General features: G+C 42.7%; 2 protein-coding genes across 2 annotated transcripts in view; both read left to right on the top strand.

Annotated features, from left to right (window-relative positions):
* LOC311225907 (fatty-acid amide hydrolase 1-like) overlaps positions 1–8,386 on the top strand; it is a gene marked incomplete at its 3' end in the record, with an annotated part of 28,274 nt that extends 19,888 nt beyond the window's left edge. Inside the window, exons 2-4 of the mRNA XM_084311298.1 lie at positions 7,158–7,293; positions 7,972–8,120; positions 8,264–8,386. Coding sequence (XP_084167424.1) covers positions 7,287–7,293; positions 7,972–8,120; positions 8,264–8,386 — 279 coding nt within the window. The 5' untranslated portion in view covers positions 7,158–7,286. The remainder of the gene's footprint in view (positions 1–7,157; positions 7,294–7,971; positions 8,121–8,263) is intronic.
* A 16,171-nt stretch (positions 8,387–24,557) lies between these two features.
* Positions 24,558–59,241, top strand: LOC311225003 (uncharacterized protein). The gene is made up of 2 exons (XM_084310192.1): positions 24,558–24,619; positions 57,129–59,241. Exons 1-2 carry the CDS (start codon positions 24,614–24,616, stop codon positions 58,110–58,112), a joined length of 990 nt encoding a protein of 329 aa, XP_084166318.1. The 5' UTR covers positions 24,558–24,613; the 3' UTR covers positions 58,113–59,241.
* Positions 59,242–72,089: the final 12,848 nt, after the last annotated feature.

Raw genomic sequence — 72,089 nt, 5'->3', positions numbered from 1 at the left:
GCCGAAGTGCGCGCATCCTATTATTATGCAAAGTCTAGGTGATAAAATGACTCGTCGCGCCACTTATCACCTAGACTTTGCATAATAATAGGATACCGACAACCAAATACAAGCCCTGTAGGCAGGGGCGTAGCTGGGGGGGGGTAGCTTAGGATGATTCCAAGGGCCCAGCACTGGGGGGGGGGGGGGGCCAAAAAAAAGTTTTTTTTACTAGACATCACTCAGGTGTATTATTGATGCTCTTATTGATCATCACTATGTTTGTTTCTGAAGTGTGTGTGTGTGTGTGTGTGTGTGTGTGTGAGATATATAGAGAGAGAGGGGGGGCTTTGGTAGACTATTGCATTGGTCCATTCATTGAAGATGAACGCAATGCGACATCCTTTACTAGGCTCACCCACCAACAGTGCAGGTGCTGAACTGCTGATCCGAATGTATAGGTAAAAACCATATTATGCGTTTTCATCAATAAGAAAATGGCCAAAAACATTCTTTCATGGGGCCCAGAATCTGGAGCTACACCCCTGCCTGTAGGTGTGGTGGGGGGTTGCTTGATCTCCCGACTTCACTGGAAGAATGAGACAAGGTGTATCATCTGTTTTGTGCGCAACAGAGGGAACATGTATGCGGGCGTTTGGCCTTCGCCCATATTACGACTGCACCCCTGTCTGGAGGGTAGTGTGACCTTCCACACGCTACACTCTCCCAGTGAGAGTCCGCGCTGCCAGGTGAAAAGAAGTGGTGGGCTGGGTACACATGTGTCGGAGGAAGCATGTGATGGTCTCCGCCCTCCCAGACCGACGGACTGGGGTCAAGCCAGCCTTCAATTCGGATATCACAGTCAAGTGGTCCACCCGTTTATTTTCGTTTGCGCATAAACTTGCCTTATTACGGTAAAAGGGGTTTTAGTTCATGCTAACGTTACCGTTTCCTTAATGCCTTCCTGTGTACAGACAGTTGCCATCCTGTTTCCCCTTCACCCCTTAATATTTCATATCGTATACACAACGAGTGTGACATGAAGCGCTACATTCAGAAAGGGAAAAAAAGCCCTCGGAAACGTTCAGTATTCTGATGTGGCATTTCAAAATAAAAGCCCTCGAAAATGTTATATACATTTACCTCAACTTTCAGATTATAATTTAAAGGAAAGCACCCATAGTTCAAGGCCAACACCTCAGAGTGTCACCCAGAAACGTTCAGTACATTCTGATGTGGCATTTCAAAATAAAAGCCCTCGAAAATGTTATATAAATTTACCTCAACTTTCAGATTATAATTTAAAGGAAAGCACCCAAAGTTCAAGGCCAATTCCACTTCAGAGTTGTAAGGGAACACCTCAGAGTGTCACCCAGAAACGTTCAGTACATTCTGATGTGGCATTTCAAAATAAAAGCCCTCGAAAATGTTATATAAATTTACCTCAACTTTCAGATTATAATTTAAAGGAAAGCACCCAAAGTTCAAGGCCAATTCCACTTCAGAGTTGTAAGGGAACACCTCAGAGTGTCACCCAGAAACGTTCAGTACATTCTGATGTGGCATTTAAAAATAAAAGCCCTCGAAAATGTTATATAAATTTACCTCAACTTTCAGATTATAATTTAAAGGAAAGCACCCAAAGTTCAAGGCCAATTCCACTTCAGAGTTGTAAGGGAACACCTCAGTGTCACCCAGAAACTTTCAGTACATTCTGATGTGGCATTTCAAAATAAAAGCCCTCGAAAATGTTATATAAATGTACCTCAACTTTCAGATTATAATTTAAAGGAAAGCACCCAAAGTTCAATGCCAATTCCACTTCAGAGTTGTAAGGGAACACCTCAGATTGTCACTCAGAAACTTTCAGTACATTCTGATGTGGCATTTCAAAATAAAAGCCCTCGAAAATGTTATATAAATGTACCTACATTTTTAGATTATAATTTAAAGGAAAGCACCCAAAATTCAAGGCCAATTCCACTTCAAATGTGTAAGGGAACACCTCAGAGTGTCACCCAGAAACGTTCAGTACATTTTTATGTGGAATTTCAAAATAAAAGCCCTCGAAAATGTTACTTTCAGATAATAATTTAAAGGAAAGCACCCAAAGTTCAAGACCAATTCCACCTCAGAGTTGTAAGGGAACACCTCAGAGTGTCACTCAGAAACGTTCAGTACATTCTGATGTGGCATTTCAAAATAAAAGCCCTCGAAAATGTTATATAAATTTACCTCAACTTTCAGATTATAATTTAAAGGAAAGCACCCAAAGTTCAAGGCCAATTCCACTTCAGAGTTGTAAGGGAACACCTCAGAGTGTCACCTAGAAACTTTCAGTACATTCTGATGTGGCATTTAAAAATAAAAGCCCTCGAAAATGTTATATATATGTACCTCAATTTTCAGATTATAATTTAAAGGAAAGCACCCAAAGTTCAAGGCCAATTCCACTTCAGAGTTGTAAGGGAACACCTCAGAGTGTCACTCAGAAACGTTCAGTACATTCTGATGTGGCATTTCAAAATAAAAGCCCTCGATAATTTTATATAAATTTACCTACATTTTCAGATTATAATTTAAAGGAAAGCACCCAAAGTTCAAGGCCAATTCCACTTCAAAGTTGTAAGGGAACACCTCAGAGTGTCACCCAGAAACGTTCAGTACATTCTGATGTGGCTTTTCAAAATAAAAGCCCTCGAAAATGTTACTTTCAGATAATAATTTAAAGGAAAGCACCCAAAGTTCAAGACCAATTCCACATCAGAGTTGTAAGGGAACACCTCAGAGTGACACCCAGAAACTTTCAGTACATTCTGATGTGGCATTTCAAAATAAAAGCCCTCGAAAATGTTATATAAATTTACCTCAACTTTCAGATTATAATTTAAAGGAAAGCACCCAAAGTTCAAGGCCAATTCCACTTCAGAGTTGTAAGGGAACACCTCAGAGTGTCACCTAGAAACTTTCAGTACATTCTGATGTGGCATTTAAAAATAAAAGCCCTCGAAAATGTTATATATATGTACCTCAATTTTCAGATTATAATTTAAAGGAAAGCACCCAAAGTTCAAGGCCAATTCCACTTCAGAGTTGTAAGGGAACACCTCAGAGTGTCACTCAGAAACGTTCAGTACATTCTGATGTGGCATTTCAAAATAAAAGCCCTCGATAATTTTATATAAATTTACCTACATTTTCAGATTATAATTTAAAGGAAAGCACCCAAAGTTCAAGGCCAATTCCACTTCAAAGTTGTAAGGGAACACCTCAGAGTGTCACCCAGAAACGTTCAGTACATTCTGATGTGGCTTTTCAAAATAAAAGCCCTCGAAAATGTTACTTTCAGATAATAATTTAAAGGAAAGCACCCAAAGTTCAAGACCAATTCCACATCAGAGTTGTAAGGGAACACCTCAGAGTGACACCCAGAAACTTTCAGTACATTCTGATGTGGCATTTCAAAATAAAAGCCCTCGAAAATGTTATATAAATTTACCTCAACTTTCAGATTCTAATTTAAAGGAAAGCACCCAAAGTTCAAGGCCAATTCCACTTCAGAGTTGTAAGGGAACACCTCAGAGTGTCACCTAGAAACTTTCAGTACATTCTGATGTGGCATTTAAAAATAAAAGCCCTCGAAAATGTTATATATATGTACCTCAATTTTCAGATTATAATTTAAAGGAAAGCACCCAAAGTTCAAGGCCAATTCCACTTCAGAGTTGTAAGGGAACACCTCAGAGTGTCACTCAGAAACGTTCAGTACATTCTGATGTGGCATTTCAAAATAAAAGCCCTCGATAATTTTATATAAATTTACCTACATTTTCAGATTATAATTTAAAGGAAAGCACCCAAAGTTCAAGGCCAATTCCACTTCAAAGTTGTAAGGGAACACCTCAGAGTGTCACCCAGAAACGTTCAGTACATTCTGATGTGGCTTTTCAAAATAAAAGCCCTCGAAAATGTTACTTTCAGATAATAATTTAAAGGAAAGCACCCAAAGTTCAAGACCAATTCCACATCAGAGTTGTAAGGGAACACCTCAGAGTGACACCCAGAAACTTTCAGTACATTCTGATGTGGCATTTCAAAATAAAAGCCCTCGAAAATGTTATATAAATTTACCTCAACTTTCAGATTCTAATTTAAAGGAAAGCACCCAAAGTTCAAGACCAATTCCACTTCAGAGTTGTAAGGGAACACCTCAGAGTGTCACCCAGAAACTTTCAGTACATTCTGATGTGGCATTTCAAAATAAAAGCCCTCGAAAATGTTATATAAATTTACCTCAACTTTCAGATTATAATTTAAAGGAAAGTGTGAGCTTGCGGAGCATTGCGTCCACAACAGAGCGAGACTGGAGCAGTGTGAGACCCACGTGGCGTCTCGGTCTGCGACGGTGGAGGACTGCACCGAGGAGCTGTTTGACTTCCTACATGCCAGGGACCACTGTGTGAGTCTGACGTCTGCCCTGGTGGCGGGAGCTATGGGACCATTATTGACCATTATTCATCATCAAACCTTTATTTAACCAGAAAATAAAAACCAGAGGTCTCTTTTTCAAGGGTGATCTGGCCAAGAAGGCAAGCACAGATGATGACAAAACAAACATAACAAGACACAATACACGTACAGTAGACTACCATACAACCCATATTTTAAAGGGGAACTATTTTACTATTTCTTTCACTATTTGGGCACTTTTACACAATTCCTGTGAGTCTATGGAACACCTCTGTAATATATATATTTTTTTTATTCATTGTTTTGTATTTCTAATCAAGTCCTCAAAAACAGCATTTTTCTACCTCAAGATCTTAAGCCGTTTTGAGCCTGGGCTCCAACCACAATGGTAATGGTTCTGGTTCGCCTGAACATTATCATGCAGCGGTGTCTCTCTGACATCACAAATCATCACATTTTCAAATGACTCAGTTCAGTGAGGGTGAATATTGTGAGAGGAGAATTGGAAGAATGCGCCAATATGAGAATTTTGAGACATGGATCATATTAATATAAGTTCACATAGCTAGGAAACAATGCTAAACACTCAAAAATGCCATTTATAAGATAGTTCCCCTTTAAATGAAAAGTCAAATTCAGTTTAAAAAAATACAAGCTTAATAAAACAATAGCAATCAACCAACATTTTTAATTCAACATCAAAGCAGGAGCAGCAGGTGGAAAGTATTTAGGATCTTTTTAAGTTTAAAACAATACAAGGAGATCGGCGAGGCCAGTTTGAGACGTGTCTGGAGGTCGTTCAGGCCCAAGGACCAGAAGAAATATTGGTCCTAGTATTCACACGTAATGCTCAGGTTGGGTTCCTCTCAACCCTCTTCCCACATTGGGAACCATTTTCTGAGATGGAGCTAGTGAAATGTATGACTAGACCAAAGGTTCTTTGTACGAGTTCCATGGGAATAGATTGCTGTGCGATAACTCAATAATAATGAAACTAAATAAGCTTGGTGCCTATTTATTGTATCTTGTGTTTTTAGTGTTAACCCCATAGAACCGTCGGACGTCCTCACAATTTAGCTGAAATGACTGTCTTTTGGAAACTGTAGCAGGCTCAGTTCTAAAGCTGTGTGACGAAGGAGACATCAACAGAAACTAGAGATCTTGAGGGATCTGTAGATATCAGCCATTCCATAGCTCAACCAGGAAGTGATGGAAATATTCTCCCAAGTTTAGCAAAATATTGACTATTTACACAGTATGCAGAAATATTCAAGTCCAGTTTGTGTAATTGTCAACTATGCTACTTTGTTAGTGTGTTGTTTCAAGTCCAGTGAAGTGAGACAAACCTCCCTTCAGATCTGTCTGAATGGTGAAAGTTTCATGTTTTACCATCACTAGTTTAATTCCACATTTGATTAAACGGTGCAATATTTTTATTTATTTATTGATCTTTTCCCCCCTCCTTTTTCCTCTGATTTTCTCCCATCCCATGTTAGTCGTTATGCCAATTCCCAATCCCCTTCCTGGTCGCTGCGCACCTACCCCCCACAGTCGGTCTGGGAGAGTGGAGGCTATCACATGCTTCCTCCGACACACGTCTAGCCAATCAACCGCTTCTTTTCACCTGGCAGCGCAGACTCTCACTGAGAGGGTGTAACGTGTGGAAGGTCACATTACCCCCCTTAGATCCTATCCGCGCTGAGCAGGCGCCCCGACCAAACTGTAGGAGTCGCTGTTTACAACGACCAGGACCCACCCCGCCAGCTTTCCCACCCTCTAATACTGCCAATTGTATTAGTGTGAACGGCCAGCCAAGCTGGTGACAACGCCGGGAGCTGGATTCGAACAGGCGAATCCAGCGTCTCCAGCGTTGGTGACAAACGCAATCTCCGCTACGCCACCTGACCGCCCCTGGTGCAATTTCTTTTATATATTGAGATGCAAAAGGAAATCACATGGTCATGGAAAAGCTGGAAAATACATATTTAGGCTAATTGCAGGCCTGAACAATGTATGGAAAATTATACATGTCCAATAGTTTTGGAAATGTGGTCATACTCTTGTTTTCACAAGGTCAAATAATAAATGTCAAGCTTGGCTGCTGGTAGATCTTATCTTTTTGAAGGAATAACAACCCAGATAACATATTTCCCAAGTGATTGTTGGAGCTGTCCAAAATAAATATTGGGACATTCAAATCAACTATGTTAAATGTATGAACTGAACATAGACATTGGCTATTTGTCATATGGAACAGTCACGGAAAAGTAGGAACCCTGAACTGATTTCTTTTCTTTTTTTCTTTAGGTGGCGCACAGAATCTTCCATTCTGTCAAATGAAGTCCTTCCTTGCAGATGCTATTCTTAAAATAATTAATTATATCCTATATGAGAACAGGGTCATTTTAAAAGATGTGTGTGTGGGTCTGTTGTAACTTAACTGTATGTATATCTATTAATGTGAATACATTGTAAATTAAATGTTCAAGCAGCGTGATTTGTTTGTCGGCATTCACTAAATGGTCATGACTGTGTGTTTTTGTCTATTACATTTAAACACTGGAAAACTACTGTGAATAAAACATGAGGGATTTGTAGAGATTTTCGAAAATGCCTCCATGTGAAGTTTTACACAAAAACACAACTACAGATTATTCACAACTAGTAATTTACTTTTGAATGAGATGCTAATCTTATTAGACTTCCAGGTCAGTAGATGGCGCTCCTGCGCTCCTGTGACTGATAGAGGAAGAAGTCCAATAGTCTTGGGTCCAAAGCACGCGCAGAATCAACGCTGCCAGCAGAGCAAGGCTGAATAAAGAACGTCTTATTCATTCATGACAGGTATAAAATAATTATCTAAAACATTCTTAAAGATGTTTAAAAGCGAATGTGAACTGTCAGTGACATGTTATGTAAGGTTTTGAGTGTGTACATGAACATGTTTGCACATACGAGTAGTTTTAACTTTGGTCGAGTTGAATAATGGATAACTGCTAGCTAGCTGTTTTCATAGTGTTACACCGACGGTCCCGTGGTGCTTGTGTGTGCGCGTGCTTGCATGTGTACGTGAGCGTGTTACTGTTGCAGCAATGGGCATTTGCTAAGATTAGCTAAACTAAGCTAAGGTTATGAATGTAATCATATTCAATGTAGGCCTACTATTGGGTTTTTTGTACATTGAATGTGATTGTTCTGACTACAGGATTAGATATTAACTAAGTTTGTATTTGTAAGTAAGAATATAGATGGAATTTAATGCCAAAAGGTTTTATTGTTTTGCACATTATTTCGTTTTATAATACATTTTTATATGAATACATATTTTATATAAATACATTCTCAAGTTTTGTTGTATTTATCACATATAAAGTACATGTACATTACAGTGAAATGCTTGGTTCTGTATGAGCCCGCTGAGAATGTGCTTCATACAGTAAAGAAAGTAAACAGAATAAAGTCCAAACACTATACAAACTAAAGTACAACCTAAAGTCTGCCTGTGGTTCTCTTTCTTCTCAGTTGCAGTCTCCTACACCATCCTCTACATAAACCTCCTCAACTTCCCTGCTGGTGTGGTACCCGTCTCCACGGTGACAGCAGAGGATGAGGAGGAACTCAAGCACTACAAGGGAAACTTTCAGGATCCCTGGGACACGCTTTTCAAAAAGGTAAGGATGGAGTGTCAAACAACTTCTACTTTGGCTTCTTCCAAATCCACATGTCTCTATTGACCAGTAGATGGAGCCAGTAACCTGGATAGTGTCACTGGGTGCTGTGTTGGTATTGACTGGCTCCTTGTGTTTGTGTGCAGGCTGTGACGGGAGCTGAGGGGTTACCTGTGTCTGTACAGTGTGTAGCTCTGCCCTGGCAGGAGGAGCTCTGCCTGCGCCTCATGAAGGAGGTGGAACACCTGCTCCAACACAACGGAAAGTGAGACAGAGATGGAGAAATGAGAGAGACTAAGGATGGGAATGGTTCAAATCATTAGTCAAACAAATACTGGGTGATGTATTGAGAAATATTACAGATATATGACTTGTTTCATCTAAATTTAACCTTGATTTAATGAAAATAATAATGCATTTGTAATTCACATATTTTGTATAATTTACAGAGGGAAAGATTTTAAGTCAATATCAGTTGTTTTGCAAAGAGGTCTGATATTCTTGGCCTACACAATAAAATAACACATTTATAAAATAAAATAAAAAATTACGCCTTTTTATTTCTAGATTGGTGAGTCATTTACATGGGATTACATAGGATTTGCATAGAATTATCCCAGTCTACAAGTGTATTTAAACTAATCATATCAACCAAGCACAATGCCACAGCTCATTCACTCTGGATGTTTGTCACCATAATGATGCACAGGCACATAGACGCCTACGTAATGGAGCAGGCGAAGCGGGTGCTCTACCAGTATTGAACTTGGGGGAGCAAACTTGTCGCTTTGCTCCCTCACTTTTTGATCATATGATATATCCCCCCCCCCCAATATATAAATATTATCTAACCATAACTACGTAATTTCAATCAAATTAATAATACGGAATGACACCTATTAGCTGTATCTTCAAAACTAATTTCTGTTTACTTTAAAATGACACAGTACTATTAAGAAATATCACAAGTATTAAAAAAAAAAAAAAAAAATTTTTTTTTTTTTTTTTTTTTTTTACTCAAAAATGTCTGGGAGCCATATGCTGTCACCAGAAGAGCCATATATGGCTCGCGAGCCATAGGTTCCCGACCCCTGCTCTATGACAACACGTGAAACACAAATTCACTCATAATTCATAATTATTATTAATTTACATATACCTATATATATAAAAAAAATATATATATATATATATATTTTTTTTTTAATTATTATTATTTTTTATTATAAATGTTTTCCTCTGTAAAAAAAATTCCAGTGAATTATTTTTTCTTCAAAAATGGCCAAAATTGACAGCTCTGAGCAGGCCTGCACTGCAGTATTGCCTGCAGTAATTATTCGTGAAGAAAACTTCACAGGTGTGACCCATTGTTAAATAAATAATAAATAACAGCGAATCAAAATAGGCTATTAACTTCATCTAAGAACGGTCTGTGCAGTTAAACTCTTGCCATTGAATGGAGGGTTGATTGATTGACAGCCCTTGACATCCAATACACGGAGGTTGAATATGATTGGCAGCCTTGCAAATCCAATCAGAGATTTCTGCATTGCAAAGTCAAAATGGGTCCAGCTGCATGTGAGGAGGATAGGTTTAGCTCGGGCCAATCTCAAGTTTCTCAAGTTTCTTTATTAGTTGTCATACAGAAGTACAGAATACTTTTATACAAAATGTAACATAAAGAAGCATTTTGTATAAAAGTATTCTGTACTTCTGTATGACAACTAATAAAGAAACTTGAGAAACTTGAGATTGGCCCGAGCTAAACCTATCCTCCTCACATGCAGCTGGACCCATTTTGACTATGTGAAAGTTGAGACTATGAGAAAGTTGTTGTTTAGTAGTTAGTAAGCTGTACAGCTATAACAAGTCAGGCTAAATTAAACTTTGCGCCAACATTAGGACCGAAGTATAAACCAGCAACTGAGCAACATGAAGAAGTGGATTTATGCATCTGGATCAGAAAAAACGTTGTGGATGAAAAAGTAAGTATAGGCTACAGTGCTTGTATGCTAACAGTAGCTAGGCAGCTTAGCCTACATCACAATGATAATCACCAAGCTAACTTACTGTACACACTGTAGGGCTGGGCAATTAATTGAAACAGAATCGTGATATCGATTCATAGACCTATGCAATCTAATTTCTAAGTTATGACTATTTTCTTTTATTAAAAAAAAAGTTTTTTTTTAATTTTCTTTTTATTTTTTATTATTTTATCTGGGTTGAACATGATTTGTGGAACTCCCTCTGGTGTTGTGGTCGTGGTATTCACTGACCTTTGGGAAGTATTTCGACATGCACATGGGTATCTTAGTGGTGTAGTGTATCTTGTAGACCAGGCCCATTGCAAGTTGCTGTACTCTGTCGTCTACTCTAAGCCATCCTAGGTTGTCAAAGTGGACAGGGGTGAGGTGGGTTTTAGGAGTAAGGTCAAGCAGTAGTCTGACCAGTTTGTTTTGTGATGTTTGTAATCTTGTTTTTAGTGCCTTTGAGGTGCTTTGGTACCATGAGGTGCAAGCATAGTCGTAGTACCCTTGAATGGGTGCTCCTGTTAGAGTCTTCAAGGTATTCTTGTTTACCAGAGAGGAGATCCGGTACAGGAATCTAGTTCGTTGGTTGACTTAGTTTTATTACATTGGATCCCATTTTGTCACAGGAAAGATTTGCCTCTATAGGATGGAACCCAGGTAGGTAATTTCATCTTTCCTTTTAAGATAAGATAAGATATTCCTTTATTGATCCCCTTGGGGAAATTCAGGCATCATAGCAGCATGGGGGAAGGGGGGGGGGTACAGGTAGTGAAAACAACACAAGCAGTGTAAACAAATAGGTCAATATAATTTACTATCTAACTAACTGAAATATACATTATTCATTATTCACAGTATCACACAGTATCCACATAAGGTGCAGTATGCATAAGGTAGTGTTATTGTCCTACTTGGGTTCCTATTAGTTCTAGGTCGATGTCTGGCAGCAGTCGCTGCCCACTGTTGTGGAGCCTGATGGCCACTGGTATGAAGGACTGTCCGAGGCGGTTAGTTGAGTGTCGGGGGGGTATGAGTCTGTGGCTTCCTTGTCACCTTCACCTAATATGTTTTGATCTGGTCAGGTGCGCTGTCACCTAAAATGTTTTGATCTGATCAGGTGCGCTGTCACCTAATATGATTTCATCTGGTCAGGTGCGCTGTCACCTAATATGTTTTCATCTGGTCAGGTCCGCTGTCACCTAATGTTAATATGTTTTCATCTGTGTCCACTGACCACTGACACACAGTGGGGGATGTTTTAAAAATATTATTTAATATATAATAATTTGTGCTTCACCTAAAAATTTGGTCAGCAGCCTCCACTGCCCAAGAGTTACAGGTAATGGAAATATCAGACAGTCAGCTTAAAGTGTAGGATAACATAACAAATTAAGACACAAATACTTGGATTATATATCCCCCCCTCTCCCTTTCTTTACAGAGTAGCATAAAGATTGTGTATTCAAACCGGTTCAGTGTATTCATAAGTGTATTGCTCTCCTTAATGTAGAATGATATGGTGACTGTGCAGACTCAGGGAGGAGGCAGAGAAGGAGAAAAAGAGACCCAAGAGTTACAGGTAATGGAAATATCAGACAGCTTAAAGTGTAGGATAACATAACAAATTAAGACACAAAATAGGCTATATTTACAGCAGACCCTGTTATTGTTCCTTGTTGGTATTTTTTCTCTCTTTCTTATTAAAAACTTGGCCTATTTGAAAGGAGATTGATTTAATAAAAATAAAAGAGCGAAAAATCAATATACAGTATATATACAGTATATATATATATTAATATATTATTATTATAGTAATTGGCTATCATACTGCAATATAAACTGAGTTTTATAGTGAAAAGAGCAGCTTTATTAGTCAAGATTGAAGGCTCTATATTGCAGGAAATTGCACGTACAGGTTCATTAAATGAAAAAAATATCTGCCGTGGAGGGGGTCGTGCCTGACCAAACCACCCCTTGCCTGTCAAAAAAAAGAAAAAAAAATTATAAAAAAAATTAATAAAAATAAAAGAATAATTGCACCCCCACTTTCAACTATAACTAGGCGGCCATGCACAGGCACATAGTTCAACGTCTTTCAGAGGTTGTAGTATTACATGTAATGAAACACACATACATACATACATACATACATACATGGTAGCAATAGCATCTAAAGTACATAAGAACATTTCAAAATAAAAATAAAATAGAACTAAGAACAAAAAAGCATAGGAATACGAGCGCTGGTATGAAGATAAGATGAAGGCTAAAAGTCGAGGCTCGGAGCTGAAAGTCTCAGAGTCACATTCCCCACCAGGGGGCAGGAGAACCGCTCTGATCCAGTTGAAGCAGAGCGGGAACAGTTAGACGCCAGTCAACTGAGGACGACGTAGAGCAGATCCATGGCGCCTGTGGCAGTCCGATCCGGTTTGAGGTAGAACAGCCGCTGCAGGCGACGCTGTTGGCCACATCAAGGACGGCGCAGGGAAGATCACACCACCTTGACAGGCCCAACGGGGGCAGGACCAGGGCTGGCTGTATACCTGTATATCAACACACTATAATTTCCTCAAGGGGATAAATGAAGGAAAATCTTATCTTATCACTCGAGACATCCACTCACAGAGAGACAGGGAGAGAGGGACAGGGGTTAGAAAGCTCCCATATTTGCAATAGGGCCAAGCGTACCGTACACTCAAAGCAATATTTTAGTCTGTATTGGAAGGTATATTTGAACTTTCCATCCAAATTAGTTAGGTAATTCTAACAGAAAACAAAAAGCAGCATGTATGTAATTAAATGTCCTACCCTGCTCTCTGCATTTATGTGTGTCCTTGTTTTTCTACCATTAAGAACCTTCGCCAACTGCATGCTACCATGTCCTCCCTCCTCACTCCCCCCCACCCCCTCCCCCCTCATCTCTCTCTCTGCCGAAGACTTTGCAATCTTCTTTGAGGAAAAAGTGGAGAACATCCACAGCTCATTCTCCCAACCCCCACCCATTCCAAATACTGAATCGAGAACCTCATCCTTCACTCTGTCATCTTTCTCTCCCATTACAGACGCCGAGACCCTGAAAATGGTAACGTCGGACCGTCCGACTACATGCCAGCTGGATCAGATACCCTCCCCACTCCTCCAGACCATAGCACCATACATCCTCCCATTCCTAACTGCAACCATAAACTCCTCCCTCAACTCGGGGGTGGTCCCCACCTCCCTAAAACAAGCCAGAGTCACACCGCTCATAAAGAAACCAACCATGAACCCCACCGTCATAGGCAACTATCGTCCTGTCTCTCTTCTCTCCTTCTTTTTTTTTTTTTTTATTGATCTTTTCCCCCCTCCTTTTTCCTCCGTTTTTCTCCCATCCCAATGTTAGTCATTATGCCAATTCCCAATCCCCTTCCTGGTCGCTGCGCACCTACCCCCCACAGTCGGTCTGGGAGAGTGGAGGCTATCACGTGCTTCCTCCGACACACGTCTAGCCAATCAACCGCTTCTTTTCACCTGGCAGCGCGGACTCTCACTGAGAGGGTGTAACGTGTGGAAGGATCACACTACCCCCCTTAGATCCTATCCTCGCTGAGCAGGCGCCCCGACCGAACTGTAGGAGTCGCTGTTTACAACGACCAGGACCCACCCATCAGCTTTCCCACCCCTAACACTGCCAATTGTGTTAGTATGAACGACCAGCCAAGCTTATAGCAATGTGGAGAGCTGGGCTCGAACCCAGCGTCTCCTGCATTGGTGGCGAGCGCCTTGCCCACTACACCACCTAGCCGCCCCTCTCTCCTTCCTTTCTAAAACACTTGAACGTGCTGTATCCAACCAACTCACTGATTATCTCTTACAGAATGACCTCCGGACCTAGACCCTAATCAGTCAGGCTTCAGGACTGGTCACTCCACAGAAACGGCCCTCTTGCGGTCACAGAGGCACTTCACTTAGCAAAAGCGAAAGGCCTCTCCTCTGTCCAGATTCTCCTAGACCTATCTGCAGCCTTCGACACAGTCAACCATCAGATCCTCCTCGCGTCCCTCGCAGGAATGGGAGTGGCTGGTTCTGCGCTGACATGGCTGACATCATACCTCAATAACCACTCCTACCAAGTGTCATGGAGAGGGACCCTGTCTGCCACCCGCCCTCTGCGGACGGGTGTCCCACAGGGCTTGGCAAAAAGCAAAACAAAACAGAATTGCTTCCCCTACTGGCCAAATCCTCCCCCCTGACCGACCTTTCCATCACAGTCGAGAATGCAACTGTGACCGCGTCCCCGGCCGCCAAGAACCTTGGTGTTGTCCTTGACGATCAGTTGAACTTCTCCGCTCACATTGCAGCGACAACCAGAACCTGCAGATTCCTCCTGAGCAACGTCAGAAGGATCCGCCCCTTCCTGACAAAAGAAGCCACCCAACTCCTCGTCCAATCAACAGTCATCTGACAACACCATCAACACCAGAAAGGCAGCTGGCCCGGGGGAGCTCCAGTAGCTCACCACGTATCTCGGCGCTATTTCTGCGTCGGGAGGAGCCGTGTAACGTCACGGTTCTGGTTGACTCCGAGTTCGATTCCCGGACCCGCCGTCATTTGCCGAATGTCTTCCCCTGTTCTCCCACCCGTTTCACTCTACAACTGTCGGTCACGCTTGACCAGAAAAAGCGATAAACGCTAAAAAATAAAGTTTAAAAAAAAAAAAAAGGCAGCTGGCCCAGATGGGATAACAAGACGTATACATAAGTCCTGTGCTAACCAGCCCCAGTGTTCACCACCATATTTAATCTATCCCTGGCTGAGTCCGTGGTCCCTGCCTGCTTCAAGTGTCCACTATAATACCGATACCAAAGAAATCCTCCCCAACAGGTCTTAATGACTACAGACCGGTGGCACTCACCTCTGTGGTCATGAAATGTTTTGAGAGGCTGAATGAATGAATGAATGAAAACTTTATTTAACAGATTGCAGAATGGGTACAATACAGTACGGCTCAATACATACAATTGTTAAGGGGATGCAGACCTGAGAAAGACGTTTGTCTTGTTTCCATCAGGGTCCCCCATTTTCAATTCATATAGACATTTATGACATACACAACATACATGACATTTATGGCATAGGGACATATAGGTATTTAGTACTGATACATTTGTGACATAGGCGGTATTCAAATATACAGTACTGTTACCCCTAGATCCTGACAGAGTATATACATATGATGGGGAGGGGACTGTACATTAGGAGGGGGTGGGTGGGTGGGAGGGAAATATACATACGGCGGGGAGGGAATATATATATACATGCGGTGGGGAGGAGACTGTCTATTAGGAGGTGGTGGGGGTTTTGGGCATTTACGGTGGCCAGTTTCGAATTGCAGCCTCCCGTAGGTGCTCTTTAAGGGCGGTTTTGAATGTGGGCAGGGATTCACATTCCTTTACAGCTTTGGGTAGGGCGTTCCACATTGTTGTGGCATAATTGCGGAACGTGTTTAGTCCCTTGTTTGAGCCGAATCTGGGTTTAACATGATTTGTTGAGCTTCCTCTGGTGTAGTGGTTGTGGTATTCACTGACCTTTGGGAAGTATTTTGACATGTACATGGGCACCCCGGTCGTATAGTGTATCTTGTAGACCAGGCCCATTGCAAGTTGCTGTACTCTGTCGTCTACTCTAAGCCATCCTAGGTTGGCAAAGTGGGCAGGGGTGAGGTGGGTTCTGGGGTTCAGGTCAAGTAGTAGTCTGACCAGTTTGTTTTGTGATGTTTGTAATTTTGTTTTAAGCGCCTTTGAGGTGCTTTGGTACCATGAGGTGCACGCATAGTCATAGTACCCTTGAATGAGTGCTCCTGCCAGAGTCTTCAGGGTATTCTTGTTTACCAGAGAGGAGATCCGGTACAAGAATCTAGTTCGTTGGTTGACTTTTTTTATTACATTGGATGCCATTTTGTCACAGGAAAGATTTGCCTCTAGGATGGAACCCAGGTAGGTAATTTCGTCTTTCCTTGTGACAATATTGTCACCCACTGTAACTGAGAAACCGTCGGTCTTGCGGAGTTTGTTATTTGAACCGAAGAGAATGGACTCTGTTTTGCCCATGTGTAATGATAGTTTGTTATCAGCGAGCCATATGCAGATTTTGCCTAGTTCCGTGCTGAGGGTTTTTTCAACCTGCAATTTGTTCTTGTCAGAGACCAGCAGGGCTGAGTCGTCCGCAAACAGGAACAAGTTGCAGTCACAGGCTGACGACATGTCATTTGCATAAATTAGGAAGAGTAGCGGTCCTAGTATGCTTCCTTGTGGAACACCACAGCTCACTGTGAGGGGGGGGGATAGAGTACCGTTTACCTCTACCATCTGTTCTCTCCCCTCCAGGTAGGATTGCATCCAGCTCACTGATAGGCTATCAAAACCAATTGCTTTTAGCTTGTCCATTAGAATGGAGTGATTGACAGTGTCGAAGGCCTTTTGTAGGTCCAGCATGACCATGCCGCAGTATTTGCCAGCGTCCACCTCTTGTTTGATGTGGTCGTTCAAATAGAGGAGGCATGTGTCAGTGGAGTGGGACGTTCTGAAGCCAGATTGGAATTCGTAGATTAGGTTTTTTTCCGCCAGGTACTTTTCGACCTGTTCGTAGACTATTTTCTCCATGACTTTCGAGATGGAGGTAAGAATAGAAACAGGGCGGTAGTTGCCTGGGTCTAATTTGCTGCCCTTTTTGTGTAGAGGGGTCACTCTCGCAATTTTGAAGTCCTTGGGGACGTGCCCCTGTCTTATAGAGAGGTTTATTATGTGTGTGATGACTGGGGTGATGGCGGCTGCTGCGTCTCTGAGGAATTTGGAGGGGATGTTGTCATGGCCAGTGGCCTTGTTAGGTTGGAGGGCGCTCAATTTTTTGAGTACCTCATCGGTTGTTACCATTTCAAGTTTGAAGTCGTCTTTGTGGACCCCTAGGTTTTTGTAGTATGCTACTATGTGTTCTACCCCATAATGCCCTGAGTGGGAGGGTAGTTTGTTTACCAGTGTTGTGGCTATGTTTGTGAAGAAGATGTTTAAGTAATTGGCTACATCCAGCTTGTCTGTGATGAGCGTGTTGTCCGTCTTTATGTTTATGTTTGAGAATCTGGTTTTAAGTTTTTTACTGCAGCCTAGTTGATTATTGAGTAATTTCCAAAGTTCGCGGGGTTTGTTTTTGTTTTCCTCCGTTTTGTCGTTGATGAAATTTCTTTTTGCGGTTCTGATCATGATGTTTACGTCATTTCTTAGTCTGTTTCTTTGGATTTTTAGTTCAACCACGTGGGCTTGGAGTTCACTGTTTGAGCTTTTGGAAAGCTTTGTCTGACTTTTATGAAGTTCAGAGCATTTTGTCTCTGGTTTTCATAGCGGCCAGTATTTCAGTGTGCATCCATGCCTCAGCGCGATTTTTAACCCTGGTGGTTCTTATCGGTGCCATGTTGTTGAGTATTGCTGTGAATTTGGTTTTGAATCCAAGCCATGTTTCTTCAACCTGTGTACCACTGAGCTCATCTGACCAGTCCAAGCTCCCCAGTTCTAGGTTAAAGGCCTCTCTAGAGTAAGTTTTGAGGTCTCTAGATGTGACTGTTTTGTGACAGCCGGCCTTCTGTTTTAGCTTTTTGCGGGTACAGAAAATCATATAATGATCACTTAACCCGCATGCTATCACCCCTTTACTGGAGATCATGGACTTGTCAGAGGTCAAAATGAGGTCAATGAATGAATGAATGAATGAAAACTTTATTAACAGATTGCAGAATGGGTACAGTGCAGTACAGCTCAATACATACAATTGTTAAGGGGATGCAGACCAGAGAAAGTCTTTCTCTGGTCTGCATCCCCTTAACAAATGGTGGTTTGTGTTGAATCGCATACCCTTGTGGGTTGTGTGATTAGCTGGCTGAAACCGTGCAGGTCAGAAAATCTACTGAAGGCCTTGAAGACGGGTGCTGATTTACGCAGCATATCCGTGTTCCAGTCCCCAATAAGAATTTTTTCTACCCCCTCCACCCCAGCTAAACACCCATCAAGTGTGTCATAAAACCCACTCTGTTCTGGTGGTCTATAGATTGTGCCTACTAGTACTGGTTTCGCCCTGTCTAATAAGATTTCAATCCAAACAGTTTCAATTTCATCATGGTTAAGGTCAGTACGGTTGATGTATTTGGTATCCTTGTGTATATACACACAGACGCCACCTCCATACTGGTTCCTATCCCTCCTGACTATTGAGTAGTTTTCAATTTCAATCTCTGGATCCTGTACAGATGAGTCTAATTTTGTTTCTGTGAAACACAATATGTTAGCCTTACCGTTTAAAAACAACTGTTTGATTTCAGCCAGTTTCGGTCTCAGGCTATTTGTATTTAGATGAAATATGTGAAGTCCATTTTTGCTTGTAATAAGATTGACGTCGTCACAGTTGAGGTAACTCTGTTCAATTGTGTCCTGTCCTGTGGTGGGGGGAGGGGGGGCGTTGTTGCTGTTTGTGCCGTGGGTGGGGAGGGGGGGAGGGGGTGATGCTTTGTCCTTTGCTGGAGTCTGTATTCCTTTGTGTGAAAGCCCGCGATGTGGGGGGGGGGGGCTGGTTGATTACAGATATGTCTGATTGTACTCCATTGTGGGGGAGGGGGGGTGCCTTTTGTCCTGGCCTCGGCCCGGGTAGACTAGCTGGCATGGCGGCCTTGGCGGGGCCAGCCAAGCTAACCGTCGGGTCCTTGGTGACCTTGATGTTCCGCGCCGCTCTCCCTTTAGCCACTCGCAGAGTCCGCTGGGGCTTCTGTGAGGGTATGTCGCCGCTTGCTGGTCGGCTGGTGCAACTGCTGGCTGAAGCGTCAATTGCGTGGATGCTGTTGATCTCCGGCGCCGGTGTGAGGAGCGATGCCTCGCTGTTTTGTCCCCGCGACGTGCTGGGCGCCTCGGTTGTGAACCCCGGTTCCTTCCCTCTCGCTGTGGCCTCTCGTGGGTTCTTTTGCAGAGGTGGCAGAGGAGGAATGTTGCCGTTGATCATGTCGTTAGCCGCAGTATGTGTGGGTAGCCGTTGATCAGTTGTGCTGGCTGCTGCTTCTTGGGTCAGCAGATTTGACTGTAGTCTCTGGTTCCGTGTCATTACGGGACCAGGGTTCTGATGAATGTCACCCGACATGAGCAGGTTAAGGATTTACAGGATTACATTTGTGCCTCCCTCCCCAGTGATATGGACCCTTTGCAATTTGCATACAGGCCAAACAGGTCCACTGACGATGCGGTCTCTCAAGTACTACACAGTACCCTCTCTCACCTAGACTGCCAGAAGGGGGGCTATGTGAGACTGTTGTTCATTGACTACAGCTCAGCGTTCAACACCATAGTCCCCACCAGACTGGTGGACAAGCTGATCAAGCTGGGTCTGAGCTCTGCTCTGAGCGCTTGGATACTGGACTTTCTGAGTGAAAGGCCCCAGGCGGTCAGGGTGGGGGGTCAGACCTCCAACACCATCACCCTGAGTATCGGGTCCCCCCAGGGCTGTGTTCTGAGCCCCCTGCTGTATTCACTATACACACATGATTGTGTGGCCAAGTTCAGCTCCAACTCCATAGTGAAGTTTGCGGACGACACAGTGGTGGTGGGGCTGATCTCTGACAACGACGAGAAGACCTACCGGGAGGAGGTTGATGCACTGGAACGCTGGTGTCAGGACAACAGCCTGCTCCTGAACATTGGTAAAACCAAGGAGCTGATCGTGGATTTTAGGAGAACACAGCAGGGGACACACACACCACTGAGGATAAACGGGATACAGGGTGAGCAGCTTCAAGTACCTGGGGGTCCACATCTCAGAAGTCCTGACATGGACAACACACATAGACTCAGTCGTAAAAAAGGCGAAGCAGCGCCTCTACCACCTGAGACAGTTAAGGAAGTTCAGAGTATCGGGGAAGATACTCCAGTCCTTCTACTCCGGAGCTGTAGAGAGCATCTTGACTGGAAACATCACTGCCTGGTATGGAAACAGCAAGGCACAGGACAAGAAGGCCCTACAGAGAGTGGTGCGCTCAGCTGAGCATACTACAGGTATTGCACTACCACCCCTGCAGGTCTTATATAACAAGAGGTGCAAATCGGCAAAAAAAAGCGGCACGGTGGTGTAGTGGTTAACACTGTCGCCTCACAGCAAGAAGGTCCAGGGTTCGAATCCCGCTTGGGGACCAGGTTTCCATGATGCCAGTTACCCAGGTGGGGTATCTCCCAGGCCTTTCTGTGTGGAGTTTGCATGTTCTCCCCGTGCTCGCAAGGGTTTCCCCCCCCGATAAGATAAACCCAATGGAAAAACATGCACAACAACAAGATCGCTAACGCTGTGGCGTCCTTGACGAAGACGGACAGGAGCACTTGGATTGGTCCCCTGGCGCGGCTCACGTGGCGCCTGTCTGCTCCCGGCTGCCCTTGGGGGGGAAGGACGACGGGATGGGTTAATCGCAGATACGCATTGTATGCATGGTTCGCATGTGTGCCAAATGGTGACCTCGGAGCAGGTCCTAAATTATTATTATTATTATTATAAATCCAGAGCCTGCAGAATAATGAAAGACCCCCACCACCCCAACAACAGCCTGTTCAAGCTGCTGCGGTCAGGCAAACGCTTGCGAATACCAGCAACTATAGGACAGAGAGACTCCGGCTCAGCTTCTTCCCCCAGGCCATCAGAGTCTTGAACACTGAACTCTCCACACACAAGCACACATGAGCACACATATAACACACACACTGTATACGCTCACACACTAACAGTCACTTTAGCATGAACACACACACACATGCTGCACACGCTCACACTCCGGGAGGGTCATCAAAGAGAAGTCGCCTATTCTCTGTCCTTGCCCCACAATGGTGGAACGAACTTCCCACCATGGCCATAGCCAGCTATGAGGTCACCGAGGTCCGGACCTCGGTAACTATTTGTAACTATTAAAAAAAAAAAAAAAAATATATATATATATATATATATATATATTAAAAAAAAGAAATAAAAATGTTTGTCAACGACCGGCCCACTACTAGGCTGGGACAGCAGCCCATTGGTACTGACTGACACTGGGCTGGCCCAATCACATCTCTTACTAAGCACCCCCCCCGCCAGTCGTGCAGGGTACATGACTGAGAGGGGGGCTGGTACATGACTGAGATGGGGGCTGGTACATGACTGAGATGGGGCTGTGGTACATGACTGAGAGGGGGCTGTGGTACATGACTGAGAGTGGGCTGGTAGATGACAGAGGGGGCTGGTATACATGACTGAGAGGGGGCTGGTACATGACTGAGAGGGGGCTGGTACATGTCTGAGAGGGGGCTGGTACCATGTATTGTGCATCATTGTAGGTCAAACCATTTAAAAGTTAATTTTAACGGCAGCCATTTTGGATTTTGGTCTCTCTCAAATTTCCCCCGCCTTTTTAAAAAATACACCCCGGCTAAATTAGTTTATCAACTCTCCTAGATGACAAATCCATTGAGAAACGAAGTGCCACAGATGACCCAACTACTAGGTCCATATCGTATCATCATAATATTATTTTTTAAATCATTATGGATAAGGGTTCCCTTGATAAAGATGCATGAAAAGGCTGTATAATATACAACACCTGTAGCTCAACTGCTTTTTTGATTTGATTAGATTTATTTGGAAATTAAAAACACATCATAAAAACAAATTATCTTGACCAATTTGTATTCCTGAGGATATCACCTAAAAGCATTCATTAAAACACTTATTTCCAAGGTGGTCCTCGATGGAAGACATAAAAACACAGCACATAGCCCACTCAACTGCTAATTTTTCCTCAACTGCAAAAATGTATGCCTACTTATGTATTAGCCTACAGGGAAAAACACATTCACAACAGGCAGCAAAGTTTATTTTCAGCCAAGTATGGTAATAAGGTAACTATTAGGATATATATGGTATGGATTACTTACTCTTAATAACTTATTACTATCTGTGGTAGCTCTAGTCTCCACCTACACAAATTGTTTTTGTGCTGTCCATTGATCATGCACCTTCACGTGGTAGGCACATTAACTGTAGGTCAAACTCCCCAAACAAACACACCATTGATTTAATTGCCATATAAATCACATACAAAGATCTAACTATTACTCCTCTCTGAACATGAATATAAAACAAGAAGGTGATCTATTAACTGTGTAAACCTTATGCAATATTCATCATTGATATTTGAATACTTCAATCTGTATGAACTGAGTAGTTAGTATCAAATGAAATAAGATGGAACAGCTCATGCATTCATTGAATAAACAACTATTTGCTCATTACCAGTATGGTATTGTTTAAATTGTACAGCTTTTTGCACATCTTTGTCAGGGAATTCCAACAATTCTGGACCTGAATGTACCAGTTAATTGTAATCATCTCTCTCCTTATGTCTAGTCAAGCCAGGTTGTGGAGGAGAGAGACAGGGATGAACAGGCTATAGACTACTTTGCCCATCCTGAGCCTGCTATGATGCAGGTGTTTTTACATCACCACCCAAAACAAGATTCAGCCAAGAGCGAGGGAATGGCACTTACTACCCAGCTTTGTAGTGGGTTGGGGGAATAGTACAGTAGGTACGCATATTTAAGGGAACCGCAAGGATGGTGTACTGGTGGGTGGTGTCCGACCGATTATAGTGGGCCGGTCTGGGCCAAACAAATAAATGGACCTCCCTAATTTCTAAACCCTGGCTACGGCCCTGCTTCCCACCACAGTTAGGACAGCCGAAACCCTGTCCAATCTTTCGCCGTCGACTAAAGACGCACTTCTTCAATCATTATCTGAAATGGAAAAAAAAACTCTAACCCTAACTAACCTTACTGTCATGCACTTGTCCTAATATACAAACCTACACTGTAGCACTCAACACCTTGATGAACATTGTTACTCAGCTGATAGAGTTGTACCCTTCCTGATGACTTGTTGTACAAAACTTGTAAGTCGCTTTGGATAAAAGCGTCAGCTAAATGACAAAATGTAAGTGTGTTGTGGGGACACTGGTCAGTCTCCACAAGGTAAAGGAGATATTTTAGGGTTAGGCATGTAGTTGCTATCGTTAAGGTTAAGAGTAAAGAGTTGGGGAATGAATACAAATCTATGGAATGTCTCCACACTGCTCATGAGGTCCATTGTGTTTGTTGTGCGTGTTCAGTCCGTCCTTGAAATGTATCCCTTTAATCCCTCAACTAATCCTCTTCATCAGATCCATTCATTATCTCCATTCATTATCTCTTTCTCTCATTATGAAATCATTATGAAATTACCTACCTGGGTTCCATCCTAGAGGCAAATCTTTCCTGTGACAAAATGGCAACCAAATAATCAAAAAAGTCAACCAACGAACAAGATTTGTGTACAGGATCTGCGACTATGCTTGCACCTCATGAAAGCACCTCAAAGTCCCTAAACACCAGCCTCCAAACATCAGAAAACAAACTGGCCAGACTACTGCTTGGCCTTACTCCTAAAACACACCTTACCCTTGCCCATTTTGACAATCTAGGATGGTTTAGAGATTAGAGTAGATTACAGAGTACAGCAACTTGCAATGGGCCTGGTCTACAAGATACACTACACCACAAAGTAAAATGGGGGACCCTGATGTAAACAAGACAAACGTCTTTCTCTGGTCTGCATCCCCTTAACAATTGTGTGTATTGAGCCATATTGTACCCATTCTGCAATCTGTTAAATAAAGTTTCCATTCATTCATTCACCCATGTACCTGTCGAAATACTTCCTAAAGGTCAGTGAAGTCCATGACCACAACACCAGAGGGAGTTCCGCAAATCACATTCAACCCAGATTCGGCTCAAACAAGGGACTAAACACGTTTCGCAATTATGCCACAATAATGTGGAACGCACTACCCACAGCCGTAAAGGAATGTGAATCCCTACCCTCCTTCAAAACCGCTCTGAAAGAGCACCTACGGGTGGCTGCAATTAGAAACTGGCCCCTGTAAATGTCAAAATCCCCCCCCACCCACCCAACCCCCTCTAATGTACAGTTTCTTCCCCTTCGGATATATATTTCTTTATGATGTTCTCTCTTTCTTACACAGTACCGTATATTTGTATGTCATAAATGTCTTGATGAATTGAAAATGGAGGACCCTTATGTAAACAAGACAACGTCTTTTTCTGTACTTCATCCTCTTAGCAGTTGTTTGTATTGAGCTGTACTGTATTGTACCCATTCTGCAATCTGGTAATACAGTTTTCAATCAATCAATCAGACACAGGCCTGCATCATAAGGTGTAAGGCCACAGTATTGTGCAGTACCTAACACAAACAGTGTGAGGCAGCAATACGCCGACGCGCGTCTAGACTGCCGGAAATCCAGAAGAAGAAGAAGCTTCTCATAACACGAACGAGAGCATCAGCGAGTCTTGTGTTTGAGTCTTCACTAAGTTAGTTCCCCCTATGCAGGTAAGAATGTGAACAATTGTGTTTTCGTTTGGTTGCTACTATTATTGCTTTGTACATTTTGCACTGTTTGTGAAAGTGCCAATGACATGCTAAGTTCAATGTAAAAGCGAGTTGCCTGGTTGGATAATATCAACAGCTATCGATGTTAGCTAGCGATGTTAGCTAGCTTGCCCAAGCCGCAAATTGGACAATTTGGTACCATCTGGGCAAATTCTATGTTGCAGGTGGACAACCTCCGTTTAGTGAGGGTGAGATTATACGAACACCGGATAGCAGGGACACGGAGGAGCTAAGTCCCACCGAACCCCCAGCTGTAGTGGCCGCGTTGTTAGACGTAAGCCTTGGGGTAGGGATGCAGTAGGCAGGGCCTTAGGATTTACTAACCTAGGAACAGGTACAGTAGTCATGCAGGATTTTATAATGACAAATACGCACAAGTACGCTGTAACCCCCTTTAACAACTGCATCCTGTCTAATAAGCGGCGTACCCCCTCACACCCGGTGAAAGTAGTGATCAATACAGTCTCCCCCAAAATAGTACCTTATCTTTATGCCGTTGAAGACCTGAAATCAGTGTATTACCCCGTTAATGTTAGGACTCGGAGACAGGTTATACCTTGACACTTCACTGAAACACACACACACAGTGGATCCAATTATCACAGTCCTGTTTACTGTAAATTGCAAATGAACAGTCACATAAACACGTTATCACAATTTCAAGTCCATTCTCTTCGGTTCAAATAACAAACTCAGCAAGACCGACGGCTTCTCAGTTACAGTGGGTGACAATATTGTCACAAGGAAAGATGAAATTACCTACCTGGGCTCCATCCTAGAGGCTAATCTTTCCTGTGACAAAATGGCATCCAATGTAATAAAAAAAGTCAACCAACAAACTCGATTCTTGTACCGGATCTCCTCTCTGGTAAACAAGAATACCCTGAAGACTCTGGCAGGGGGACTCATTCAAGGGTACTACGACTACGACTATGCTCCTCATGGTACCATAGCACCTCAAAGGCACTAAAAACCTAATTACAAACATCTCAAAACAAACTAGTCAGACTACTGCTTGACCTGGCTCCTAGAACCCACCTCACACCTGCCCACTTTGCCAACCTAGGATGGCTTAGAGTAGACGACAGAGTACAGCAACTTGCAATGGGCCTGGTCTACAAGATACACTACACGACCAAGGTACCCATGTACATGTCAAAATACTTCCCAAAGGTCAGTGAATACCACGATCACAACACCAGAGGGAGCTCCACAAATCATGCAGTTAAACCCAGAATCAGCTCAAACAAGGGACTAAACACGTTTAGCAATTATGCCACATCAATGTGGAACGCCCTACCCAAAGCTGTAAAGCAATGTGAATCACTACCCACTTTCAAAAACACTCTCAAAGAACACCTACGAGAGACTGCAATTCGAAACTGGCCCCTACAAATGTCCTAACCCAGTTGTACAGTAAAGACTAAGTATGGCTTTGTCAGTATTCCAATGTACAGTGTACAGTGTCCCCCCCCCCCCCCCCACCTCCAATGTACAGCCCTACCCAACCCCACCCCACCTACCCAACCTCCTCCAATGTACAGTTTCTACGTCAAATGTATATAACTCTTTTTCTGGACACTTTTTGTATCACAAACTACTGTATTTGCAAATCTGGTATGTCATAAATGTATAGATGTAGCAGTACTGTATCTGTATGTCGTGTGTGTCATATGATGAATTGAAAATGGGGGACCCTGATGTAAACGAGACGAAAGTCTTTCTCTGGTCTGCATCTCCTTAACAATTGTATGTATTGAGCTGTACTGTACCATTCTGCAATCTGTTAATAAACTTTTCAATCAATTCAATCAAACCTTACTGTAAACGACAGGGTGACACAGACACTAAACAGTGCATCACAATACTACTTCCCTAGTAAGCAGTCTATTTTATCTAGTATGAATGGAAAGTTTAAACAATATATCACAGGCTTACTTTCTTAACACATTCCCTTCCCACTCGGCATGAAAAGAAAGCAATACTCCACAATGTTAACAAAATGGTGGACGTTCCCTTTAAAGGCGTTGCTGCAGTAGCACAATGTATAACAAGGTTACGCTATCGATAAACCTCCGCCTGGTGGCGGCACGGCAATAACGCAACACGCAACTAGTATACGATACACGGTTCAACCCCGTGGGTAACCTGGAACGTATATACACAACCTGCGTGGGCCCACACCTGTGCAATGCAATTTACCTATGCTAAGCCGGCACCTTAAAGTAACTCCAAAAGAATAGGTAAAATCCCCCGTTGTAGCGCCGAGTCGTAGCTTGGGGACGTAGTGGCCTCAAACACTATGGCCCTTTCACTCTCCTGGAGAGCATGAACAAATAAAAGAGTTTAATCCAACGTAGGCCTGCCACGATAACACATTTTGCTGGGCGATTAATTGCCCCCGAAAATATCGCGATAAGCGATATTATTGCGACCGGTTAGAGAATTTTTTTTGAGAAATTTATTTCCCAAAACTTTTATTTTGAAGCCCACCGCTCCGTCTTTTCCGGTGTTTGACTTTTATTTTGAAGCCCACCGACCGGACCGGAAGTATTGTTGTTATTATCCTAAGCAGAAACTATGAGCCGACAACATGTCTCGTACTCTCGTCCGGTTCTGTTTTTGAGCTAATGATAAAACAAATTGTTGGTGAACAACTACCTTTCGGTTAGTTTTAACGTTAGCTACTAACGTTATATGCAGCTACTACAGGCAATCAACGATGAGGAGGAAGCGTCAAAGCAGTAATAGAATAGCTGTGGTGCGTAGGCACTGCAGCACGACTCGAAACTACCGGAGTGTTATAATAAATTAATTCATGTTTAACTTGTCCCCGTGTCCAGTCCTTTGACTAGCCCCACCCGTTCATTGTAAACAATGATGCATGTAATTGTATTAACATTATTCTGTGTTGTACTTGTAGCTATGCTATACGTTGTATTTCGTTTGTTAGATATTTAGCTAATGTTGTTAGCATGGAATGAGAATCAAAGCTCTATCTTTCATCTTTATTTAGCAGTCCAGTTTCTCCGGGCAGTGGCGAGTAACTACTTGGGTCTAAAAATAGCTAACGTTACACTACAAATAATGCTACTTGGTTAAAAGGAGCAACACTATTGAGAAATGTAGTTAAGCTTAGAGATGTTCCGATACCATTTTTTCCTTTCCGATCCGATTCCGATACCTAAGCTTTGGGTATCGGCCGATACCGATACTTATCCGATACCAGTGCATACATAAAAAAAATAAAAAAACGATATTATATAAATTTTTTTATAATTTTTTTTTTTTTTTTTTTTAACAAATACTGTTTTATATATACTGTTTTTTTGTAATAACTAGAAAGTAATGGTATTTATTCAACAACAGGTGATTGTATAGATTTGTATTATCATTAATCAATGAGTATGGGGCTTCAGCACTGCAGATATACCCTACTCCAATGATCCACACGGACATTATACGTTGCTGCACTCGCTACCCACTGGCTCTGCAGATATACCCTACTCAGTCTGTCTACAAGGCTCCGTTTCAGTAGCAGTCGATTTGTTGTGATTTTTGCACAATAAATATTCAACATTCTCTTTTGAGACTCCGCCTCAGACTCTTATCATTTGGCACTAAAAGCTAAACATTGTCACCGATATGGCTGTCCGCAACATGTCATTAATTGTGTACGCGAGGTGGTCTCAATGACGACACCAACGTGAGCTAAGTTAGCATAGCATGAGCTGTCGGTATATGAAAAGACTGTAACGTTACTGGTGACATTGTGATTTAACGAATACTCCTTTGCCAACTTGCTGTACTTTGCTTGCAGGTCTGCAGCCATTATTGCTGGATTATATGAATAGCCCCAACTTTAGCCAAGGTAATGTTAAAGCTAGCTTTCGGTTAGCTGTTCAATGCTAATAACACCGGCCACCAAGCGAACCCATGAGCTCGCCGTCAACACCGCTCTGTCGGGACGATGACATTTAAGAAAGTATCTGCTGTTAAAATGACAAATGGCATTGACACTTTAATCGATTAAGCACACGTTTGTTTTATAATGCTTACTCAACAGACCACAGTGTTGTTGATAAATTACGTCATATGGTATCGGAGCGCAGCATTAGAGGGTACTCGCCGATACCGATACCAGCATTTTAGCCAGTATCGGCGGCTTTTCCGATACTGGTATCGGTATCGGAACAACTCTAGTTAAGCTATGTGGCGTTGCCCCACGGAGCTCCCGTGCTGTACTCTAGTAACGTCAGCGGCCCGCCTCCCAACACGGACAGTGACTGAAGGGGCACTGGTTCCGCCTCATTAAAACAAACGCGCAAATAGCAATTAATCGCGCCCGTCAAAATCATTGCATTCATTTTAATTATCGCAGCAATTAATCGATTTATTGCTTATCGCGGCAGGCCTAATCCAACGGCAACTAAAGCATGGGGTGTACCTTTACGAACACGCTCGCATATCAAAGTCCACAGCCACGGGGGTCTCGCATACACCAATGTCTGAGTCACGTTAAACAGTCTAGCCGTGGCTGGCTTTAGCACGCATGTTCCATAGGGGTGGGACGATACATCGATCCAGATCGATATATCGATCTATTATCAATGATCAAATAGGATCGATACTCTTATTTAGAAAAGTGTCATATCCGTGTCATATCCGCTCGGCTCGGATCAACGGCACACAGCAGTAGCGTCTAGAGCAGGGGTGGCCATCCCGCGGCTTGCGAGCCGCATGCTGCTCTTTGCCCGTCAATGTGTGGCTCTTCCATCCATAAACAAAAAAAAGTATAATTTTTTTTTACTTTTTTTTTTTTTTTTATGTCACTCATTCTATAAGGACGTAGAATAAACATTTACATATTCACATAGACTGAAGGACATGGCATACACCAAACTACCAATCAAGCACTGTGAGCGGAAATTTGGCCCCATAATTACTAGGGGTGGGACGATACATCGATCCAGATCGATATATCGATCTATTATCAATAATCAAATAGGATCGATGCCACGTAAAAAGATCGATTCATATTGCGATACTCTTATTTTGAAAATCCGGCGACGTCATCGCCCCGCGCCCAGTGTTGTGAAACTCAAACTCCGTTTAACATCAGTAGCGTCTAGAGCGTCAATAGAGCAAGACTAGTGTGCCTATTCTGTGACCCAAAACATGTCCCTGCTGTTTTATTCCACAACGGGTCCAATGCATCTAACCTGCTTTGCAATCCTCGTCACTCCATTATGCCCACGTTGCGTTAAAGATCGAAGATAACGTTACTTTAGCGTGAGCTAACAAGCTAACCCAGAGCCATAGGCAGAGAGAAGTGTGGACTGGGAGGGTGCATTCTCGGGGATAGCCCCACTAACAGGATCTGGCCGGTACTGCACCTTGGGACTCCCAATATGCTTTTCCAGCCAAAATACAGCTCTGTGACAGTGAATAGGATATTAATATCGAGAAAAAAAAGAAATGAACCAAAAACAGTGAACAGGAGGTTTATTTGTATTAAAAACAATAGATTGTTTTTCATTTAAATGTCTGGAAGAGCTCAAAAATAAAAATGTCATGATATTTCCATTGCCTTTTTTTTGTTGATTTAAATGTTACTGATTGTATTAAATGGGCACATAATATCGTCTCATATCGATCGCAGGCACCTGAATTGAATCGTATCGTATCGTGGCAGAATGTGTGATATCGGATAATATCGTATCGTTGTCCAAAGAATCGATATCGTATCGTATCGTGATTAAACTGGTGATTCCCACCCCTAATAATTACCCATGCGATCCGGATATGGCGTGAAACACAAAAAAAATATCATAACCCACAAAAATGGCACAATCACACTCCCTTATTCAATAACAATGCACTCTTAATTGAAAAACGTCCTATAAGATTCCCTATATGGGAAGAGCAAGGCATACACTCATTAGGGGATGTTTTTAACAACCAGGGTTTTTGTAGTTATGGAGAAATATGCACAAAATTTTATCTCACCGAGTCCACATGGCTTTTTTACATACAGTTACGGCTATGTTTGAAGTCTCACGGTGTTCCATTAGACATACCAGTTGAACACCACAGATACCACAAATTCTTCTATGAAAGAGAGACATCGAGAGGTTTTGTATTTATTATCAATTACTAACGTCCTCGTATGAAACCCTCCAACTAGACTCTGTCTGGAGGAGGGATATACCAGACCTGGAAAGTGACTTTTATTGGCAAGGAGCATGGGCAAATGTCCGTCTTACATCAAGGAACCCGGACCATCAACAAATCAATCTTAACTATATTCACAGGACATACTTGACTCCTATAAGACTGAACAGAATGGGCCTGAAACAAGACTCAAAATGTACAAATGGAGACGAAGGGACATTTATGCACATGTATTGGGACTGCCCACCAGTTAAGGCATTCTGGAAAGATGTGACCCATCAATTATCAAAACTCGTATCTTGGAATATACCAGTACACCCCTCTGTATTACTATTGAATGATGTTTTTGAGTTTGCAGTAAATCCACAGCTAAAGAGATTGGTTTTATCGGGTATCACAGTAGCTAAAAAACTGATCGCATCACGCTGGTTTCAACCGGAAAAAATTTGCCGGAAGGTTTGGTTTCTTACATATCTCGATGTGATTTATCAAGAAATATCTACAGCAAGAATTCTGGGTCTCAACGAATCCAAAATGTCAATGTGGTTAGAAGTGGTGGAGAGAATAAAAGCTAGCTTATAATGGTAGTGTCTGGTTAGGAGTGAGGGATAATGGAGGTACTATCCAAGGAGGGGTCCGGGAGGGGGGGGTTCGAGCTGGAGCATATGTGTGTAGGGTTTTAGATAATAGGTATTAGGGGTATATCCTGTATAAGACATTGGTATAATTGGTAATTTCGTTGGATATACACTGTATACGGTAAAATATTATTATATACTTTTTTTGTTTTCTGTTTCTGTACTTGCATGTCATTTTAGCCACCTTAATTGTTAGTTTCATTATGCATTGTGTGTTGAGTACTGACTTTTAATAATTTTGTTTTGCAATAAAAAAAAAAAAAAAAAAAGAATAAACAATTATTTTTTAAATGGTCCATTTGCATGTTCTTGGTATCTGAATCTAGGGACATAATGGATCAGTGTCAGAAATAGTGTGTATGTTACTAGGCTTGAGTAAATTGTAATGAACCAAAGGAGAATATCAATTCTATTTAATTTTTTTTTATCTGGGGCGGCTAGGTGGTGCAGTGGGCAAGGCGCTCACCACCAATGCAGGAGACGCTGGGTTCGAGCCCAGCTCTCCGCTTTGCTATCAGCTTGGCTGGTCGTTCATACTAATACAATTGGCAGTATTAGGGGGGTGGGAAGCTGATGGGTGGGGATCAGACTTTGTGGACAGCGACTCCTACAGGTCGGTTGGTGCGCCTGCGCAGCAGAATCAGGAAGCGACGGGGGTGGCGTGCCCTCCCACGCAGACCCCCGACGCTGAGAGATCGTGCTGTGCAGGTGAAAAGATGCAACGGCTGCTTCCTCGAGTACCGGAGGGGACTCGTGCAATGTATGGCTTCGTCCACATTGCAGCCGGCTTGTGGGAGGCATGGCCTAACAGCGTTAGAGACAGGGGAGGGTAGAATTGGACGATACGAAATTGGGATGGGAGAAAAATTGAAAATGGGAGAAAAAGCAGATAAAAAAAATAAAACATTAAAATCTTTGACTGGGAATAACACCATGCTAAAATTGACCAGACCTGAAAAATCTAATCGAATGAATAAAGGGAAGATGATTAAACGGAAGGTTTTGTAGATACAGTACTGAATTCTGCCATCTTTTTTATAATGTAAATTTCTCTACCATTTTTCATCGTATTGCAACACCGTTTTTTGCACAGAAAGGTAGAGAAACTAACTGCATTCTGTTTTATGGCAATAACGTTCAGGTTTGTGGGAGATCATCCCAAAAAATAAGAGAAATAAAAAAGTAAATCCAGAAGTCAGATGATTGACAGGGGCTGGTGTGAGCTGGGTAGGGTCGTTTTTCCAAATTTGAAAGCCCTGAGTCTCTTCCTTCAAAAGACTACACTCACTTTTGGCTGCTCCACTTCCTCCTGTCAATATGCGCCGGTTTCCGACTCAATGCCCTGAGATTTCTATAATCTTATATTTCACTAATAACAGTTAAAATAATTGGTAAACAAACGTAATGCTGAAAATATACACTTTTACTGTATATCTGGGGCTTAAGAGGTTAACCCTGTGAGGCCCAAATTAAAAAGACATTAGCAACTTCAGAGGGTGGGACATATAAACACATTTACTATCAAATAGCATTGTGAGGCGGGCGGCTACGTGGTGTAGTGGGCAAGGCGCTCGCCACGAATACTGGAGATGCTGGGCTCGCTTGTTCGAGCCCAGCGCTCCACATTGCTTTCAGTTCAGCTGGTCGTTCGTTAGCTAAAAACACACGAGAGAGAGAGAGAGAGAGAGAGAATGCTCGGAGCATTTTAGTAACGTTACATTTTCAACAAGATTGCTGCTATTTAAACACTTGATGGAAACGGGGTAACGTTAACCTTATGTCGACTGTAGTATTGTATGACCTCGACATAACGTTTACACGTTAACGTTACTCCGTTTCCATTCAGTATTTATAAATGGGCAGCTAAGCTAACGGTCGGAGCTAACTGCTAGCAGTAGCTAACGTTAGCTGGTAGCTGTAACGTTACAACGAATCAGCTGTTGATATTATGCGCCATCAGTAGACAACGTATCATGTATTAAACTAGAGTTAATGGTTTAATGCTTCAGTCACAGTGACGTTGAAAGAGCAGCTGTCACGAACCTCTCATTTCTTTATGGAGATCCGCGCTGGCACTGCTCTAACACCGCTTGCAAATAGCATTGGGGAAGCTTTAGCTTGTCCTTCGTTGTTTACTTCAAACCCGAAGTACCTCCAAACAGCACTTCTGCTGTTTTCTTTATCCACAAGCACAAGTTGCGGAGGCTCTGCATTTGCCATCATCTTCAGCTAAAAGCTCTTGTTTACAAATACAAACTGAAGACGGCACTGTGAGGGGAGGGCTGGACTCGGAGCAGGCGGAACAGCGCGTCAACAACTTGCTGTAGAACACTCGCCAGCTGGTACCGATACTGCAGAAAGTATCGGTATTTCGGGAAATGAGTATCGAAGCCGTTTTAAATATTCAGTATCGATATGTATCGATACTTCGATATTTTTGACAACACTAGTACACACACTGTCCTTTATAAAACTAAATAAACTTAAATAACTATGCAACGTTACAGTACATAGGACTATAGATGGATGGAAATGATAGCTTCTTGCTAAATCTGGTGCACCCATCCATTTGTTTAATACAAATGATTGTCAGTACACACTAGGGCTGAACGATTAATCGTTTTTAAATCGAAATCGCTAAAATAATTTAATCACCTTTTCTTTTTTTTTTTACCAGGAAGTCCCATTGAGATACAAGATCGGTTTGGGAGAGGGAGGTAATGGGTTTTAGATTTGTGTGTTGTGAAGTTCAAGTCAAGTAAAGAGTTTTATTTGTCACGGCATACAAGTATACAATGAAATGCGGGTGGTCTTGCCCGCAACGATGTCCAATACAGTAGTAATAACGTATAATAGAATCCAATAGAACAACATTGTGCAATAAACAAGTAACATTGTGCAATAAACAAGTAACATAGTAGGGCATATCGGTATATGTACATAAGTTATTTACAGAGCATGGAGGACATGCTAGGTCCTTTGGTAGTGCAATACACTGTTAGCTACGGATGAGGCACTGGGTCTTTCTGTACATGCTAATTTATACAATCTCAGGTTATACTATACTATTTTTAAAGTGACCTTTCCTTAGTGGCCGTAAGTGTGGGCGTGTGCAGCATGAGTGTGTGCTTGCTCATGTTAAAGTGGCTGCTAGTGTGTGAGCGTGTACAGTGTGTGTGCTCATGTGTGCTTGTGTGTGGAGAGTTCAGTGTTCAAGGCTCTGATGGCCTGGGGGAAGAAGCTGAGCCGGAGTCTCTCTGTCCTAGTAGCTGGTGTTCGCAGGCGTCTGCCTGACCTCAGCAGCATGAACAGGCTGTTGTTGGGGTGGTGAGGGTCTTTCATTATTCTGCAGGCTCTGGATTTGCACCTCTTGTTGTATAGGACCTGCAGGGGTGGTAGTGCAATACCCGTGGTACGCTCGGCTGAGCGCACCACTCTCTGTAGGGCCTTCTTGTCCTGTGCCGTGCTGTTTCCATACCAGGCAGTGATGTTTCCAGTCAAGATGCTCTCTACAGCTCCGGAGTAGAAGGACTGGAGTATCTTCCCAGATACTCTGAACTAGGGGTGCACCGATGTATCGGTCGGGTATCGGTATCGGCCGATAAGCTTGAATGTGCCGATGGCAGTAGCTGATAAATATCCATCAATTTGTGTCGCGTCAAAAGGCAAAACGCGCCGCGACCTGCACAACGCCGGCCCCGGCCCCCGTTCTTTCAACCTAAAAGTGCACTTTCTTCAACCTCGAAGTAAACAAATCACAGAACGGTAGCCAGTTAGTAGGTATCGACGTGAGCTCCCGGGACGGTAGCTAGTTAGCTAGCACCATCCAGGCATCAACGTGAGCTCCCGGGACGGTAGCTAGTTAGTTAGCACCATCCAGGCATCAACGTGAGCTCCCGGGACGGTAGCTAGTTAGTTAGCACCATCCAGGCATCAACGTGAGCTCCCGGTACGGTAGCTAGTTAGTTAGCACCATCCAGGCATCAACGTGAGCTCCCGGGACGGTAGCTAGTTAGTTAATAACGTTATATAGTTAGTGTTACACGTTCAATATAACATCAGCATATTATTTACCCGAACACAGCAAGTAAGCAAGGTATTAATCCGTTCATAGCTCAGTTCCATTCCGTTGCTCATTCCGTACTCAACTACCCATTCTGCAATCTGTTAATAAAGTTTTCAACCAGACAAATGTATAGAAAGGCTTTGTTTTATTATAACATTTGTTGCAGTAAAATCATTATGTCTCATTTGGTCATGCTGTGGAGCGCTGGTCGGCGGGCCGGGCAGCTAAGGTATTAGCTACGTTAAGTTAGTTGTGCTCTCGAGTCGCAAGCAGATCAATGGCGGCATGCCCGAAAGTAGAAAATGAATAAACGCTTGCCGATTGGTGGTAAGAACAGCAGGAGGTGGGTGCTAGCGGTGTGGCGTAATTGGCCGAATCGACTGTCAATCAAAATGGTTCTATTGCATTGGCTGAGAGCTCTGGTTGAGAGAATAGTATCCATCTGCAGGCCGCCAGACGATACTGGGAGAGGGATAGTGCTACATGGCATGGTGGAATTAATACCATAAACATATTTCTTGATGTTTCCTTTTTTTTAAGTAAGAAAGAGGCCTACAAACATACACATACAAAAAAATACAAATACTTACAAATACTTATATACAAATATACAAATATCGGTATCGGCCGATTGTGTTAGTTGAACAATCGGTATCGGTGGCCAATTTTCATATCGGTGCATCCCTACTCTGAACTGTCTTAGTTTGTTGCACCTCTATATCTAAATGACATTTGACTATCTTCCTGTTGTGTTTACAGGGGACTACATTTCTCAGGCTTCCTCTTGTTTTGTGTGTCCAATCAGTTCAAGGTGGTTGTTAATATATGTTGGGGCTCCTGTTTAAAATCGTGTGGACCATCCCTAGCTGTAGTTGTTTAGCTCTAGCCTCCACTGGTAGCCAGTGGAGTTGTGTAAATTGAGTCCTCCCTATATGGGTTCTGGAGTTTAGGCCTTAATACTACTCTGATTAGTTTGTTCTGTGCTGTTTGGAGTTTATGTTGCAGGGGTTTGTTGATGCTCCAGTACCATGAGCTGATGGCATAGTCGAAATGACACTGGACCAGACATGAGGCAAGGGTTTTTAGGCAGTAAAAGTTAAGAAAATGTTACTTCCTAGTTAGGAACCTTGTTCTGGCGCTTATCTTGCCCAGGACATTTAGGGCCATGTGGGCACCTCATAGAGTCTCATCTAGGATACAACCTAGATATTTTACTGAGGGCTGTGATGTGATGGTTGTGCCTCTGGTGGTTATAACAAGTTTGTCCTCCCTGCTTAGCCTTATTTTTGAACCCATTAATATGGATTCTGTCTTGCCTAGATGCAGTGACAACCTATTGTCTGTTAGCCAGTTCATTATACTAACAATGTTGTCAGCTAGGATGTCCTGTATATGATTCTTGTCTTTGTGCGACACAAGAATGGCTGAATCATCAGCATATAAAAATAACGGGCTGGAGCAGGCAGCTTTCATGTCATTAATGTACAGCAGGAAGAGCAAGGGCCCAAGTACACTGCCCTGAGGGACTCCGCAGGAGATGGGCATGGTCTCAGATAGAACTAGTGAAAGAGTTAACCTTCTGTAGTGTGGTAGTGAAAGAGTTAACCTTCTGTAGTGTGGTAGTGAAAGAGTTAACCTTCTGTAGTGTGGTAGTGAAAGAGTTAATCTTCTGTAGTGTGGTAGTGAAAGAGTTAACCTTCTGTAGTGTGGTAGTGAAAGGGTTAACCTTCTGTAGTGTGGTAGTGAAAGAGTTAACCTTCTGTAGTGTGGTAGTGAAAGGTAGAGCCATATGAAATCCGTTTTATTATTTTCCAAATTCCATTTAATTTTTTCCCAAATTCCATTTTTTCCATTTTAATATTTCAGAATTCTGTATTTTGCTTTTTATTCTCATTTTACCATCAGAAATAGTGTCTAATAAGTGGGAATGAATAAATGTCCACAATTGAATATGATATAACAGTCCATTTAATGTTTTTAAGTGCTGCAACTCAGAAATACAGTTCAATTTTACACAATACTTTTCAAATAATATTGTGACAAAATAAAAATACACTTTCAAGTGTAAACAATAGATACAGCTAGCTACTACTGACATTATCAAAATGACAATGTCAGTAGCCTAGCTATTATATTGTGATGAAATATAGTAATGCATAATTTAGGCACCTTTAGTTTAGTTTATTTCGTTTATAAAGGACAGTGTATAATGACAATCGTTTGCATTAAACAAATGGATGAGTGCACCAGATTTAGCAAGAAGCTATCATTTCCATCTAATATAGTCCTATGTACTGTAACATTTCATAGCTATTTAAGTTTATTTAGATTATAAAGGGCAGTGTATAATGACAATCGTTTGCATTAAACAAATGGATGAGTGCACCAGATTTAGCAAGAAGCTATCATTTCCATCTATAGTCCTATGTACTGTAACATTTCATAGCTAAGTTTATTTAGATTATAAAGGGCAGTGTATAATGACAATCGTTTGCATTAAACAAATGGATGGGTGCACTAGATTTAGCAAGAAGCTATCATGTCCTAACGTTATAGCTATTTAATCACAATAGTGTCGCAAGTGTTTTTGTGGCTCCAGTCCACGGAACGTTGACGGAATTAGCAAAACACCTTATCGCCGGAGGCATAAAAGTCATTCGGATACTGCTCTGCTCTGAATTGAGGGCTTATTGGGGAATTTCGTAGCTTCTTGACGATGTTAACACCGAAGCAGCGAGACGCTTGGAGACTGCTGTGTTGTGTGTAACCCGCTCTAGCGTCCGCCTCCCCGGTCACGTGTGCACCAAATGTTCCACCCAAAAACGGAATTTCAGTCCAGATTAGGCCAAATTCTGCAATATTCCACGTTTTGCAGTTGATTCCATTTTTATTGGTTAATTCCGCGATTCCGTGAACGCGGATTTCATATGGCTCTAGTGAAAGGGTTAACCTTCTGTAGTGTGGTAGTGAAAGAGTTAACCTTCTGTAGTGTGGTAGTGAAAGGGTTAACCTTCTGTAGTGTGATAATAATAATAACATTTTATATAGCGCCTTTTAAGGGACCCAAGGTCGCTTTACATAGGGGGGGGGATAACAAAGTAACTGACAGTGGACAGACGCAACATATACGTATATATTAGAGCTGGGCATAGATACATTTTTTTTATCTATATGCAATCCTGGAATTAATCTAGATTAAAATGGCTCAAAAAAAATCTGCCTAAGGCATTCAAAATATGTGTGTTCTACCCAAATAGTGACCAGAAGTAAGTCCTTACTTTTTCTTTCCTCCTTACGTTTCTCAGGCCAGGTGGCCCATTACACCATGAGCCCATCTCCCGTTTCCAAAATGCATTACAGACTGTTTGAAAAAGCTGTTTTGCTATGATAATTGGTAATGAAATATCAAAATAATGTTCAATAAGATGTACTTGTGTTTAATAAATCGTTTTATTCACACAAATAAATATTATCAGTACAGAACAGTACAGTATCGCATTTCAAACTTGAGAGAGAGAGAATAGCCTCTGAGTTTGTGCAGTTCTCCCTTCATCTCTCAGACAGCAGCAACAGAGGTGGTGAGGTGGAGCAACAGAGACACCAAGTGGTGACAGAAGGGAACAGCAGCAGACTGAATTACAGTACAACGGAGGTTAACAGAATGAGAAAAAAATATGCCGCTGAAGTGCTCTTGAGCAAGGCACTTAACCCCCAACTGCTCCAGTGGAGTTGCTCAGTGGCCAATGGTGTCAGACTGTGGTTGTACTGGGCAGCTCCCAGGTATGAATGGAACTGTGTGACTGTGAAGCAGGGCGTAGCTGAAAAAGAGCATCTGTGCTCGGCGAACCTACCCTGGGTAAATAAAGGTTAAAAGCCAACCTTCACGTTGTATTTTTGTTCAATAAACAATGTGGACTAGGCCAACGGTGACTTTCATGAAGAAGGGGGAAAAAAGTATTGAAATTGACCCAGTTTTAGTGTTTTTATCAAACATTTTGTCTGCCCAACACAATCACCACGCACGCGGATATTTTAATCAATGGTTCATAACGTGTGTGTGTAATCGAAATGATCTCGTCACAACAGGTGCAGGGCACCAGGGGGCTCACCAGGGGGCGCTGAGAGTCACACACAGCTAGTGGCAGGCACTGCAGGCAGAGAGCCTTGCTACCATAGATATATGCTTGCTACTACTAGCCGAATGAAAATGTATCTGTTTCACCTAACACTATTGCTCCGTGATCCATTCATCTCTAAAGCTAACCACTATTTGTAAAAGCCACAACCACGTTACCATATTTGTAATAATGTAAATCATTGTGTCGTTGTACACATATTGTGTTTATAACGTTAGTAGCTAACATAGCTTAGCTTGGTAGCTATTGTGCTAACAACATATCCCGACATCCGGCTCGCTGGCCGGCATGAACGGCCGACCCAAAATGGTTCTCTCCTCTCTGTACACCCCGTCCCCGCGGGTGCCCTGCCGGGGGGCCCGTGGACGCGACAATGGGGGCGGCCTGTAGGGTGCTCGAGCCCGTAAAGGCTAGTGGTACACGATAGCTATGGGCTAACTGACGCTGCGGGCTCGGACACCCTACGGCCGCCGCTGTTGTCGCGTCCACGGGCTCCTCCGCAGGATGCCCGCGAGGACGGGGGCACACAGAGAGGAGAGAACCATAGGCTAACGTCAGTGTAGTGGTCCCGACTGTAGCAGGGACGGCGGAGCTATAGGCTAACTGTGATGCACAGAGTGGGCCACCATTGATCTAGTACTATGACCCGGACGGGCAAGGCATTTCCTGAAGTGACGTCACGGCCGTGCTAGCGTCTGATAAGCTTTTAGATTCGGCTCATTAATATGCACCTGTAGTGACGTCGGCGTTTGATAAGCTTTTTTGATTCGCGCGTGCATGTTATTTGTGCATGGACCTTTTTAACTCTTTCAGAGTGGCATTTCCGGTGTCAAATGGAAAAAAAGAAATAATGAAATTATATACCAATGATGTAAACTACCCATAATTGATCAGTAGGGTTTAACCTGGAGGTTGGGCTTTAAACAAAAACAAAACAAAACAAATGGCTTGACTCAATCAGTCTCTATTTCTCCTTCTTCCACCAGTCACCAAGGCAGACCAGCTTGTTCACATTGTCTGGTGACAAACTAGCTCTCCTCTTCTGCACAATATGGCCCGATAAAGAGAACAGTCTCTCGCATGGGACAGTTGAGGCAGGGCTCCCCAAGTACTTCAGGGCAATGTGGGCCAGTTTACGGTCTGACCACCACTTCAGTGGACACTGATCCAAGCTGGCACTTGGCTCTACCTTGTACCTCTCAGGGCTGTACGCTGCGATGAGATTATCGCGAATTGCCCCTTTAATTGGCCGTTGCGATTGGTAAATAATATTTGGGGGCGGGCTTGCGAGTAGTGATTTCAAGCCTTGCATTCGCATTTCACTCCTAAATTATCCAAGGCTGAGCACTCACTCTGATAGACTGGCTGACTGTCTGATTTAGCTATGAAGAAAAGTAAAGTTTCTTCATAGCTCATTTCTTCATAGAAAGTCACAGGCACCTGGAATCGCGTGCCTGTGACTTTCAATTCCCTTATCGCTGCCAGGTTTTCCCGACCGTTATAACGTTAGCATGTTATCATGTAGCTAATGGCAGACTATTTGATTCCTTAAGGCAAGCCAAGGGCTCGAAATTGCATGGGTTTTGGTTATATACTCCCGAAATGCTCCCGCTGTTTGGCTACTTCTATGTGCAGTGAAAACTACTCGAAATGCTTTAGAACCTAGTCATTGATTTAGTTCAGGGTTAGCCGCGGAGCTAACGTGAGCTAACGCTAGCTAATCAAGCTCACAGAGAGAGATAAACAGCTGACAGCAGGTAGTACAGGTACAAATACAATAAAACAAGGGGTGGGGGCTGTTGTGTAAACCTTGTACTCTTTAGTTCACATAATAGACGGAATGTTTGTTTACTAGTCTGTATCTATGGTCTGTACTCTGTAAGCCAGGAAGTACCATGGTGCAACATACAAATGTGTCCGTGTAGCAACACAAGCCAATACCTTACAGGGGCCCGGGGAGGGAGCTCTCTGTGTACAGGTATATCCAGAGTTAAGAGATTTGATAATTGCTGGGTCACCTCTTTCCAGAATATCTTAACTGGTGGGCAGTCCCAGTACATGTGCATAAATGTCCCCTCGTCCCCATTTGTACATAAAGAGCATTTGGAGTCTTGTATAAGACCCATTTTTTTCAGTCTTATAGGAGTCAAGTATGTCCTGTGAATATAGTTAAGATTGATTTGTTGATGGTCCGGGTTCCTTGATGCGAGTCGAACATTTGCCCAGGCTTCTTGCCAATCAAAATCTTTTTCTAGGTCTGGTATATCCCTCCTCCAGACAGAGTCTAGGTGGAGGGTTTCATATGAGGACGTTAGTAATTGATGATAAAAATCTGAAACAAAACCTCTTGATGTCTCTCTTTCATAGAAGAATTTGTGGTATCTGTGGTGTTCAATTGGTTTCGTTAATGGAACACCTTGAGTCTTCAAACATAACAATAACTGTAAGTAAAAAGATGTGTGGACTTGGTGAGATTAAATTTCTTCTGTATTTCTTCATAACTACAGAAACCCTGTTTGTTAAAAACATCCCCTAATGAGTGTATGCCTTGCTTTTCCCATATAGGGAATCTTATAGGTCGTTTTCCAATCAAGAGTGCATTGTTATTGAATAAGGGAGTATGATTGTGCCATTTATGTGGGTTAGGATATTTTTTTTGTGTTTCACGCCATATCCGGATCGTATGAGTAATTATGGGGCCAAATTTCCGTTCACAATGCTTGATTGGTAGTTTAGTGTATGCTATGTCCTTCAGTCTATGTGGGGCTACTATGTTTTCTTCTAATTTTCTCCAGGATACTAATGCTTGGGGATCAAACCATGTTGTCAATGGTCTTAATGTGTACGCCTTAAAATAGTGGAAAAAATCTGGAAATGCCATGCCACCGTCTGCTTTATTTCTCTGTGCGGTGGATCTTTTTATACGTGGTGGTTTGTTATTCCAAATAAATTTGTATGTGGAGGAGTGTAATCTTTTCCAGTAACCCTCTGGAGGGGGTAACGGTAGCATTGAACTGAAGAAGTTGATTCTAGGTAGTACGTCCATCTTAACTATTGATATCCGTGCCTGTACTGAGTTTTTAAGTTTTGCCCACCTATCAAGGTCGTCTTTGATTTTGTTTTGGATTTGTGTAATTGTGCTTCACCGTTTGTCTTATGGTGGGGAATATTTCCACTCCCAAGCATCTAAAATGTTTTACCATAGGTATCTCTCCTGGGAGGGTTATATCTTTTTTTGCAGGGGTGTTAAGTGGAAGGAAAGCCGACTTCGGCCAATTTATCTTGAATCCCGATAAATCTCCAAGTTCTCAATCAACTTGAGCAGATGAGGCAGTGTGGTGTTGGGGTTTTGCATGAACAGTATTACGTCGTCCGCATATAAACTAATTTTATGTTGTGTGCCCTTGATTACGATTGGTTGTATGGATTGGGATTGTCTTATATATTGTGCTAAAGGTTCTAATGATAGATCGAATAGTCCGGGACTAAGAGGGCAACCCTGTCTAGCTGAGCGTGATACCGGAAATATTCCGGAGGTGATTATACCTGTAGTAATCATGGCCGATGGGTCTTTGTATACTACTTTAATCATATCAATGAAACCTTTACCTAACCCCATCTTCTCTAATACTGCCCATAGATAAGACCATTCCAGCCTGTCAAAAGCTTTCATTGCATCCAGGGACAGCATCGCCTTAGGTATGGTGTCGTCCTTGTCGGCATCTAGTACGTGCAGTATTCGTCTTATGTTATCAGTGATCAGGCGGCCTCTTATGAAGCCAGTTTGGTCCGGATGAACTAAAGACGTTGTATGCTTTTGTAATCTGATGGCTAATACCTTAGAGTACAGTTTGATATCGGTTCCGAGTAGGGCTGGGCGATATGGCCTAAATATGATATCACGATATTTTCTGACCTTTCGGCGATACACATCACGATGTTTTTCTTTTTTACCCCAAACAATTCATTATGAGGCTTACCAAGACAGTATTTGAGTTTGCAAGCTAACATTAAAGACAAAATAAAATACCCATGCATTTAGAATTTTTATATTAGATTTAGATTATTAGATTATATATTGCATATGAGATATTATATGATTTAGATATGAAATATGATGAATTGAAAATGGGGGACCCTGATGTAAACAAGACTAAAGTCTTTCTCTGGTCTGCATCCCCTTAACAATTGTATGTATTGAGCTGTACTGTACCCATTCTGCAATATGTTAAAGTTTTAAATCAATCAATCAATAAATAGCATTTTAGCATTTTTATGAAACTACTGTATATATGTATGTCTCTAAATGTTTTGATGAATTGAAAATGGAGGACCCTTATGTAAAAAAGCCGAAAGTCTTTTTCTGGTCTTCATCCTCCTGTACTGTATTGTACCCATTCTGCAACCTTTTAATACAGTTTTCATTCATTCATTCTGACGGAAACATAATCATTTTGATTGACAGTCGAGTCTGCCAATGACGTCACACCGCTTGCACCCGCCCTGCTGTTCTTAGCACCAATCGGCAAGCGTTATGACTTCCTGAATGTCCCGTGTGCTGAAGTGAACACTGAACATCAACAAAGCTACTAACGTTAGCTCCCCGCGGCCGTCGAGTAGGAGACCAGTGCTTCACAGGATGCTAAATGAGGCATAATGATTTTACTACAACGAATGTTATAATAAAAGCCTTTCCATACATCTGTCTGATTGAAAACTTTATTAACAGACCGCGGAATGGGCATATCTCAGCACAGGCTGAGATATGAACGAGTAACGTGTGGACAGATTGACGCGACACAATCCTCTTGGGCAAAACATCACGATATCCACGATACGTTGAAAAAGTGTATCGTTAATGAACTGTACCCGATATTTATATAATATCGTCATATCGCCCAGCCCTAGTTCCGAGGAGGCTTAAGGGTCTGTAACTACCGCACTCGGTGGGGTCTTTGTCTTTTTTGAGAAGGACTGTTATGGGTGCAATATTGTCGTTTTTATGGAAGTTCCCCTCCTTGACTGAGTATAAGATCATATTTAATAATAAGGGTCCAATTATGTCCCAACAAGAAAGGTACATTTCTGGTGGGATACCGTCTCTTCCAGGAGCCTTACCACTTTGCATTTCGGATATGGCCTTCTTGAGTTCCTCTAGTGTGATCGGTGTTTCTAACTGTTTAGCGTCATCCTCTGAAAGTTTAGGGAGAATAATTTGATTAAGATATGTGTCCATTTTGTTTTGATCGAAGGTCGTTTCTGATTTATATAAGTCGGAGTAGAATTCTTTGAATGTATCGTGTATTTTTTCAGGGTCTGTTTCAAGTACTTGTGCTCTAATGGTAGTTATATCTGCAAATTTTGCATTAATTCTTAATCGCATGGCTAATAGGTGACTAGGTTTAGAACCTTGGGAGTACTGCTGTTGTCTTGTGCTACGTATTTGTATTTCCGATTGTTGTCTGTATATGGCATTGATCTCTTTTTTTAGTACCTTAACTTGATTTTCTAGTTGAGTTGTTGTATTTTAAAGAATTAAATAGCGTTGAGTAAAGCGTTTCCAGTTCAGCCAGTTTTGTGCATCGATTCTTGCGCATTTTGGAGGAAAAGCTATCAGTGAAATCCTTGATCATTCCCTTTACCGACATCCATATTATTCTGGGGTCTTGCACCGAGTTTGCATTCTCCCGTAGGAATACTATAAAAGCTTCTTTGAGTTGTGTAATGAATTCCTTGTTATTAAGCAGCATCGAGTTAAATCGCCATCTTGGGGCTCGGGAAGATAGTATACCAAATGTTCCTTTTAGGAGTAAATAACAGTGATCTGATAGTGCATTGGGTATCATTTCCACATCATAGTTATCAAATAGTCTCGGGGATGCAAAGACATAATCTATTCTGGATAATGTGTTATGTCTCGCAGATCGACAAGAGTACTTTCGGGTTGTGGGATTAAGTGATCGCCATAAGTCATTTACACCTGTAATCTTCGACCAATCCTTTAATGCATTAGATGAATTCTTTTGTTCGCTGGAAAAGGCGAGGTAAGATTTGTCCATCCTTGGATTCCAAATGGCATTAAAATCCGCACCTATTATAAATGAGTAATCGGGAAGATCTAACATTGCATTGGTTAGTGTAGTGAAGAAACCCTCTTCGTACAAATTTGGGGCATATACCGCTGCCAACGCTATTTTCCTGTTCTTGTGTACAATCATAACTATAGTTATACGACCATCTGCATCAGACCATACTCCCTTTAATTCCATATTCAACTTACGTCTAACGACTATGGCTACACCTCGAGTTCTCGTACCAAAAGAAGAGTGACTAATATTATGATATGTGTTGTCCGCTAACGTATCTATGTCTTTCTCTAGAATGTGCGTTTCACTTAGCAGAGCAACGTCCACCTGTTCTTTTTTCATCAGTGTGAGCACGCTTTTGCGTTTGTGTTGGTTATTTATTCCCCCAGTGTTCCATATCATTATATTCAAACTAGCCATAATCAGGGCCGCCTCAGGGGGTGTGCGAGCAGTGCGGTCGCACAGGGCCTCGCGGGAGGGGGGCCTCGCAAAAAAAAAATAAAAAATTATTAATTTTTTTTATTTTTTTTTATTTTTTTTTTTATTTTTTTGCGAGGCCCCCCTTCCCGCGAGGCCCGCTTATATGCTTATATATTTCACATTAGACACGTTTGTAGAATGTGTCTGACTTGTTCCTGGGTCCTGCAGACATACTCACTATTGGAGCTCAGCTGGGGTTCTGCAGCAGCAGGCAGGTTTCAACGAAGGGAGTGGTTTTACTTACGTCATGTGTAGACAGTAGTACGCCCGCCGGCGCCGCGTGAGTCGAGATGCTTCCAGCGTGAGTCAGCTGCGTTTGACTATTTCATTTTCAGCGTGCAGCTTTTGACTATGCTTAGTCAAAGACGAAGACGAAGAAAGAGGTCGGTCATTATCATCATTATCAGTCGGTCGGTCGGTCACCAAGGAACGTTGACGAAAGGCCTCTCGCTAGCGGGACAAATGGCCGGAGCCATGATGTCGGCTATTAGCTAGCTTAGCTAAATGCTAACTAGCGTTAGCTAAGCTATCCAGAGGAGCGAGGCGAGGCGAGTGGATGTCTTTTCAAAAGAAGGAGAAGATAACTTGTGAGCAGATAAATCTGTTAGGCAGCAATACGCCGAAAGGTGTCCAGTCTGCCGGAAAGTACTCGAAGAAGAAGAAGAAGAAATTACACCGTGGGGCCAAGAAAGTCTCCTTCCACGTTGATACTGCGTTATGGTGAGTGACCGTGAGTCAACCTATGATTATATACCCGCCGTGGATCTGACATCTCTCTTTCTCTCTCTCTCTGGAGCCAAACTGGTCGACTAGCTAATACTACTAGTAGCTAACGCTAACGGTGTGTGCCTGGTGGTGAGAGCACCTGGCTGTATGCATGTATACCATGACAAGGCAGCGAGAGGCCTTTCGTCAACGTGGAGACCTGTGTTGCGGCCTTTCGCCCTGCGCCCTCGTGCAGGTAACTAAGATTAATGAAAATGTCATGACATTACCCCACTCTTCCTTCCTTCCCCTCCCGAATGTTTTGTTAATAACGATGTTTTTTTCCAGGCAAAACATATGCTACTTCACAACATTTGGAGATACGACATGTGCTGTGTGTGAATGGTGTAGCTTGTGTAGCTTGGGTAGCGTTGGGCCATTGGCCAAAGCTGTGTGTGGCCTGGTGTCTCACAGTACCTGGCTAGCCTATTTAGCTGATGTCGGCCATTGGCTCCTTGCTTTGGTTTCTCTGGTATACCCTGCTCTTCTTGTTGGATTTAAGTGTTGATCTTTGTCCTTTTGAATCTGTCATACATGCTCTAGTCTCTCTCTAACACACACACACATGACAAACACATGTTCTCTCTCTCTCTCTCTCTCTTTCTAACACACACAGTCTGCCTATGGCGGCCTTTCTCGATGGCTAGGCTGTGCTCAAGGATCTTCAGTCACAGTGCTCAGGTATTCTGCCACTGTGTACTCTCTGTTTAGGGCCAAATAGCATTTCAATTTCTTTCCAATGTGTCTCTCTCTCTCTCTCTCTCTCTCTCTCTCTCTTTTGATCTTTGTCCTTTTGAATCTGTCATACATGCTCTAGTCTCTCTCTAACACACACACACATGACAAACACATGTTCTCTCTCTCTCTCTCTCTGTACACTGTATATTGACTGTAGAACGGGAGCTCTCTCTCGCTCTCTCTTTTGCTATATGTTGACTGTATCATGCCCCGCCTCGGGCAGCGCTATTATTTAAGAATATGTTGACTGTATATATAAAAAAATAAAAAAAAATATATATATATATATATATATAATTTTTTTTTTTTTTTTTTTTTTACCTTTGGGGGGGGGGGGGGGGGGGGGGGGGCTCGCGTTAAATCTCGCACAGGGCCTCGCATTTCTCCCAGGCGGCCCTGGCCATAATCTATACATGTTGTTGTGTGGTTATTGGTAATGCTTCTGGAGTGCGAGGCAACAATAGATATACATCCAACTAGTGAGGTCCCGTTGAGAGCCAAGCTTAAAAATATACATATATACAAATAAAAATCCCCTTTCCCCCCCTCCCATCGAGAGTCGTACAGGATTGTGTCCCATAGACACATCCTACACTTATTTCTCCCTCCCTTAGGCCACCGGATTACCCAAATTGAGTTTTGTAATCCTATTCTTCCTATGCTAATTGCCATAGGATCTAAAACGTTCATTCTAATTCGATAGAATGTCGCTTTTGGTCTTGCGCCTTCCCATTAATGTACTAACAATAGTTTGAAAAATTTAAAATATACCTTCATTAATATATTCATTTGAACCTTCTACTAACTTATGTAGGAAACATCAGAAAAAAGGAAAAGAGTGGAGATAAACACTAACACCTTAAAATGAGAAAAAATAACAATGAAAGATAAAAAATAAAAAAGGAGTGAGAACTAGAGCTGCCGCGGTATTGATATTTTCCTTACCGCACGAATTTGCGCAATATTTCCTACCGCCGCGGTAATTACCGCACAGTGCGCACAAAAAAAAAAAATAAGTTTGAATGCATTTTTTTTTTTTTTAGTAGTCTACTCTTATAGCCTGCCTCTAGTCTAATGGCGCTTTTCCACTGCATATTACCTACTCGACCCGCTTTAGGCACCTGGTACTTCGTTCCTTTTCCACTGCAGCCAGGTACTACTCCGTTTGGGGAATGGGGATGCAGGCGGGGCCGCTCGCTTGTGTACACTGAAAGCTCCGTGGGCATAGATGTCCGAGGGCTTGCAGCAAGCCAGAGTTTAACACAGTTTCAATCAATCAATCAATAACAACATTAACCAGACTCTCGTTGCGTCTATTCTGCCAAAGCTAACGTTACCTCATTGTGTATTCTACCAAGCAAACCCGGGTTTAACGTTGTTACATCTCGTGTATATCGGCTGACTGTAGTATTAGGCTAATCACAACAACAAACTTAACACATCAGCGATCTTGTTGTGACACTAAACTCTCCGCTCGGTGGTAAATTGGGTTGATGTCGGTTTTGTTTCATCAATAAATAAGGCAGAATACACAGTGAATCCATTCTTTTTTGTTTATTGCACTTGGTTCTGTCGCAAACAAATCCTGAATGAAATGCATCCTTAGCGAGGCAGTAAAGATGGCGGCGCGGCGTTCTGTTTTCGTTCAGAGGCTACAAAGTGTGACGCGTCGAGTAGGGGGTATCTGCAGAGCCGCAGAGCCAGGCTGGACCAATAGGGTCGCTTGGAACCGAGTAGGGTATATCTGCAGAGCCGCAAGCCAACTTTATTATTATGATAAAAAACAGCGGTGACGCCGCGGTATTCAGCCTAACTCTGCGGTGAGCGTGATGCAACAGCGATACCGCGGTAATGCGGTTATCGCGGCAGCTCTAGTGAGAACTAAAATAAAACTCATCAGAGAAAAACAGATGGAATAAAATTGAGTAAAGAGAAACAGACTTTTAGAGCTACATTGTGCAAATCTCTAAATCAGTGGAGTAATTATTTAAAATATTAGAATAACCTTGTTGTGCTTATACATTTAGATGTGGCTAATGTCTTTTTATTTTTAATTTTTTTTAAAGCCTTATTAAAGCCTTATTAACCTTCAGTCCTTGAATCATATGCTTATTCACACCGGATGTTAGTGTTAAATTTACAGGCCTTCGTTGAAGGGGTGCATTATATTCTAGAAGGTTGTAGAATACTAGTAAATATTTAAACACTGCTGTATGATCCAGAATGATCTTCCTACCCAGGGGTCATGACCTTCTAGTATTTTCCGGGATATTCCTTTGTGTCCCTGAGCAGTCAAGAAAGGAGCCCAGAATGTTCCAGAATATTCATAATGTCAATGTTGGATTATTGTCTCCACAGAGACCAGAAGACTGTGAATATAATGCCTTACGAGCCATATTAAACATCTTGTGCCTTATTGTTGCCAGCGTGCATATCATCTGTTACTTTTGTTGAGCCGTGGTAAAGTCATTCTAATAAAATTACTAAAATACAAAGAAATAGAGAGATGAGTAAGCTTATCTGATTCGAGCCAGTGTTGCGTCCTGCCCGGGGGGACCTGATCCATGTAGCTTCATGTAATCTTCGGCGGCTTTAGGCGTGCGTATTACCTGTCTAATACCGTCTTTTCCCATGATCGATAATAGTGCCGGGTAGTTAAGAATTGGCCTGTGACCACTCTTGAACATTCTCTGCATCACATCCTTGTAGGGGAAACGCTGAGCGATGGCCTCCTTACATAGATCTTCATAGATAGCTATTGAATTTTCACCATATTTCAGTTTCCCCCTTTGATTGCGCGCTGCTCTAATGATGGCGTCTCTTATTACCGTCTTACGCAGGGTAACAATGATAACTCTCGGACCGTTACCTCTTTGGCCTCGTGTACCGACTCTGTAACATTGGTCCACTGTCGGCGCTGTGGGAAGGTTGTTATTACCTAAAATATCTACTAACACTGTTGGAAAGCTGTCGTCTGTGCATTTGACTGATTCATCCAGTCCCACGATGCGGATATTATTTCGCCTGTAGTAACGTTGGGTCTCGAGCTGCCTCTCCATTGCTTTCTCTTCGACTTCTTGTATTTTCTTCCGACATTCCTCCTTCACCTGTTTTATCTCCGCCGATAATTCTGTTAATCCATCGTTGAGGTTCTTCTCGTTCACTTGGACCCTCTGTGTAATTTCTATCACCGTATTCTCCACTGCCTTGATTCGCCCGGCCTGTACAACGGCTGCTTCCATAACCAGTTCGAATTTAGCATCGATGTGTGCTTTGAATTCCTCGATAGCGACCATCTGTTCCTTCATCAGGATAGTCAGAGAGTTGAAGTCGGGATGTGAAATTGCACTGCTTGTGTCAAATGATGTTGTGGGTGCAATGATGGACCCGATGAGTTTGTTGGAGATTATCTTCTCAAATTCCCCTGCTTTATCTTTTACGGTATTTTTACACGTCGTTACCATTGTGTCGTCAACTGCTGTCTCCCTCTCGGGGCCAGTCGTCGTCTGTCCCGGTATATTCTCTACTATAGTCCCCCCATCGGGGCTAGTCTCCAACGGTACCGCTGCTGCGTCTGCTGTGCCCCTCGAACGCGTCAAAATCTGCGCCGTTGGAGAGTTTTTCTTTCCACTCTTTTTCTTATCATTAGTATCATGTTGAGTCTTTCTGTCTTTTGATATAGTTAGTAACCCTAACCCTAACCCTTGTAGCTCTGCCAGGGCCCTGGCGGTGTTTGCTTGTGGAGGGATATATACAGCAGTCATGATGACCGCAGTAAACTCTCGGGGAAGGTGGAACGGGCGGCATAGAATGGAGAGATGTTCCATGTCCGGGGAGCATGACCGGGAGAGTACCTGCACCTCCTTGGGGTTAACCCAACCGTTGTTGGTAATGAGGCAGACACCCCCGCCGACGCTCTTGCCGGAGGCTGCCGGAACAGGAGGGGGGAGAACCCTGTCATAACGGCTCCGCCTGACCCCTGTAGAGGCCGGCGCCTCTGTAGGGAAAACCTTACTGGATAGGTGGCGAGGGGGTCTCATGGGCCTTACTCGGAAGTGGGGGCAAGGTAGGGGGTCGCCCCCAACAGGTTTGCTCAAGTCCACCTGAGCCGGTTTAAGGTGGTCTATGGAAATGTGTTCCAGCCCATGTCCACGACAAAGTACTTGTCTTCCGCCTCCTGGACACGGAACGGACCGTCGTATGGAGGTTGCAAGGGGTCCCGATGGGCATCGTGACGGATGAAAACATATTCCGCTGACCGCAGACTTGTAGGGACGTGCGACCGGGGGAGGCCATGCTGTGAGGTGGGGACCGGTGTGAAGACCTTAGCCTTCTCCAGAAGTGCCGTCCGCTGCTGGGCTGCAGACCAGGGGGCAGTAATGTTAGGGATGAAATCCCCTGGCACCCGCAGAGGCTGACCCTAAACCAGCTCGGCAGAGGAGGTCTGAAGGTCTTCCTTGGGGGCCGTCCTGAGACCAAGCATGACCCATGGGAGCCGGTCGACCCAGCCGCTGTCAGTAAGGCTGGCCCGAAGTGCTGCTTTCATTGAGCGGTGAAAGCGCTCGCATAACCCATTGGCCTGCGGGTGGTATGACGTAGTCCGGTGTAGCTTCACGCCCAGGCTCTTGGCGACTGTGTTCCAGAGCTCGGACGTGAACTGTGGGCCCCGGTCTGAAGACAGGTCGGCTGGAGTGCCAAACCGGGCGACCCAGGTTCCAATAAAGGCCCTGGCCACCTCGGCGGACGTCGTAGCTGACAGTGGAACTGCCTCTGGCCAACGGGTCAACGTGGTCGAACCTCCTTTCAGGTACAGGGAAGTGCTGCAGGGGGGCCTTGGTGTGACGGTACGCTTTAGCACGCTGGCACTCCACACAGGAGTCAGCCCAGTCTCTCACATCTTTCCTAAGCCCAGGCCAGACAAACTTGGCGGACACTAGTCTCTGCGTAGGTTTCTTTCTCGGGTGGGAGAGGCCGTGGACAGCGCCATAAACACGCCGCCTCCACCCTGTGGGAACGATGGGGCGGGGCTGCCGCATAGAGACATCACACAGGAGTGTGGTGCCAGCGCTGTCAAAAACCACATCCTCTAACCACAGGCTTGAGGTGGCTGACCTGAAATCTCACACTTCAGGGTTGGTAGCCTGGTCCGCCGTCATACCGGTGTAATCCAGCCCCAAGTACTCGGAATTCTCCCTTATTTGTGTGTGTGCGTTTGAAAAGATCAGATGAAGTCAGACGAGTATATTATATTGTACTGAGGGTGGACAGATAATGTTGATATTTAAACATAAAAAATACAATACATAATCATGCAACATAAAACAATTGCAGGAACGGTTTGGGAGGGGAAGGGGTTTTAGGTTGCGTGTTGTGAATTCCAAAAAAATTTACTTAAAGTTTAAAGCTCAATATATCAAAACGTGGCACTTTATAGTGAACTGAACAGGAGGTCTATTTGTATTAAAAACAAATGGTTTTTAATTTAAATGTCTGGAAGAGCTAAATAATTTTTTTTTAATTATATTTTCGTTACCTTTATTGAGTTGATCTAAATGTTACTGATTGTGTTAAATGGGCTTATGATATCGTCTCATATCGATTGCAGGCACCTGCATTGTATTGTATCGTGGCAGATATCGGCAAATATCGTATCGTTGTCCAAAGAATCTATATCGTATCGTATATCTATAAGGAGTAGGGATGGGAATCGAAAACCTAATTGGCCGATGCCTGGAACCGTGTGGCTCCCGTGACTTTCGATTCCATTATCGCTGCCAGGTTTTTCCTACAGTTGCGCAATGACGTTAGCATGTAGCCATGGCAGACTCTATTTGATTCATTAAGGGCTCGAAATTGCCTGGGTTTTGGTAATATGCTCTCGAAATGCTCCCGCTGTTTGGCTACTTCTATGTGCAGTGAAAACTACTTGAATGCTTTAGAACCTAGTCATTGATTTAGTTCGGGGTGAGCTAAAATGAGCCGCGTAGCTAACGCTATTTAATCAAGCTCTCAGAGAGAGATAAACAGCTGACAGCGGATAGTACAGGTACAAATACAATAAAACAGCGGGTGGGGGCTGTTGTGTAAACCTTGTACTCTTTAGTTCACATATAATAAGAGACGTAGTGTTTGTTTACAAGTCTGTAATCTGTAAGACAGGAACAGGAAGTTCCGTGGTACAACATACAAATGTGTCTGTGTAGCAACACAAGCCAATACCTTACAGGACAGGGGCCCGGGGAGGGAGCTCTGTGTGTGTGTGTGAGACAGAAGTCAGAGGAATAACGACCTGTTATTCAATAGATTAAATTAGTTTAAGAATAAAAAAATAAATACATTTTAAGAGAATCTCAAATACATTATTTTATTTAAATGTTTTATTTTTTACAGTTTTTGTATTTTTCTGACATGGTAAATGGCTGCTTTTTTATATAGCGCTTTTATCCAAAGCGCTTTACAATTTGTTCCTTACATTTTACCCAATCACTCACACATTCACACAACGACGGCGGAGGCAACCATGCAATGTGCCAACCTGCTCATCGGGAGCAGTTAGGGGTTAAGTGTCTTGCTCAAGGACACATCGACACGCTGCCCGGGAGGAGTGGGAATCGAACCGGGAACCTCTGGATTGCCAGACGACTGCTCTACCTCCCGAGCCACTGTCGCCCCTGACATGGGGGCTCAACAATAAATGACAATCAGAAATGTCAAGTTGCATGTTGTTATTCTAACCAGCTTAGTTCTGTTGCATTTCCAATTGATCTATTTAAATTATAAATTGAGCAGGTATCGATAAGGGAATCGATAAAGAATCGAATCGATAAGCAGAATCTATAATGGAATCGTATCGATAAAATCCTATCAATTCCCATCCCTAATAAGGAGACTGCAGTCAAAGTAGTGCATAAGAAATATTTAATAAAATAATTACCATGGATGAAATGAAGAATAAACTAAAGTAACGACAGACAAGGACACATACTACACAGACAGGATCAGCACCTCACACAGGGGAGAACAGGACAGTTATACAGGAGGGGATGACTAGACAAGACACACCTGGGTTGATTACAAATGGATACACCTGGGAGGGAAACAATAAGGACTACAAGACCAGGACAGGAAACTACAACTAGACATAACACATCACACACTGGGAACACCTGATCAGGGTACAGACACACCCCACACATAACACTTGTGCTACAAGATTTTGGCCTGTGCTACAAGATTTTGGCCTGTGCTACAAAACTATCAACCTCTGTAGCACCAGTGCTATGTGCAAAAAAAGTTAACGTACAGCCCTGCGCAGGTGGGACATGTGCTCAGCCTTAGAGGCGCTGGCTATGAGGATATCATCCAAGTATACAAAAATAAAATCTAAGTCTCGTAGCACAGAGTCCATAAGGCGCCTGAACGTCTGTGCAGCGTTTTTGAGGCCGAATGGCATGCGCAGAAACTCAAATAGTCCAAATGGAGTTATGACTGCTGTTTTGGGGACGTCCAGCGGTTGGACGGGCACCTGATGATACCCACGCACAAGGTCCACCTTGGAAAACATTAATTTCCCTGAAAGGTGGGCAGAAAAGTCCTGAATGTGCGGGACTGGGTACCGGTCCGGCGTCGTAGCATCATTGAGCCGGCGGTAATCCCCACACGTGCGCCACCCCCCTCCCGGCTTGGGGACAATGTGGAGGGGGGAGGCCCATGGGCTGTCGGAGTGACGGACAATGCCGAGGCGTTCCATGTTCTCGAACTCTGCCTTGGCAATGCTGAGCTTGACCGGGTCGAGGCGCCGAGCCCGGGCATAGACCGGAGGGCCGGTTGTGGCGTTATGATGCTCCACTCCATGCTTGGCTGTAGATGATGAGAACGTGGGCCACGTGAGGCCCGGGAACTCGGCGAGAAGGTGTTGAAACTCATCTGTGGCGGAGAGCATGCTAGAGAGTCTGATGGAGTCTGCACCTCCAAGAGCACCAGCATAAGAGCAGAATGTAATGGCACCAATTAAGCAGCAATTTTTAACATCCACTAACCGTCCATAATCACACAAAAAATCTGCGCCTAGAAGGGGGACGGCTACATTAGCGGTGATAAAGTCCCAGCCAAACCGTTGGCCACTAAAACACATTTCGACATACCTGGTGCCTGCGGATGGGGGTGCCGTTGGCGGCCTCCATGGGGGGGCCGTGTCCCCCGGATAGGATGTCCACTCTAGAAGCCGGCAAGACGCTCCTCTGCGCGCCCGTGTCGCACATGAAACGCCGCCCGGAGATGGTGTCCTGGACAAACAGTAGCCTGCCAGCCTGACCGACACTCATGGCCACTAACGAGCGCCGGCCCGGGCATTTCCCGGCCCACTGAAGCTGCACGGCGAGCGTCACTGCTTGGCTTTAGGTCCAAACCGTGCATGATAAAAACACAGCCCCGCGTCACGCTGCTGGCGAGGGCCTGTCGCTGCGGCGGTGATATTCCAGTCTCCCCGCGGTGAAACAAAGGCTTGGGTTGGGAAAACTGCCGCTGCACAGTGCTGTTGACCAGCCAAAAAAAAACGTATCGGCCTCCTTGGCCAGAGCGCGGCAATCGTCTATAATAGTGGTGTTGGCCAGAGCGGCCCGAACCGGAGAAGGCAGCTGCCGCAGGAAAAGTTGCATGAAAAGGAAATCAGGCTTGTGCTTCCCCAATAAATCCAGCATCCTATCCATGAGCTCCGATGGCTTGCTATCACCGAGCCCTTGCAAAGAAAACAACCGGCTGGCCCGCTCGGTATCGGAAATGTCTTTAATAGATGAGACTTGATCGTCTCATATTTATCCCGAGTCGGAGGGTTCTTGAGGAGGCTCACCACTCTGCTGGCTGTCGAACTTCCCAGGGCTGACACCACGTAATAATATCTTGTGGTATCCGAGGTAATCTCCCGCAGCTCGAACTGTGCCTCCGTTTGTGCAAACCATGCCGAGGCTGACGACTCCCAGAAATCGAATTTCAGCAAAACTGCATCTCGTAGTAACCAAACATTTTATCAATGAAAACCCACCTGGGCGTCTTCTCTCAGCCCAACCACAAAACGAACCTCCTTAAAGTGACAGTGCCCCATCAACGCATCAAAACAATACAATGGTGAATTATGTCTATAGAACCCACTACAACAATGTCATATTGCAGGTAACTGCCTTGTTTTATCTCTATTTTATTAATGTTGGCCAGTTTTCAATAACTGCCCTTGGAGCAGATTCACATTTAAATCACAACAACTAAATTTGGAGGATAAAACATTTTTAGAACTTGAGAAATACAAACTGAACGAATGCAAAACACACACACAATCTGAACTCTTCATTGGTGTACTTCTCTCTTCTCCAGGTACAATTGCTGCATTGCTCCCCAACAACAAGCAAAGATATGAACGAGTCAAGGCCTCACTGCTGTGACCAGTGTGGAAAGAGATTCAGTCAGTCTGGAGAGTTAAAGACACACCAGCGCATTCATACAGGAGAGAAGCCTTACTACTGTGACCAATGTGGAACACGCTTCAGTCGGTCTGGACACTTAAAGACACATCAGCGCATTCATACAGGAGAGAAGCCTTATAACTGTGACCAGTGTGAGAAGAGCTTCAGTCAGTCTGGAGACTTAGTGAGACACCAGCGCATTCATACAGGAGAAAAGTGTTACTACTGTCACCAGTGTGAGAAGAGCTTCAGGACCTCTGGAGACTTGAAGAAACACCATCTCATTCATACAGGAGAGAAGCCCCACCACTGTGACCAGTGTGAGAAGAGCTTCAGTAGATATGACAGCTTAAAGACACATCAGCGCATTCATACAGGAGAGAAGCCCTATAACTGTGACCAGTGTGGAACATGCTTCAGTACCTCTGGACACTTAAAGACACATCAGCATATTCATACAGGAGAGAAGCCCTATAACTGTGATCAATGTGGAACACGCTTCAGTCAATCTGGAGACTTAAAGACACATCAGCGCATTCATACAGGAGAGAAGCCCTATAACTGTGACCAGTGTGAGAAGAGCTTCAGGACCTCTGGAAACTTGAAGAAACACAAGCGCATTCATACAGGAGAGAAGTGTTACTACTGTGACCAGTGTGAGAAGAGCTTCAGTAGATATGACAGCTTAAAGGTTCACCGGCGCATTCATACAGGAGAGAAGCGCCACCACTGTGACCAGTGTGAGAAGAGCTTCAGTGCCTCTGCAGTCTTAGAGAGACACCAGCGCATTCATACAGGAGAGAAGTGTTACTACTGTCACCAGTGTGAGAAGAGCTTCAGTAGATATGACAACTTAAAGGTTCACCAGCGCATTCATACAGGAGAGAAGCCTTAAAGACTGGAGGAAACATTTAATTTAATTCAATTTAAAGACACACCGGCACATTCATACAGGAGAGAAACGCTCCCCAGTGAATTCATACAGGAGAGAAACCCTACCACTGTGACCATCATGGGATGAGCTTCAGACAATCTCAAGATTTAAAGAAGCACCTATATATTACAGTATATTTATTCAGTTGTCAAACCCTAAAATTGTGTAGAAATCTGCTTAAAAACTCAACATACTTGACAACACATTCATCCTGGACAGCAATCCAACTAATGTGATCTGCATCAGAAGAACTTCTGACACTCATCTTCAAACACCAGTTTGATGGTTTAAATAGAGCCCTTCTCTCTAGTCCTCTCTTCCAATAGTTGTCTTTCTTCACACACATAGGGCCCAAGGGGTGCTTGAGCATCTGCCCTTTTTCCCTCAGAGTCAAACAATGCCCCTTTCTGTCTGGTGGTAATGGTATTTTATTTGCATGTTATACTTCTATACCGAGTACTGTTATACTGAGTACTGTTAAACTGAGTACTGTTAAACTGAGTACTGTTAAACTGAGTACTGTTATACTGAATACTGTTATACTGAGTACTGCTATACTGAGTACTGTTATACTGCTATACTGAGTACTGTTATACTGTACTGTTATACTGTACTGTTATACTGAGTACTGTTAAACTGAGTACTGTTATACTGTACTGTTATACTGAATACTGTTATACTGAGTACTGTTATACTGAGTACTCTTATACTGCTATACTGAGTACTGTTATACTGAGTACTGTTATACTGAATACTGTTATACTGAGTACTGTTATACTGAGTACTGTTATACTGAGTACTGTTATTTAATTTAGTTTATTTTCTATTTAAATTCTATCATGTGCTAAATATAGATGCAACAATGCATTTTAAAGTTTTGAAAGATTGCGTCCCTCCCTCCTATTATTTGACATATGTAAGCTTTGCAACAGGACTCAGTAGGAAATACTGCCTGTGGTTTAGGAGGGGTGGCTCCTAGGTAGAGCAGGGCAGGACGCAGAAATAGACAATATCTCCTCCTGTGTATGAAGATTATCATTTAAATATCTATTTAAAATAGTTCTTGTTATACCCGACATCGCTGCGAATGAGGGCAATCTGAACTTTTTTCTAGTTAAAATAAAGGTTTGAAATTAAATGAATTAGGGGTAATCAATGGTATTCAATACAGTGTGAAATAAGCAAAAAACAAGATTTTACATGCAGCATGTGTGAAAGGGTCTTTAGTGTGTTTACATTGCATACTGTATTTTGTCATAGCCTGCACCCTCATACATTATAAGACCAGTGTTTGTGAAGTGTTGGTGTTGTGTGTTATTGATTGTTTTAAGCAATCAGAGAGAGAGAGGCTTTGATGTGTCCTTTATTTTTGGTTGAGCACCAAGGTTGAGATGTGAAACATTGGAAAAGCATATTACTGTTCCACTGGCTTTTCCTGTTGATATAATTTATATATATAATAGTTTATTATGCCACAAATGTCTTAGTTATACAGTGGTCTGTCACAGAGTTAAAATGTTTTCACTATCAATATATTAAATTAGCAAATTTTTTTGTTTCTGGCCCGCCATAATGTGGCCCGAGACCAAACTTAATTGCTGACCCCTGGTCTAGGAGGTAATTATGTAAGAGATCATCTGACCCCTGGTCTAGGAGGTCATTCTGTAAGAGATCATCTGGCCCCTGGTCTAGGAGGTCATTCTGTAAGAGATCATCTGACCCCTGGTCTAGGAGGTCATTCTGTAAGAGATGCTGACGCCTGGTCTAGGAGGTAAGAGATGATCAGAAAGTTGATTGGATACAGTGCGTTCAAGTAATTTAGAAAGGAAGGAGAGAAGAGAGACAGGATGATAGTTATCCATGACGGTGGGGTTCATGGTTGTTTTTTTTATGAGCGGTGTGACTGGCTTGTTTCAGGGAGGTGGGAACCAGACCGTACCAAAGTAGTGCCAGACCGAATCACCCACGTCATTAGTTTAACCATTTATTATAATGCAGAATAAATGCCAATGGTAATAGTTATTCTTGGTGAGGTGGTTCTACTCTTAGGGGTGCTCCCTGCTGCAAGAGCGATTAAAGCATAACGTTTAATGTTGCTCCATGTGAGTAGACCTTTAGGCCGTGGTGGGACATCTTAAATCCAAATGAAAACCTTATAGCGAGCTGAAAGGTCCCACTCTATCCGTCCTCATCATAACTATTATGGCTGAACACAGCTCTTCTGTTCAATGTTGATGCCCTGGCCCTCCAGATGTGTTCTGCACATTTACCACTAGAGGGCAGAATGTCACCATGTATAACCTGAATTTACATTATATACTTTTTTTATCCAGCAGAGGGCAGTACACTCACCCACTCACAAACCTGTGTCGGGCTGGAAAAACAAACCAGGTAACAGGCTGCTTTACAGTTTTAATGGACAGATCTGCTGTTGCAGGGATTTACCAGAACAACGGTAATTTGTCATGTCCTGCTGCTGTGAATGACACGTTGTTAACACTTTGACTGCCACGCTGTTTCCCCATCTTTGTACTTAGTTGGCCAGCGCTGTAAAGTATAGGGATTTTCACTTCAGTGTTTGCAGGGCTATATCTATATTCTATATTATAGCTATGGAGACAATACTATGGCTCATTTGACATCAACTATCTATCGTTCAACATGTGAAAAAGAATAAATTTTTTATACATAATGCTAATAGCGTTGGCGTTGCTCGCCTGGACACGCTACTATTTCCAATTCAAAGGTATATAATAGGTATTATGTTTCATCATGAATGCATGAAAGGGGGTAGTTTTTTGATACTTTGATTGCCAGTTAAGGCATTCGTTTTGAACACCACACACGTTGATCGGCTGGATCAATATGAAAACATTGTAGGATCAAGCTGAAATTTGAAATTGATGTCATATAGTCCTTACCTTTACTAGGAAGTATCCCAAAAATTATATTCCAATTGTCTGATTGCGATTTCCAGTATTGGTGTCCATCGTGTCCTCGACATAATCCGGCACACACATGCATGGAGGGTCATTGGACGTGTTTCAATGTGATCGGGTGAACCACTAGACTCGCCTGACCCAAAATATAGCGCCCGGAGGGATTTAAGCACCCGGTGTGAAGGAGGGTTTCAAAGGGTGGGCGATACTGCCACCTAGCATGATGTGGCCGGTATTGCACTCTGGCGATCTCAGAATGATTCCCTATGGTAACCCAGAGGTCTGTGTGCCTGAAATGAATAAAAATATCGAATAAAAGAAATAACGACCAAAACCTGAGAAATCTCAGGTCTGGCAGCCAACGCATGGCGAGTTAACCTGAGATATCTCGGGTCTGGCCATTAATGTGTTAAGAAGCTCCTTCCTGCAGGAGACAAACAACACAACATTAGATTAGATTCAAATGTATTGCCATCATACAGCACAAGTACAGTACGATATAAATAGGTTTGGTATCCAACCAGAGTGCAAATGTAACAGTAAAGTGCAGTAGTAATATACAATGTACAGGTGATTAAACTGGATATAAAATATATAAATGAATTAGTAGGGGAGAACGGGGATAGTTGTCACACCTTTTACTCTAGTGTGAATTGCTCATCATCAAAACATCTTTCAATAGTCATTCCTACATTAAATTGACGCTTAAGATGTTGGACATAAAAAACACAAAGTCCTCTCACCTCAAGTTCAGCTGTTTCACTCCAAAGATGACCATGTAAGTGAACTCTGACCCCAATTCTGGACATTTAAATACCAAAATATGGGAGACAGGACCCTCTGGTGATGAAATATAATGAATGTGACAACCTACCCGTGTGACAGCGTCCCCCGTTCTCCCCTACTACTGAGTAATGGTACGGGTACTAATCAGTAAGTCATACTGGCCAGCAGTGTAACTAGCAAGAGTAGGTAAGTGATATGTACAGATAGATATATATATAGTATCTACATTATGTAAAAAGGATTATATTAGTGATGCACCGATGTGAAAATTGTGGCCGATACCGATAACCGATATTAATATTGCCGTTCTGGCCGGTACCGATATTTACCGATGTCGATATCTCTGTATAGAAAACACTTTTTTATGATAATCAAATAAAGAGCTATTTTCCTAAACGCATTTCTTTTTACTTTTTTAACTTATTTTCAGAAATGACTGATATTTTGAAACTGTTTAAGACCAAAACATGTAAAAAGAAAATCTTTTTCTTTTTTTCTTTTTTTTAATATCGGCCCTATCTTGATATCGGACCGATACCGATGTGTAAACAACGGGTGGCGACATTATATCATGCATCACTAATATCGCTGCTGTCGGGACACAACCTCATAACTCCATTTTTTTTATATTTTTTTTTTATATGAATCAACTCTGTAGATCATCCTCCATATGTGTGTGGGTTTTACAAAGTTTAAACAATGGGAAAGCATTAAACCGATCATCTGTCTAAACCTCCTAACTCTATTCACCCTCAAATCTGTGTTCGTTTTTCTCATCTGCTGAAAAGTTGGGTTTTTGGAGTTATGAGGTTTTGTCCCGACAGCAGCGATATCCATATAAAGCTTGTGCTTGTATCGACACGCCTTGTATCTGTTTAAACATTACGTTTCGGGTTAACGTTACTCACTAGACGATTGAAGGAGCTCTTGCTGGTCCTATTAACGTTAGCCTACTTAGCTAATAGCTTACTGGTCCGTGTGTCTGGTGGAGCGCTAGCGTGAGGGGAGAGCTTTCGGATGGAAAGGGCAAAGCAACTTGTTTTGGGAGCCGAGTTGGACAACGTGTCTGACCGCTACAGCATGTGGGGTAGGAGCCCTGGTCCTGCTGCTCAAATGGCTCAATGGAGGACAACGGGCAAGAAGGACTATTCTGAAAGCAAGAGACCGAAGGGCAGCGACCCTGCTGAGGGCAGAGCAAGCTGTCCGTCAATTCAAAGAGTCGGTAAGAGTGTTTTTTACACAGACTATTCCCCACCCAACCTACCCAACCTCGTCCAATGTATAGTTTCTTCGTCAAATGTATACTGTATACTCTCTTTTTTAGACTCTTTTTGTATCACAAACCGTACTGTATTTGTAGATCTGGTATGTCATAAATGTCTAGATGTAGCAGTACTGTCTATCTGTATGTCATATGTTAAGATTAATTGAAAATAGGGGACCCTGATGTAAACAAGACGAAAGTCTTTCTCTGGTCTGCATCACATTAACAATTGTGTGTATTGAGCTGTACTGTATTGTACCCATTCTGCAATCTGTGTTCAAATTTCTTTTCAATCAATCAAAGTACAGTAGTAATGTCGTTTGTTGTGGAAATCTTGTTTGACCAAGTCCGGTGAGCTTAATACATTTAATTTCAAACCTGTATTTAAACTCGAAAGGCAACTGAGGTTTCCCCTATTTACAGTCACGTTGAGTGTACACAGTACACGCAGAGGCGCAAAAAGACAAAGTCACACAGAATATAAAATCATAACAATAAGACGAGTAAGGATAACCTTAAAGTAGGGGTGGGCGATATATCGAGTATACTCGATGTATCGCGGATTGTTCTACCCGAGATGTAGTACTGTACTATATCGCGAACATCGAGTATTTAGTTTATATGGCGCCGCCCGCGGCCGAGAGACACTGCTTTCCTCGAGAAGGGACGGCGGAGCTATAGGCTAACGTTAGTGTATTGGTCCCGAGTGTAGCAGGGACGGCGGAGCTATAGGCTAACGTTAGTGTAGTCAGGGCTGTACAGTGCGATATAATGTTGCGGTTGTAATTTCATTAGACAGACCAGCGCGGACCTTTAATAACATGTAATTTAATTGACACGAGCAATGAGCTAATGGTAGCTGCTAACCAAGGTATCCATTAGGATTATGCTAAGCTAACTAGCGATAGCTGCTAACCCTGGTAAACGGTCAAAGCGGACTCCACAAGACTAGTTCCATTCGTGAGGAAAGGGGGTGGGTTATATTGACAACGCTTGACAACAGCAGTTTAAACATAACTTCATATTTATTGGTTATTCGTTTCTGTATATCATTCAATTTCCATCTCCGTGTGTCTCCATCTCCATCTCTTGATGATGATTAACGGGGCTACCGTGGACAGGGTGAGCAGCTTCAAGTACCTGGGGGTCCACATCTCAGAGGATCTGACATGGTCAACACACATAGACACAGTAGTAAAGAAAGCGAAGCAGCGCCTCTACCACCTGAGACAGTTAAGGAAGTTCAGAGTATCGGGGAAGATACTCCAGTCCTTCTACTCAGGAGCTGTAGAGAGCATCTTGACCGGAAACATCACTGCCTGGTATGGGAACAGCACGGCACAGGACAAGAAGGCCCTACAGAGAGTGGTGCGCTCAGCCGAGCGTACCACGGGTATTGCGCTACCTCCCTTGCAGGCTCTATACAACAAGAGGTGCAAATCCAGAGCCTGCAGGATAATGAAAGACCCCCACCACCCCAATAACAGCCTGTTCCAGCTGCTGAGGTCAGGCAGACGCCTGCGAACCCCAGCTACTAGGACGGAGAGGCTTAGGCTAAGCTTCTTCCCCCAGGCCATCAGAGCCTTGAACAATGAACATTGAGAGACACAGAAACTGAACTATCCACACACAAGCACATACACGACACGCACGCTGAGCACGCTCACACACTAGCAGCCACTTTAACACTCATGCCGCACACACGCACACTTATGGCCAGAGGAAAGGCCACTTTAAATTAGTATAACATCAGGAACAGTGTATTGCACTACTAAAGCTACCTAGCATGTCCTATATGCTCTGTAAATACTATGTACAGATACCGAGATGGCACACCATGTACCTGTTTATTGCACTGTTGTTGTTTTTGAATTCTATTAATATGTTGTACCACTGTATTTTTATTGGATTCTATTATATGTTGTACCACTGTATTGCACATCGTCGCGGGCAAGACCAGCCGCATTTCACTGTATACCTGTATGCCGTGACAATTAAAACTCTTGACTTGACTTGACTTGACTTTTCCTGTTTACATTCGAGTGTGACGTCATCACCTACGGCAGCTTAGACGATCAAAACGCGAACCTAGAACAAACCCCGAGGGGGGGGGGGGCTGACTCTCGTTCATTCTCGCCCCCCCTCTCTCTCTCTCGCTCTCTCTCTACATTCAATGATTTAAAGTAGCCAAACGTTACAGACAGTATAAATACTAACTGCATAGTTGATGATATAAACATTTAATTTCATTATCTGAAATATTCTAAAATCATTAAGTCTGCTATAAGCCATTATACCTTTGTGTGTGATTATTATTTTCTCACAGTAGGTAGGCAGTGGCGAATCCTTGTGGAAGCCAACGGAAGCCATGCCTCCCTATAAATTTCATATCAAATTATGAAATATGAAATATGAAAAAAAAAAAAAAAAATTAAAATAAACTTTTTTTTAATATAGTTTACATTCATTTTCATCTGTGCATCTGTGTTTTTTTTTTTTTTTATGTCTCCCTCTTCTCCTTCTCACTCCCTCTAACACACTGTCAGACTGTGCTCACTACTGCAGCTAGTATAGGAGAGAAGCAGTGGGTAGGTCTCTTTCTCCAGGCTTCCAGCATTATAGAGTGAGTCCAAACTCCAAATCCGATCCTAGCCAATCAGATTCGAGCTGACTGCCACTGGGCCACACCCTAAAAGTTTAAAACGGAGCTGGGAGGAAGACGTTCAGCATAATATTCCACCTGGAGGCGGGGCAGGTGCCATATTTTCCCCTCTGCACTCTGAACATTGTATTAACCCGTAACTGTTCCCACGGGCCGAATATTGCCCCGATCCTCGCGAGATTAAATCCACGGGGACCTCTCGGCGTGCCGAAGCTTTTCCTAAATCACTTCCATCATCGAAAACGAGGGGAAAAGGTCGGCTCGCGACCCTTAAAATGTCGCGTGATTTTAAAAACGCTGTATTAAGTGAGCCTATTATGGGATCCACGCGAGCTTTCTATCGTGGAAACATCTGGGCGTCCCGCAACTTTTACTGATTCACATGTAGCCCCTAAAATGCTTAGAAAAGGAAAACAGAAAGCGTGGAATAAACTCGCCGAAACGGAAAAGTGTCCCACGGGCGCGCCGTGATTCCGATCCGCGTGAAAATATTCACGGCCATAGAGGAGACCGTGGGACACCTTTTTGCAACCGAATGTGTCTCGAATTTGCTCCCACGCGGCGCGCAAAATCGCGCAAGGAAAAATCGGACCAAAAATTAACCAATGCTCCAGCAGTATTAATGACCCTGATGTAAACAAGACAAACGTCTTTCTCTGGTCTGCATCCCCTTATACAATTGTGTGTGAATGAATGAATGAATGAAAACTTTATTAACAGATTGCAGAATGGGTACAGTACAGTACAGCTCAATACATACAATTGTTAAGGGGATGCAGACCAGAGAAAGACTTTCGTCTTGTTTACATCAGGGTCCCCCATTTTCAATTCATCGTAAATGTGTATTGAGCCGTACTGTATTGTACCCATTCTGCAATCTGTTAAATAAATAAAAATAACGTTTGACTGGCCGCCGAGCCATACTGTAGTGTACATGGTGACTGCTTGACTTAAAAAAGAAAAAAAAAAAAAAAAAAAAAAAATTATTAATAAAAATATTGAATAATTTTTTTTTTAATAATTTTTTTTTGGCTTCCCCTGTTATTTTACCCACGCGACGCCACTGTAGGTAGGGTGTGTGTATATATATACATATATATATATGTGTGTGTGTGTTTGGCTAAAGTGGATAGAAAACACAGTACTGTGTAAAAGTCTTAGGCACCCAAGAGTTTTTATATAAATTGTCTTAGATGTAAATAATTTTTTTTATTAGTGTGTCAGTAGACTACTCTTTATTATTATTATTTTTTAATTATTTTTTAAAGCATCTTCATGGTTTAATAATGCAAACATGTTGCAGGGACTTATTATAATCATCATATTGGCGTGACTGTATGCATCAAAGGGTTAAATCAAGCATTTTTAAGTGATTTAGAGGAAATGTCAAAATATCGCGATATATATCGTGTATCGCAATATGGCCAAAAAATATCGCGATATCATTTAGTGGCCATATCGCCCAGCCCTACCTTAAAGTGAGGAAGGCACTTGCGTGGAGGGCTCTGAACGGCATGACCAGTGTGTGGAAATCCAACCTCCCCCGTCAAATCAAGCTCAACTTCTTTCATGCAACAGTTGAGTCTGTCCTTTTGTATGGCAGTGAATGCTGGACCTTGAAGCCCACCCTGCAGAAGTCCTTGGATGGGTGCTACACCAGAATGATGCGTGTGGTGCTCAACATCAACAGGGATGAGCATGTCACTAATGCAAACTTGTATGGGGGGGTGCTAAAGGTGAGCGATAAAGTGGCAGTCAGGAGAATGAGGCTGGCAGGTCACTGCCAGAGACACCATGAGATGCCAACCAGCAAACTTGTGCTGTGGGAACCAACACACGGGCATCGATCACGAGGACGTCCCACGTTAACCTACGTGGATGTACTCAGGAGAGATGCGGGAACAGAAAGCACCGGCGAGCTAGCCAGATGCATGGAGGATCGGGATGACTGGAAGCACCGATGGAGGGCCCGTCCGAGGACGACCTAGATAGATAACAATGAATTAAAACATGTAGGCCTACAACTTGATTGACAATGGTTGGAGATCAAGGTTTTAAACTCTGCAACAGAGGGGAGAATCTCAAGCTGGACTGTTGGGAGTTCATTCCATGAGCTAGGGGGCATCATAGTAAAATGCAGATGTACCCTATTCCGAGCGAACTCGAGGGACCTAGAACGGGTTCCATAGGTTCCAAAATTCCATTCCAATAATGATGTAGTATAATTAGGTATCTTACCAAAAAGGGCCTTAAAGATTAACAAATACCAGTGTTTGTTGCGCCTCTCCATCAGCGAGGACCAACCAACCTTCTCATAAAGGACACTGTGATGAGTGTCGTATCTATCATTAGTGATGCATCTGAGGGCAGAGTGATAGACTGAGAACAAGGATGTACTGTAACTTAAAGGGTTATAAGTTATCAGTCCAGGGCCCTCATTCATCAACGTACAGATATGTGCACAGATATGTGCTTAACCCGTGCGTATGACCATTTCTAAGCAAAGTGTGGGATTTATCAATTTGAACATGAACTTTACTTTGTGCGTATGTCTACGCACAGCCCAGAGCATGCGTAGCTGGCGCCCGTTGGTAGAATATATTATTACAACAAGGAAATAAGCTTCTGTGCATTAGTTTCAACACTGGCGTGTTCTGTATGAACCGTAATTCATTATAGTTCATTGTAAAATAGCAACAGTAGTGTAATTATGGTCAAAACCCTATAAATAGCATTTGGAATAATAGGTCTTTATCTCCGAATGAATGCAGCATGGTTTATATAGCGTTATGGGAATATACGGGGTGTACTGACTGACTGCGCTCCGCGTAGCTCAACTCGTTATTATTTTGCGCACAGACCGCAGAAACACGGGAATGTTTTGATTATATTTAAAAGGCTTTACGTTAAACGAAACAAGTGGAATTTCGAAGCTGTAAGCAGAATACAAGTCATATGAACACCCACGATATAGTGTTCTTCCCCCTTCCTACTGTATAAGAAAGAATAAAAAACACATTGCAATGAGAACCCTTGCAATAATGTGTCTTAAATGAATGAAAAGCATATACATGCTCTGGACACAGAGCATATATCGTGTGGGTGATATGACTTGTATTATGCTTACAGAATTCCACGTATTTAGTTTTACAATGTCAAAGCCTTTTAATATAAATCAAAACGTTCCCGTATTTCTGCAATCTATGCGCAAAATAATGAGTTGAGGTAGATACACACTCAGAACGTATTACATGCTGGTATGCTGATAGAGTAAACTATTATATGAATATGATATGAGAACAAAACGAATAAAGGCATTCATATTCCAGCACGGTTAGAATGACACACCAACGCCAAACAGTGGTCAACGAACGGTCTTTATTAGTATTTTGAGCTGTCCAGGCAGAATTGCAGCAATGGTCTTAGGGAGCCGTTGATATCTGACATCACCGTGCCTTTTATTTATCCCATAACACCGGTTGTGTCTTCTTGGTTCAACAGCGCCTCAGTGAACAATGGGTCTCATTCCCGAACGAAGTTACGACAAAATATTTAGTCTTAGCCAGATTTCTGTCTATTTAAGACATATTAGGGCTGGGAGTGGGAGTCCCCAAACTTTCCTGAGATCTTATTTGATCGTGGCTGAGAGCAGATTTAAGAGTGCTGAGGAGCACACTTAACTTGACAGACTGTGTTCTCATAGTGATTCCTTCATGTTAACGCTACAGGCCTCCTTGGAATTAATTACTTAATCATAATTAAAATAAATATGACAATATTTGTACGATAAGAAATGACGCATTTGATGTCGGAAAAATAAATAATATGGATTCATCTGATCACAGTGCAGCTGGATTAACCATATCTGAACCAGCTATTTTGGACAAATGTATAATTACTTTAATTACTCACAATTATGCAATTATTGTGAAATGATTGAAAATAATAATAATTGAATGCCTTCTGTGGAATTTGTATTTCTTATTTGTTACACATCTGTTTTAATGATTAATTATATACTGTACATTTGAAAGAATGCAGGTCAACATGCAATGTATCCCATTGATTGGTATACAATGGGACAGACCTTTGTTTGATTGATTGATTGAAAACTTTATTAACAGATTGCAGAATGGGTACAGTACAGTACAGTTCAATTACATAAGGGGATGCAGACCAGAGAAAGAATTTCGTCTTGTTTACATCAGGGTCCCCCATTTTCAATTCATCATAACATATATGACACACACGACACAGATAGACAGTACTGCTACATCTATACATTTATGACATACCAGATTTGCAAATACAGTACTGTTTGTGATACAAAAAGAGTCCAGAAAAGAGAGTACATTTGACGTAGAAACTGTTGGAGGAGGTTGGGTAGGAGGGGTGGGTGAGGGATAGACTTACACTGTACAAGCAAAACTGTACATTGGAATATTGACAAAACCATACTTGGTCATTTACTGTACATTGGAGGGGTTTGATATAGCTATAAACCTGCATTCCTTCGAATATATCATTAATCAATTAAACTTATATTGAAATACACTATATAGCCTATACACCAACACTGAAATGACAGTGGATAAATAAATAAGAACTAAAGCTAATCGGTGGAAATAGACTGCATTAATATTCCATAACAAGTCTTGTGTGCGCCTACGAATGAACAGTAGCCTATAGGCTTAATTATGGAATAATAAGCCATACTGCGTTTATTCATTACGCCCGCCGGCCCGTAGGCTATATATATTATGTCATTCATTCATTCATATACAGTACTGCGTGCGTGTGTGTGTGCGCGCGCGCGCTGCGGCAGGTGTGTACCGCGAGCTGTATATGATGCCAATACATTAATCTAATCTAGTTTTGATGGGCGCAAGCGTGATTATGAAACCTAGCCGCATTTCTCGGAGACTCTCTCTGATTGGCACTGACTGACGCTAGGTTTTGTAATCACGCGGCTCTCAAAGCACTTCCGCCATTCCATTTCACACAGCTGCGTCACCAGTTGCCTTATAAGGAGCTATGGAGGCGTTTTGTATGCAAATGAGCTGAACGGGAACGCGCTTTAGAGTTTAAGACAGAATGCCATTCTCCAAGCAGATATCGGATAATATAATTTGTGCAACCTTTTCAGCCACTTAAGACATATTACCAGCACGTTCAGGACTCAGAGTGTACTTGTCATGGATTATGTCTCAGTGGTTCCAAGATAAGTCTTCCAGAATATATCTTTGAAACATTTTCGGGAATGAGACCCAATCTCCCGTGAAGTTTCTCAGAGTTCCGCTCGAGTCAGTCCATTATTTCACATCCCATGGGGGGTGTTTCATGACCATATATGGATAATCATGCACGAGCATTGACGGTAGAACAAAGAGGTATTTATCAACACGGAGGAGCGTAGGACCTGTGTACGCACGGTTGATAAATCCTGTTTTTTTTGTGCGTGCACACATTCTAAATTCTGTGCTTACGTATGAAAATAGAATACTTTCTAAGAAAAATTGATAAATGAGGGCCCTCAGGACTGATAAGAAAACTGCTTCGACAATTGAGATTGAGTCAAGGGATGGCAAAGAAAATAGTTTTATTCTTTGCACACAGAAGGATCAATTCAAAGCAGAGAGACAATCTGAGAAGTGAGCGCCACGTCAAGGTTCACTTTCAGCCTTAAACGGTAGTAAAGAAATCAAGGTTTGTATGAAAAAACTCTATGACGTGGAATGAATACTGACAAGCCTGCACCTGCTGTGGCTAGGAGTGGTTTAAGACAAAACATGTTCTCTGTATGTTAGAGCGTTTAGTAAGCTGATTTCCCGTAAAGAAATAGTACAAGAAATATTGACAGTGTTTCTTAAAGGGTAACAACGCATATGATTTTTCTATAATACATTTATAGTATATAATACATTTATATTATAGTTTATAATGCATTTAATTATATTATAGAAAGATTTTTCTATAATACTATAATAGAGTTGGATGATGTTTCACTGTCAAATATCTTTAATTATGATATGTTCAGTTTTACTGTGGTATCAGCCACTGTATTGACCATGGTACTGCCATGATACAAATCATGTATCATCATGGTACCATTTTTGTACTTGGATAATATAAACCAATTTAACCATGATAGTGTAACCGAGTGGATTTGAACCTGAGACCATAGGATCCACAGGCGGCCGGACTAACGAGCTGAGCTAAAGGGTCAGACCCGTTAGTAGGTGCTGGTTGACTGCGACCGACTCATCCGTAGTTTACAATAGCATAAT

Source organism: Notolepis coatsorum (genome assembly GCF_963971535.1).
Source record: "Notolepis coatsorum genome assembly, chromosome: 3".
Taxonomy (NCBI): Eukaryota; Metazoa; Chordata; class Actinopteri; order Aulopiformes; family Paralepididae; genus Notolepis; species Notolepis coatsorum.
The sequence above is the reverse complement of the archived record's forward strand: the minus strand, read 5'-3'. Positions and strand labels throughout refer to the sequence as shown.